Consider the following 67,602-nt stretch of genomic DNA (forward strand, 5'->3'; position numbering starts at 1 on the left):
AGGAACCTAGATAGTTCCTGCCCGCGCACAGCGGAGAGTCCAGGTCCAGCCTTTCCGGACTCTGCAGGCCAGTGAGAAACCCTTGTCTTTGTTTCAATTTCAAAAAGGCAGGAGGAGGAGGGAAGGACATTAACACAGCAAGTGTCTGCCGAAAATCCAGTCTAAGGTTAGTGGGGTTGCTTTACTGAGGTGGCCTCACTTGCAGGCATGTGGTTTTACGTGCACTTTACCAATGTAAGGCATTACGGGAGCAAAGTGTTGCGGCTTGGATTTTCTCTCACGTTTCAGATATCTTCCTTGTTTTTGATAATATCCTTTTCTTACCATGATTATTATTTTTTTATACCGTCTCTTCCATTTTTTAAAATCAGTTCATCAATCTTTCTTGATTGGTAATTAGTTTCTTGATTAAACTAAGAAGAAACTTAGTTTAATAGTTCACTCTTTTTTCTGATTAAAGCTTGTAAAGGAGTCAGTTTGTCTTTAAGCTTAGCTGTGGCCACAATTTTTAAGTTTTAATACACACTTGTGACTAGTTTGATGAGTAATACCAATTTAGTGAGACATACAAATGAAATATTTTTTTCTTTAATTCTTGATTTTAGTCATAATCTGCTAACTCTCCCTTTCCCATCGTTTGTTGGCACCTTAGATTTCATACCATTTTTTATTATTAATACACAGTCCAGTTATATATTTATTAGGCAATTCTAGTGGAAATTTGGTAAGAACAGTAAAACACACCAACTCAAACAACCATTGTGTGGAAGTAACAGGACATATCAATATAAGGAAAAGAATCTTTCATGGGAAAAAGGCATACAAACATTGAAAATAAATAGTGCTGAGTATGTTTTAGCTCACTGTGTGAAATTGATAACGTATATCCACAAAAGAAAAGACTTTTTGAGGGAAACGACATGAAAAATTACTCAAAATAAATAGGTATTAGTTATGTTCGAATTAGATTCAGAAAAGGGGAGGAATGCCAATATTGATAGAACTCTGAATCCACTGACATTGAAAGATTTACTTTCTGCTTGGCTCTCTTACCATGACAGAATGCCAGCGTGTCATTTGTATTGTTAGCAAAGCCTGGGAAATGTACGACTTTGGGAAGGAAGCAGGTTCAGAAAGACTGAGGCAAACTCACTTGGGGGCAGAGGTAGCACTCAGCAGGCTCAGTGAAATGAACACAGAACTTAACAAGAGCTGGTAGGGAATACAGGATATGTCAGTAGTGAAACAAATACTGGATTGAGTGCAGACTGTGGTTGGTGAGTTGTAAGAAAGGGGATTTTGGACAGGAACACTGTCTCTCTTGCTTCTGTATTCCTAATCTCATGTGGCTTCCGTACTCTCAGCTGGCGTGCTGAAATGGCAGTCCACAAGTAAGCGGGTGAACTCTAGGAAGTTGAAAGATGTCTAGGAAATTGAAAGTCTCGTCTGAAAAGTTCAAACCATGCTGAAGTCTCATACACATTGAGGTGGTCACAAGAGGGTGGAGTTCACTGACTCCCATAGTTCACGTAGATTTCTCCCTCTCCTTCCATCCATCTTCTTAACAATACCTCCCTGGACACTATTTATGATGCTACATTGGTGAAAGCTGATTGAAATGTGGATCCATGCTTGGTTTGAAGTTGCTGTTAGTACACTCCGAACAAGTGTGATAAATAGATTCTGTGTTTCTCCAGGTGCCTCTCCATGTAAATGGATGACTGCTGCCCAGGGGGATGAGCAGAGCCTGAAGACATGAAGAGAGATTAGTTTAAGTGTGACAAGGCCATAATCTGTAACGAGGAGCATCTATCACTGTCACACAAGAGAACCACGATGCTAGTAAGACCCTCTCTGGTTGGAAAAGGTCTCCCATGCTATGGCTGACAGTTCAGGCCTCCTTAGCACAACTCCACTGATTCCCTCCAATAATGCTCTTTTATTCTAATTTGACAAACTAATTACTGCTACCATTTGGCTCTGAATGACTCAATTATAGCTGCAGTCACTTGGTTTAGTAATTACTAAAATTATGGTTTGGGCCCAGGTCCAGTTTTATCTTTCTTCTCTTCCCCACAGAAGTAGAAAGAGGCACTTTTGTAGGAAAATAGATGGTGATTTGGGAGCCAGGTTGTAACAATTTATTTTAAATGACCTCAGTCAATGGGAACATAACACTGAATAGCCTGGCTTGAGATTAGGGCTCAATTTTTTTCTTGCTCTTTAAGAAATCTGGCACCTTGTAACGATAAGCTTGGTTCCCATGGGTAATTCTCTTCTCCTTATAAATGGAGCAAGAAAATTTCCCCCATTTACTCTTGTTCTTGTGCTAGCCTTGTTAAAATGTATTATTAATTGGCTATTAATTCATGGTGTTTGGGGTTAACTAGAGCAAAGATTCTAGGTTCTTAACACCTCCTTTCCTGGTTGGTTTCAGAGAGAAGAAATCACTGGGGAGGCGGACAGGCTGTAGAGATTCCGAGGGCATAGTTTTCCGTGGTTCGGAGGCTTAATAAGTTTTATTGCTGCCATCACTGGGCATTTAGGAGATAATGTTTAATCAGGTAAAGAACATTGGCAAGTTTCAAATTATTTTTGTTATTTTTGTCCTGTGTAACCTCAATTAAGTCACTTCATTTCAGTAGTGTTGATTTCCTCAGTCTCTAAATGGGGATTAATCCGAGCTACTTCCCTCATGGGATTTTTGTGAGAATCAAATGAAGTACCAAAAAGAAGCAAAACAACAAATGCAACAAAGAGAAAACAGTTAAAAAACATGGCAGACATTAAAGCAACTAGAGCGGTAATCATTTTAACTCTGAAGGGTCGAAATACACCAACAAAAGACAGAGACTGTCAGAGTGGGTAAAAAAAAGAAATAACAAGACCCAACTATATGTTGTCTATAAAAAATTCACTTTAAATATAAAGACTTAGATAAAAAGTAAAGGGATAAAGAGTGGTGTGCCATACTAACACTCATCAAAAGAAAGCCGAAGTAGCTATATTAATTTCAAACAAAGCAGACATGCGCCCAACAGCAGAGCATCCAAATGCATGAAGCACAAACTGATAGAGCTGCAGGGAGAAAAGGGCAAATGCACTGTTACAGTCGGACTCTAAAATATCACAGCTTTCCCAGTAATGGATAGAAAAAACAGGCAGGAAATCAGTAAGAAGATAGTTGACCTCAACCACACTATCAATCAACTTGATCTAATTGACATTTATAGAATATTCAGCAACAGCAAAATATGCATTCTTCTCGAGTCCACACGGGGCATTCACCAAGACAGAACACATTCTGGCTCATAAAACACACCTTAACAAATTTGAAAGATGAGAAATCATCCAAAGTATTCTGTCAGACCACAGTGGGATCGCACCAGAAATTAATAACAGAAAGGTAGCAGGAAAAGCTCCAAATACGTCAAGAGTTAGGAACCTTAGGAGCACAGACCTGAAACATAGCATGCACTCAGAAAACTGTCATCACTGTTCCCTTTTGTGTGTCGGTGAAGGGGGCACCTTGGAGAGAACAGCTCTGTTCTGTTGTTAGGCATGAGGAAAATGTGAGGGTTGGGATGAGATTTCATGACTCTCCCTGAGAATTAAGTTAGTAAGAATTCTCTGGAATCCCCTTGCAGAAGCTGTCATTATCCACAAACGTAACCAATCCTCATTATGTGTGGATTCTGTGTTTGTGAATTTTTCTACTCCCCCAAATTTATGTTGTGTAACCACAACATCAGGGCTCATACTGTTTTCATGGTCATTCATGGAATAAATGGGGGAAAATTCGGGTCTCCAAACTCCCACATTCCAGCCGAGGTTGAACAAGGTGATGCTCTGTCCTCGTATTTCAGTTTTTATACTATAAACAGATTTCCTTCCCACAGTCTATTTGGTGCCATATATTTTGCATTTTTGTGCTTTCTTTATTGACTTTGCTATTTAAAATGACCTCCAAGCATAACGCTGGAATGCTGTCTATTTTCCTAAGTGTAAGAAAACTGTGACATGCCTTACAAAGAATATACATGTGTTCGATTAGCTTTATTCAGGTATGAGTTACTGTGCTATTGGCTGTGAGTTCCATATAAATAAGTCAAAAGTATATATTAAACAATATGTCTCTAAACAGACACAAATGAAACAAGGTTATGTATTATTAAATAGATGAAAATGTGAGCAGAGGCTTAAAGGACTCTAATGTTTCCTAGGAGCGCTGGTTCAAAACTTGCTAATTCAGTGTTTGCGATGACTTCTAGAACAAAACTACCTCAAATAATGAGAATCGACTCTACGTGCAATTGTTGATACTACATACTAGACATTGAATTTTGTACTACTTATGGAAAATTTATTCAAAAAATACATATGAGCTCTTCTCATGTGCCAGACTTTTTCTAAGTAGTGAGGGAACAGTAGTGGAAAAATGAAAGTCATCACCCCTCTTTCCTCGTGGGATTTACAGTCTAGTAAGGGCAGAGAGGAAATAAACACATAAATGTATCATGTCGTAGTGATGGTAAATGCCATGAAAAAAAATATTCCCTGCTCTAGAATACAGATTATGTAAGTAAAACTCAGAGAAGCTATCTAAATTAGCATATAAAAAACAAATTCAAATGAAAAAATCAAAATTCAAGCTCAGACTTTCTAGCTTCAAAACCCAGTGTCTTTCAGCTAATTTACATGTGATTCTTCTCACGAATACACATACTCCGGCTTCTTGGCGGAGCTACTTCTAGACCCAGTGAGGAAAACCTATCTCAGAACACAATAGTCATAGACTGTGGAACAATGGTTTTCAACCCAGGGGCCAATGTCGCCTCCCCAGGGGACATCTAATGGTATCTTGAGACATTTTTGGTTGTCATCTTAGGTAGGGGGTGACACTAACATCCGGTGGGTAGATACCAGCAATGGTCCTTAATATTCCACAAAGTAAAACAAAGAATTATCTGGCCCTGATAGCACTTAAGTGGGGAAACTCTTCTCTAGAGCCAGAGAACTTGCCAGAAGAGCAAGATTTTCAAGCAGCCAGTTTAAGACTTAGGTGGGAAAACAAAGGCTCAGATCTCTTGGCTCCTAATGGTCCGATTAATTGGGCAGCAGCATCCTGCCTTTATCAATTTAAAATCTTCCTAAATAGGAAGTTCTGGCTTCAGATGCCGAGGCATCCGTTTCTCAACAACCTCTTCCTTTCTAAGATGCTTCAGTGTTTTGAGTATTTAGGAACACAGAGTGAAAATAAGGAGAAAAGGAAAGGAAGAAATGGGTGGCAGGCAAAAAAGGAGAGACAGATTAAAATATAAACATCTGCAAGAGACACTTGCGTGGCCCTCTCTCACGCTCTGCCCTCTTCCCTTCGGTGATCCGCCTCTCTCCCTTTCAACAGGTCTGTACTGAGTGCGTTCGCTGTGCTCGGCCCAGTGTATGGATGGCATTACCTCTCGAGCACACTCTGTTACTAATGAACGTTGTATTTCACTACGTCATAGTTCTTGCATCTATTATCTCCTTTGAGTTTTTAAAGCTTCATTTCACAGAGGAGTAAACTGAGACTGAGGAAGCATATGTGAACTTGTGCAGGGTAATAGTAGAACAGAACAGAACTCATGTCTGTACTGTCTTTTCCTCTGTGTAATGCTGACCTGGGTAGGAAGGTTAAGGGGATGTGTGGTTCTGTATTGCCCTCCAGTTACAACGGTATCAGAAATGGTGTTATTTTGGGTTACAAAAGTCACACAAAACACATTTTAAAGGTGATGTACTATCTTGGGAATTCAGAATGAAATCTACTCAAAATAATATAAAAATGAATGTTCTGTTGAACTATTAGGTACCGAGCAGTAACACAAAATAGTTCATCTAAGTGCCCCGAATATCCTATGAGTTAAATTAGTTTCATCCTGAATCTGAAAGAGGTTGATAACCTTGGTATACACATGATTAAACTTAAAAGGTGCACTAACAGTAAGTAAAGCAAAAAAAGAGAAAAATATTTTGAATGACCTTCCAAATGTGCTGTTTGTATTAACCGGTATGTAGCCATAATGAATAAAGCCCTTCTCCAAATAATACACTTTCATAATTTTGGTCAAAAAAATTTAAATAATTTTGGTCCAAAAATTTGGTGCACAAACAACTAAGATGATTAACCACCCTGAGTGCATGCTCATGGTTTATTCACACCTTGCATTTAACGAGAAAGGGACAATGTTCCTACTAAATGACTTAAATTCAAATATTAATATTAGACTAATTCCCCTCTGGAGAATTTATTCACCAGGCAAAACTCTATTCCACCTATCGCTCGTTTTCTGAGCCAGACCCCTGGTTGCAGTGTCGGCTCTGATTGGTCCATTAGAAAACTGAAGAGCTCCAGCAACCTCTATGTTGTGGATCTGAAACCTGCCTTATTCAGGGCTTGCGGCTCCAAGTCCCCTGGGACGCTGCTGGGAAAGAGAAGGGGCCAGGCTTCATGGGAAACTCGGAGCCGTCCCTTTCCGGTCCGCAGCGGAGCCCCTCTGGGTTCTAAATTCTGTCGCTAAGGCAAACAAACCAGAGGTGGTCCCCAACTACCAGACAACCCCGCCGCGGAGGCTTGATGAGTGTGGGCGCATGGAGATGCTCCAGGAGGTAAATTTGTTACGAAATGTAATTTCTGTCTTTGTGCTTTTTAAGAAGAATGAAGACTTCGTGGAAGCATTACCACTTGAAAGGCTAGCTTGAAATCTCAAGAGAAGGGGTGAAAATTATGTGCATCCTGTGTACACGTTTTATTTTCTGATTCTCTGAGGAGCCAAATTTGCTGTTACTTCTGTGGACTCATGCTTATGATGGCTTATGACTTATTTGTTAGTGATTTTTGATTGTTAACTCACTTTGAGAAAATCTGTCAGGAAACCTGGGCTTAAGTCGTATGTCTCCAGGGGAGAGTGTGTTTGTCTCTGCCAGTTGCCTGAAGTCTCTACCAACCTCAAAATAAATGAGCCTCTGGAGGTTTTTAGGAAAACTGATGGTTTGAATTTAGGTGGCAGACACACTTGTCTCTGGTTATAAAATTTCAGCTAGGATTTCTTGCTGACTCCTGTGTGGGTGATTATTTTCTCAAATTCACCTTTTTCAGTGAGAAATGGAGACATTTGGATACACAGATACACGCAGGGCCTTCCCATGAGACGTTCAGCTTTGGACAGAACTCATTCCTCATCCCCTGTCTCTCAGAGCTGAAGCTCAGGGGTACCTGATGTGGACAACTTAAGTGACAACAGAGTTCACTTTCCTCTCTGGATTCCTATTATTTTTAATGTTTTAACCCTTAGAATTTCATTCATTTCCTCTGAAGTTAGATATATTTAAAGTTAGCTATATTGACAGTTGTAGCTAGTATTATTTTGTTAAAGCCCTAGTGATTCCTAGTGGCATTCTTGAAGGTTTCTAGTTTAATAGAATAGGGCCAGAAATTAGTAACTCTTCAGTGTTTTATAATTGTCTATAAACTAACTTTTTAAGTTAACAATATAGTCAGCCATCTTTCTCATATTAGATTTGCTTCTTTTTAAAAAATAGCTACAGAATATTAATTACTATGGATATGCCATCATTTATTTAACAAGTTCCCTACTGATGGCTATTTAGGGTGTTTTCAGCTTTTTTGTTATTACAAAAAAAATCAACAGATGGTGTTTGCAGATTTGTATATATAGATGAAATCTCTAGTTAGAATCCTAGGTTAAAGGATATGATACTTCAGTACTGATATTTACTTATTATTTGTTTACTTACTTGCTTTTCAGAGTTTGCTACAACTAATTTGAGCTAAAAAGAGATCGCTGTGCCCGAATCCTTATTGCCTTGTCTGCACTGGGTTTTATTTGAGCACATTACCATTAATTTTAGGGAAGTTTGTTTCTTAACTTTATTCTAGAATTTATTCCTGTACAAACAGTACAGAAGTTTGCATGGAATGTTTTTGAGTAGATAGTTTTCATGCCAGCTGAAGAATTGATTTGAGCCAATTCTTCTCACACGTGACTGAAATGGCATCCGATTTCTCACCTGACTGTGAGTGCTCTGCCTGCTTGGGGCGCACTCACACTGAGTCTGATGGTGGTTCTAGTTCCAGCCAGAGTGATACGGACTCTTCATGCTCAGGATCAAGAAGGAAATCCAAGCCTTCTTCCAGCATGCTGTGCTGTCCTGCCCATCATGGTTTCCCCAGGCCAGGAACCGACAACAAAAAAGACTCAGTGTGTCTTTCCTCAGACGAGGGAAGCTATGTCGGGTCTTCTCAAGACCGTCTTTTCAGTCTGAGCCCAGGGGGCATGGCAAGGAAAATCAGACCTCTGAGAGAGCTGACTGTTGAAGAATTAGTGAGGGAGTTTGGGGATAACTGGAAGTCTCAACCAGACTCCATGTCCGTGGGCCACTTCAGGGATCAGGTGGTGAGGGCGTTCAGAAGAGCTCTGTATTATTCTGGAATGTGGGTGACACATGTCCGAGGTTACAGATTTGTCAAGCCCTTTTTGGCTAATTATTTCAAGAGAAACCCTGGTCGCCTCCACCGGCTGGTTCCCTGGCTGAAACGGGAACTGACCGCTGTGTACGGAGATTATGGCTACACAGTGAAGAACATCCTAAACAACATTCTCCATCACATGACAGAATATGATCTGGACAGTGAGTCCTTTATTTACCTCCTGGAGCCTTATCTCCATCAATACACCTATCATTTTCTGCATGAGTTCATCAGCTTTGTCCATTCACCGTATAACATGGAGACCTATGACCAACGAGCCATCTATCAGTGTCCTGTTTCACCATGGGTAAAAAAGAAATCCATGGCATTTGCTCCGGTTTTACCTTTGCCTAAGGATCAGGCTTTGCTGGATTCTCAACACCATACAAAGGAGTCTAAAAACACCCCCGGCCAGTGGAATAATGAGCAGAGACCTCTGTCAAGTTTGAAACAGTTTCCAAATGGTAACTCTTCCTTGAAGGAATCTGAAATCCCACTTGTCCATCATAAAACAGCGAGCAAAATCCATGCTCAGAGTAAAGACAAACCAGAATCAGGTGATCATAAAGGCACAACTTCTACTGATCCCATGCTCCGGAACTGGGCTATACCAAGGGAAAGGGGCTCAGGCTTACAGATTTGCAAACAAAATGTTCTCGAGAGGAAGACAGAAGTAATAAAGTTGCTTCCTGGCCACGTCCAGGACCTGGGAGGGGGAGAAACAGCTGCATGCACCTTCAGTTCCCCAGCGGTTTTTCATCAGGAGAAGCAGTGGAAAAACAGTCTAAGAGAAGGAAAGCTTTTAAGCCCTGGCCAGCATATGAATGTCCAGAAAAAAGAAGCAGAAAAAAACAGATGCTCGGATTTTTCACCAAAGACCTCTCAAAGACAATTGCCCAGAGAAAGATCCTTGCTAAGTTGCAAATCCAGAAAGAGGGACCCTTCTTGGAGCTGCATTTTAGAAAATGCCCTTTCTTCTGAGAGACATGGTAGGAAGCTGAGCTCTTCCAGGAAAAAGAAGATGGCATGCAGACAGTCCTCCCAACTGGCAGAAGTTGGTTCACACTCCAGCAGAAGACTCCAAAGACAATCCAGGTCTAGTACTCGAAGGTCTAAATCTTGGTGTGTTGAATTTACAAAGGGATCTGTAGGCAGAAAATCAAGTAATCTCTCCCTGAGAGGAAACCACAGAAGTGAATGTTTCACAGAGAATATACACTGTGAACCCTCAAAAGAAAACAAGGTGCGTGGCTATCAATCGAACCACGGGAGGGCCACAGTCCAATACATGCAGCTTCCCTCAACGGGTGGGAAGAAGCCCAAGTGTCCTTCTAAAAGGGAAGGTGCTTCCCAAGCTAAAGCCATTATAACAGTCCCACATGTCCACAGATTGAAAAATACAGATCCCCAAGTAAAGAAGAGAGGAAGCAAACCACCACAGCAGTTAGGCACAAAAACAACAACTGCCAGGGTCCAGATAAACAAACCACTGAGGAACTCAGTGACGAAGAGGGGGATGGGCACGCTGTTAGGCAAGTGAGTAGTCTTTCTGAGTGTGTACCTCCCTGCAGGAGGCAAATCCAAACGAAAAAGAGTTGCAGTCTTCGGAAACATTGAGGGCAGACAATGAACAGATAGTGCCAGAAACGCAGAGGTGCAAGTTACTTGGAAAGTCAAATCAGTTTACGCAACTAATCACCAAGGATCTGTGAAAGTATGAATAGAACCCAACACAGATGACTAAAAAAGTCATCCCATCACTTTGTTAATAGAAATAAAAACCTGATGATTACATTAAAGGCTTCTTTTGGAGACAAATGTATATTATTTAATTGACCACGTATACTGATAAGTATTATTTCTATCTGAATCTTTCCTTATGAACTGAATTCTTAAAATATTTGACTCTTTTTTTGGTTCCCAGATTTAACTTTGGAGATTGGCTGCCAAAAGTTGCAAACACCTCAGAGACTATACTAACAATGAGAGCATATGTTACTTAACATGTTGTGAATATTAAGTATTACCAAACACATAGGTATTTTATATACAGATATAGATATAGATATATAGATATATGAATTCCAGACCTGGAAAATAAAATGGCATGCTCACTATCTTAAGATGTAGTTTATTGCCTTCAAGGATTTCACAATGTAATTTTGAAAAAGATGCAAATAAATAGGAATAATGAACATCGACGGGATAGTTAGCATTACCTCCCTATCTCCCTACCCTGAAAACTTTGCCCTTGCATACTCTGACACCTAGATATCTTCATTCAAAGATGACATGTTGTTAGATAACGCTGATTTCCTACCCACTGTCACCTCATCCAGTGGTGGTGACCACACCTGAGAGAAGCTCATTGTAGTACTTTGTCCTTCTGGTCACATAATTGATGAGCCCAGTGGTGGTCACATCATAGTACAATGGTACCTCAGTACTCGTTGGCTTCAGAACTTGTCAGACCTGGTACTCATTGCATTTTGATGAGGAAAAATGTTTCAGCACTCCATGTTTGCTTGACACCAGATGCCGCCCTTCAAGAGAAAATGTGTCATCAATCGTGGCTTGCTTGCCACTCACGGGAAACAAATGAATGACAAGTACCACGATACCACTGTACTTCCCTGGGATTTTTCATCCTTGTTCTGATGAAAACAGTCGTTCTCCCTCCCTAATGGCAGTTGGTAAAAGATTTAAAGCTTGGTTACTGTTTAGAGCCATATTTCTCAATCTGTGAAGAGTCAGTCTGAGGCAAGAGAGGAGAAAGCTAACAAAGAAAAGCAAGGTAAATCATAAGGAGAGAATCTTGGATTCAGGACCTGGATTTTCTAAAACTTGAGCTCCTTTTTGCTCTTCACAGGTCTTATTTTTTTAACCCCTCTTTAGATTTTTGTGAGTCAATACCTCTCTACCTCTTGTTAAATTGGGATTTCCAGTTACTTACCATCAAGCAGTTCCCTGTGAAGTAGGGCAATAGATGTCTATGACAGAGTAGACAGCGGGCAACGATTCCCTCGGAGGTTTCTGAAGGCTTCTTGGAGAGGCGATGATACATGAGCACGCTCTTGAAGAGTGTGTAGGAGTTTTCCAGGTAAATGTGTGCACAAGGGCTATCATGAAAAATAAACAACTTGAACAGGAAAAGGAAAAAATTTTTCCAGCACTTTCCCTTCAGCATAACTGGGAAATTCAGAGAGCCACACTGAGAAAGGAGCTGGGCACCAAGTTGTGAACAGGAACGAATCCTGGCTTCTCTGGGCCCACGGCAGTCACCCAGCACCTACGTGTAGCACAGGACTCAAAATCCTAGTTTATATATTTTAAATAACATTTCGTTTTAATAACTGCCTTTCAAAAATCATGACTTTTTTTCAGAACTCTTAGAAAACCTGTGTAACAAAAAAAATGTGTTTCAGTACATTCATTGATGTACATTGATATATATATCAATGTGTGTGTGTGTGTGTGTGTGTGTGTGTGTGTGTGTATTCACGACTTGTCAGACCTGGTACTCATTGCATTTGGATGAGAAAAAATGTTTCAGCACTCTGTGTTTGCTTGACACCAGATGCCACCCTTCAAGAGAAAATACACACACACACACACACACATTGATATACACACACACACATATATAGTCTTTACACTTTCATCAAGTTAGATTAGCAGTTAAGTATCAACCATGAACTAAACCTTTCACGGTAAAAATTCACGGGAATATATGTAAAGCCCTGGAATTAGAAAAAGGAAATCAACTGTAGTGGCCCAAGGGCACCCAGTTTAACAGTAGTTAACATTAAAAAGGAAAGCAAAATTCTCACTGCAGTCAAAAGTGCGTTTATGAGCCAGTGGTGTTGGGCTGCCTTCAGAGACGTAGACCATGTCTCTGGGTAGAGAAAACCAAAATGGGCATCTAAACATCTTCAAAAACATGAATAGATGTTCTCTAGGAAAGTGCATTTCTCTGAGTGATTTGGAAAGTGAACTGTGTTTCACTGAAGGAGAAAGTTACAGGGAGGTAATTTTTGCTTAATCAGAGAAAGCCTGTCCTACCCGGGTGCTCATATGGTCCCTTCCAGAGTGGACATATGGTAGAACGAGAGGCCGGTGGTGGGAAGGAGCTCTCATCCTTGGAAGTGCTCATGCTTAGCTGGATCCCAATAATGAGGGAATTTGGATGTTTTATAAATCCACATTAAAACTCAAAGATTCCAAGGTTCATTAAAGGGTCACAGACATTTGCCAGTGAACCAAACATGCCATACCTTTAAACAGTGCAACAACTTTCCTTGGATAGGAAAAAGAAAAACAATTCAAGGATAACACAGTAACAGTAATTCTTATTGAAAGTTTACTCTGTGAGACACACACACAACACTGGAGCTCTGTGAGGCATTGTCTGAAGGCTCATTTTATGGACGAAGGAAACCGAGATGCACTGAGGTTACGTGCTGAGGGACACAAAGCTAGCAGGTGTTGCAGCTTCGCTTCAAACCCAGATAGATGGCCCTAACTCCAGTCCCTGCTCTTAAACCCAATTTGACACTGCCTGCTTTTTATTGTTCTTCTCATTCAATTATCTAGCTTTCATACTCTGTGGTGAACACATGTACAAACAAACACTATGTTATTGTACCTCCACAACAAATGAATAGGTTGGTTTAATCATGCCTGTATTTCCAATGAGAAAAATTTCAAAGAGATTATATTGTAACAAGCAGCAGAGCCAAGAGCCAAACTGTAGGTCTAACTGCCAATGATTTGTGTTTATGTAGTTAATCATGGTTGACTGAGCTCTTCAGGTCTGACTCAACTATATCTGTGACCCCTACTCACCAAGTTGTCTTTGCTTCTGAGAGTGCTTTTTCATTCAAAACCCAGGATATGAAGATAAGCATGCAGGGCAAGGCATTAAAGGATTGCTCCTACGCATTTATAAGGATAAACACCAACTCCTCTTTCCCGATTTCACCCTGAAGTGTCCTTTTCATGGTAATGGGGTTCATCGCAGCCAGATGGGAGGAGGCAGGTGAATTATTTTCAATACACGGGCTTCAGTTCATACAGTTATCGTCTACCGCCTGTGGGTCAGTGGAAACGCCGAAGCCCAGGGTCAGTTTTCACACCTCCCCGGACTCCAATGCTGCTGGGGCTGACACTCCTGGAGGTGCATTTCCTCAGCTAATGACAGGCAAGCAAGGAGAAATGAGGCTTTCAAAGGTACGGAAGTCATTGTCAGGTGTGAATATTTTAAAAAATGGGTTGTTAATGCTTATATCTTCCTGTCATGCATATTTTAGCAAATGTGTATTTATTAATCCCCACAGCTACTGTTTAGGAAAGGCCTTCCGTGTGTGCTCACTGCTCCTAACTGGTTTTCCTGCCTCTGGGCTCTCTCCCCAGATCATCACCCACACTGCTGCAGGCATTCTAGTATATGCACTTATTCATCTAACTTTCCTGCCTAAAGTTCTGCATTGGTCCCCTGGTATATAGAGAATATAGTCCAAATTCTTAAGTCTTGTCTATAAGGACTCTGTGGCCCCAGACCATTCCTATATTGTTTTGTCCTAGAAGCGCACACAAAGACATATAATACGTACACACGTCATACACAAGAACATAGATATGCACATCCTTGTACTTGCACACATCATCTTTTGTCAGTAGGATAGACTGCAGCCTCTCTGCCTTAGACAAATCCAGTCTCTTCAGAGCGATTACTCCAGCGTCTTCCATATAGAATTCAATAAACACATTTCCTCTAATTGGTCTGGTACTAGTGAACTGCATGGTCTTGGATAAGTTACTGTCTCTCCAATTCAGTTTTCAGCTGCAAAAACGAAACGGATTGAACCCGTAACCTGGTGTCCTGTAAAACAGTATCACTGCCTTACCTCGGAGTCTTCTCATACCTCAAGGCAGTGGTTTTGGCTGGACTCATCTTCCACACTCACCTAGCTGTTTTTATTCTTTTGAATCACATCATTGGCTTCTAGAGTGCATTTTAAATTGTTTACTAGCCTGTAAGGTAATTTGGATTTGGCAATGCTCTGTTGAAGGATTTTTTAGATTTCTTTTAATTTCTAAATTGTATACATTTTTTTATTTTGTGTGTGTTTGTTAGTCACTTCAAAGCGACTACTGAGCTACAAGAAGTATTGAATAGCTAAGTTCTGATAACAAATTTTATAATAGTATTAAGTAACCCAAAGTAAAAGTTAGGGACACTTTTGAAAATCACTGTTTGAAAATCCTGTCATACACACTGTTGTCTCACTAACATATCACATATTAGTGTAAGTTATACAGCTTCTGAGCACAGGTAGCTTTAACAGTTTCAGTAACACTCAACTGTAAAGCTGCTTAAGGAGCTGACAGGTATATTTTTACGTGAGGCTACATAACAAACAAATATGCTATAAATATTATTTTTATGTACCAAACACTATACAAAAACATTTTGAAATACGAAGATTTCTGCATATGCACTTATTTACCAAGAACTCAGAAGAACAGGTACCACACTTCGGCATAAATATAGTGTCTGATGTTAAAACAAGCAAGGAACAGGTGTGACGGCCTAATTGTCGATGTAAGACAGATCAGTGACTCCCCGCTTAACCCTTTAATGCTTCCTCGGGTTCTACAGCCGGCAGAAGCAGGTTCTTTGCTTTTTTGTTCCCAAATGTGGTCAAGCACTCGTGCTTGCTACTATCCATGGAATGATGTTTCCTCACTCCTGCCAGGCCACTGTCAGCTTTGTGCTGACTTCTAAACTTAGAATGTTCCTGGCCCCACTGTTGTTGAGACAGCACTGGCTTCCTAGAATCCATTCGAGAACACCTTCTCTTTGGAGCCATATTGGATATTCTCCCAAACGTCAAGCTGTTGGAAGTGGACAATTACTTCCTTTGTGCCCACATACCAACTTCTACTGTAATACCTAAAACACTCTTTTGACTTTTTATCCTACATGTCTGAAGGCACGCTTCTCTTCATCCTGCCCCAAGAATGAGAGCTTCTTTCAGACAAGGACCAGGCTGGTGCATAGTAGGGGCTTAGCAAACACTCAGTGGGAAAATAAATGATAAAGGATACAGCACAACGTTTTAGATATGAGTTGCATAGGATCACCAGTTGAAAGAGCCATCAGTAGAAAAAAGTAATTCAAGCAGGGTCCCTGCCATGAAATCCAATCTGATCCATTCTACTTGCACTTCCGTATAGAAACTAAAAGTCAAGTGTGCCCAAAGAAGGTAACTCCTAAGGAGATTCTACAGGATGCCCTTACACAATCGCTTGTGTGTTAATATAAAATCGCCAACATACTACGTTAAATGATACTCACTACTTGACAGAAATTCAGAACCCGAGTCTCCAACCTGAACCAGACTTGTCATTTTAACATTATCCCCAGTGACTCAGGTGCATATTAGTTTGAGAAGCACTTCTTTAAAATAACGGTTGTGGGGCTGGACTCCAGCTAGAAATTAGGCTTTTATTCAAAATTTTTAAATACGTGTCTGCTATCATGTACTAGCCAACAATTGTGACTATAATAAACAAGATTTTAGGTTGAACAAAAGAAATTGAGGTAGTACGAACAAAATCCATATGATTGTTCATTATTGATAAACAGTTACATGAGTCCCTCTGTAGAAATAAAGGTAGGTAGGTTAGATAGATAAATAGATAGAAAGATACAGACTATATAACATACATATGAAGATCTATCCAGAAAGTATCCAGCTGGGTAATGTGAAAAAATAGAGGCATTTATTGAAGAAGATACAAGAAACCTTGTACATAGGACAGTGATGCCTCAGTCCTCTTCAAAGTAGGCACCTTGGGACCTCACACATTTCTTCCAATTGCCATCAGCTGCCCTGTCGTATTTTCCTGAATCTCATTGATGGTCTGAAATCTCTTCCTTTCAAAGATGATTTTAGTTTTGGGAAAAGCCAGAAGTCACAGAGCACCAAATCTGGGCTGTAGGGGTGCTGGGTGATTTGATTTTTTGCCAACAATCTCTGCATGAGACATGATACATGAGCAGGCAGGTTGTGGTGATGTAGCTGCCAATGACCAGTTGCCCAGAGCTGCAGCCTTCTGAATCATTTGAACAATTTTCACAGAGGACATGTTCAAGCTTAATGCAAAATTTGATGCAGATCTGTTGCTCTTCTCAGTGATTTCGAATGTGACGGCCACACAGTACACATGCTCACTATTTGGCATCGACTGCCCCCACTGATTAGTATGGTGAAGTTATTGTTCATGCATGTGCATTCCAGTCCACCCTGCTTGGCTGCCAGGTTCCAAGGATGTTGCACAAACCATTCTTTTTACATTAACAATGGCTGGACATTTTCCAAAACAAACCTCATATGTGCAAGAAGCAGACGGACTATTTATTCTACACATGGAGCACACACGAATGTAAATTCACAGGCAACAATTCACTGGTAGGGTACGTTTATGAAGTCCATTAGGACTAAATCTAATCAAACAAAGAAAACCTTAGGAAACACAAGTTCAACCAGATCATTTTTAAAAAGTATTTAAAGAAGCAGTACAGCGTACTGGCTAAAAGCACAGACCCCAGAGCCAGGCTGTTTGGATTCAAAGCCTTATTCTTTGCTTACTAGCCATGTGGCCTTGACCAGATTACTCTAAAACACATTTCCCTCAATTTCCTCATCTATAAATGAGGATAATACTAGTACCTAGCTCAAAGGGTTTTTATGAGAAGTCAACACATGTGAAATGCTTAAAAAGGTGTGTGGCACACAGCGCTAAATAATGATGATATATCTGTATGTATATTTGTTATTTGCTACCATTTGTTGTTGTTGTTGTTGTTAAAGACTTGGCATATGAGAGGACACAGGTGGGTTTGGACACAGGAATTGACCCACCACAAGAAGTGAAGAGGCAGAGAACAAGGTAGGGCAAATGGGCTATTGTGATGTGGGGAGCATGATTGGGATTTTGAGCAAAAATAAACAGGAGATAGGACCCTCAGGAGAGCCAGGCTACCATAAAAGGAACAGAGAGGCAGAGGAAAGAAGCCAGCAACTACTGAGCACACGCCATGTGCTGGGCAGCATCAGCAGCCTTCATACATATTAGCCAGTTTAGTCCTCAACTCACAGACGGGTCTGTCTCGTTAACTCCATGTTACATGTGTGGAAACTGAGACACAGGGAAGCTAAATGAATTATCTGAGATTTAAAAAGTAGAAAGTGACAGAGCTTGACTTGAGCAAAGGGCTGATTAGATTTAACAACCCTACACTTCACCCTTATGTAAAGTAAATTCATTTGTTTAACCAGTAGGAAATGGGCTAACCCCTTCCTATATGATTTAAACTCTTTTAAGGATGGTGATGATGATGACGATGATGGTAAGAGTGATGGTGGTAGTGGTGGCTGACACTGGTATATAAGCTCAATAACAGTGCCGAGCACTATTCCAAATATATTTATTGCTTGTGTTACTTCTTTTAATCTCACTAAGAACCCTTTGAGGAAGGTATATTATTATGATTCCTGTTTAGCAGGTTAAGAAACCTAAGCACAGAGGACTAGGGAACCCGCCCAAGGTGACACATGTAATAGGGGCAGAGCTGGGCCCCTATTCTGTCCAACAGAACAGAGCCAGCGTTCCTGCTCTGAACCATCACACTGGGCTGTCTCCTGTTGAAACAGCAACAACAGCGTGTTGGAGGAACACGGAGGCAATGGATTTCTATTTTTAGCACCTACGTGCTAAATATGGGAAGTGCATGCTCCCAATACTTAATTCTTACCACCATGATGTAAGCGAGAAAGCAGTTTTGATGTGAGACTAGAAAATTGGGAATGAAAAGTCTAAAACTAATTATATGAATGGGAGAAATAGAGGGTTCTAAAAACAACCATGTTTTAGTTAAATTAAGATTCAAAAAAATAAATCTCTTGATAAGGAATCAGCAAACTTTATCTCTAAAGATAGTAAATATTGTAGGCTTTGTGGCAACGCAGGCTCTATAATGACTGGTAATATCTGCCACTGTAGCATGAAATGAGCCAAAGACGATAATAAATAAAAAAGTGTAGGTATATACCAATAAATCTTTATTTACCAAAAAATAGCTGGTGAGCCAGATTTGGCCCATGGTCCATCATATTCAGATCCCTGTTCTTGACTTTTAAGTAATGAAAAGAATATGCCACTTCTAATTTATGGCTACCGAGTGGTACAATTGATGATAAAGAAAACACTGTATTATTTAGGATTACCCTTCTTAGGGATTAAATGAACTAGAAAGGCTGGTTGAACTACAGAATGTTGGTGCTGCAAAGAGCTGGCTCTGCCAATGGTCTATTTTTTGAAAGGCAAATATTTTAAGAAATGTGGATGCTTTGTTTTAGTCTACAGATTACAAGTAAATTATGAACCATTAAAGCCAGCAATACTGTCCTCGAGAGGATCTTAAAATGATGAAAAAAAGGTAAAGGCTAATTTCTTCAAAAAACAGCTACCAAAGGGAGGTGTCGGGCTGAGATCACAGATTGTGTCTCCTATGTTCCCCTTCTCTGTTTTTCATCCCGTCACCGGGCATTTATAATAACTCCATGATGAAAAATTACTGTCATTTTGTCTCGAAAGATATATTGTGTCCACGTGCGGGCCAAGTGATTTAATCTTGATTAGTGCTGTCTGAAGGCTTGTCAGATGGGTTAGCGATTGGTCATATATTTTTGCAGCTCTGCTATTAAATCCTCTGGGAATTAACATGTTAAATCCATAATCATGCTTTATTACCTGTATAATCCTGGGTTAACGGCAAAATGAAGTTGATTCATTTTTCACGTGTTCACCAAAGTGAAGTCATATTTTTCCCCCTTAACTAGCAATTAACCTTTATGGCTTTATTAACTACTTTATTAAATTTAACTGAAATGTTTATTGGAAAGAGTTCATGGGGAGTGTAAACCACAATGACAGTGTGGCCCTGGCGATGTCCTGTTTCCTGGAACTTCTCTATTAAAAAAGGTTCAAGTTACAAGTAGTTCATTTTTTATCACAAGGTACCAGAGCTTGTAACTTAATAGGCAGTGGGCTATACCAAATAAGCGATTGCTTTGGAGTCAGACAGATCTGGGACCGAATTCATATCTAATTGCATGGAGGCTGTGTGACCTAGGGCAAGTTACCTGGCATCTCTGAGTCTCAGTGTCCTTGTGTATGACAGCTAAATTATAATAACTATGCCACACTTCTGAGGATAGAGGAGGTACATGAAATAGTGGGGATGATATGAGAGTCAGTCAATCTACAGAGGTGATTTTTATGAAAGTTTCTATTTGGGGTTAAAGCAAGAAGATGTTGGTGTGGTACTCACACAGAGGAGAACACCGGCGAGAAAGGGTGTTGTCCACCCCTAACTTCTCTCTACGGTCTCCAGCCCCATGGACTAGACATGAACCCTGGAATAAGAAAATATGTGGCACAGATTGCTAATCCATTTCATTAAGAATCCCTACAACTGCCACCAGCCTAAAAAGTCGCCTTGTACAAATTAGGAAAAAGTGCCCCCTGGAGCAGCGACAGCCCTGTGGACCCACAGCTGACAAGCAGAGAGAGCTTTGTGTGGAGAAGAAGGTGGATGGAGTAGGGCTCATGGCTTGGTGAGCAAAGTATGTGTTGGGTACCAGCTCCCCTAGTTTCTCAGCAGGCACGGTGGTTCAGACCACAACCCTCACATCTGTACCTGGGTCCTTGAACTCAAGTTTCATCTGGGCTTTTGGCTGTCCATTTGGAGATGAATTTCCCAGCCTCTGCTATAGTAGGGAGTAGTCCCATGAATTCATCCAGCTAATGCGAGGCAGGCAGAAGTGTGTCTATTATATTGTCCAATCATCTCCTTAAGGGAAGCGCTTTGTCCTGGGCATTCTCTTCCTTGTTCCCTGTCTGGGAAATGGCAACAATAGGGTATTCATCTTGAACACAAAGATCAAAGCTGTGTATTGAGAACAGCAGAGCTAGTCCATCAAGCTAGGGGAGCATTCCTGGGCTGCTCATTTCTAGAACATACGTCAACAGAAATAAACTTTTCCCATGCTAAAGCCACCATGTGTGAGGATCTTTCTGTTACACAGCCTAGCTTGCATTATAACTAATAAGGGGCATTTAGACCAGAGCTGAAAAAGTTATTTTGATAAAGGAGTCTATTTTCAATGACACAAGTCATGCTGTGTTGGCCCCCCGAGAGAAGATGTGATGAGGAATGGAGAGGAGCACAGGCAGTTCCTTGGCACCCAGGGTGAGGCCCAGGAAGGCTGCCATGGAGCAGTGACAAAGACCGAGATACGTGATAGGAGACAGCAGGTGCCCAAGAAACATGGCAGCGCTCATCCCAACTGGCACCCAGAGTATCTTCCTGAGGACTCATTGCACTTGAGTGAGAGGGACATTGCAGGTGGCGAAGGTCTGTGAGAGGAGATGATGGGGAGAACACATTTTGCATGATTATTGTTACTGTAGACCCATCTACACCCACAGGATGATAGGACCTTGAGTCAATCTAGGTCCGAAGAGGAAAACAGCAATCACACTGTGGTTTTCAAAGAGGGTAATTGTTAGGAAGCTGGGGCAGAGACCGGAAACTACAGGAAGTTCTCAGGACTGACGAACAAAAAAGAAGAGATGGTATTAACACGCCAAGGAGAGTATTCCCTGCTGATGGTGGAGGTAGAGCTTATTACAGCTGCCACAACTGCTTCTCCTAGAACCACCCACCGTCCTTGGGCATGTAAATCCTGGCGGGCACTGCCGGTCACCCACTGCTACCACTGCTAGAAACAACAAGGGCCGATGCAGTTTATAGCTTCCTGCTGCTGCAGGAAAGATAGAGAGAGATGGAGAGATGGGGGAAGGAGTGGACTTGAAGAAACTAAAACTGATTTATGTACATTTTAAAGCATGCATACAAGGCCTGTCCAGAAAGTATCCAGCCACACATACTACCAGTCACCAGTTGTCCATAGCTGTGGCCTTCTGAATCATTTGAACAGTTTCCACAGAGAAAATGCTCAAGCTTAATGCAAAATCTGATGCAGATCCATTGCTTTACATGCTCAGTCATTTTGAATGTGACGGTCATACAGTACACATGCTCACTCAACAGCATCTACCACCCTCCACTGACTAGTACAGTGAAGTCGTCATTGTTCACGCATGAGCATTCTCCTTGGCTGCCAGGTTACATGGATGTCATGCAAACCATTCTCATTATAATAACAATGGCTGGACATTTGTTATTATAGACCCATACATATGTATAATGAAACGAGATATTAAAATGGGACTTTTCTTGTTTACTAAATTGGGATTGCACCCCTTAACATGAAATCATGTTATGTTGTTAAGAAAAAGACACTAAGATTCGAATTACATATTCTCTTGAAAAAGGCAATTGTGTTTCTGTGCAGGAACTAGAGGTAAGAGAGGCTGGAGGCCAGGGAAACAGGGGACTGGACGTTGTGCGGGCCGCACAGTCTGCAGATGGAGCTGGGCAGGCGGCGGACCCCCAGTCTGTGACCTCAAAACTGAACACAAACCTTTCTGGTTCTTTAACATCTCACTTCCAGGCCTCTATCCCTTTCCAGTATGCAAGTGTGAGTTCAAAGCACATAAACAACATTTTAACCATCTAATAATGTAATTGTGTAGCTGACATATACTCCCTTTGCTTCACATTTTGTAAATGTTTCATAGCATGAAGATGTTTATTTCATTGCAAATTACGAAACACTGAATTAAACATAAGCCTGAATGCCGAAGGAGTAATAGAAGCTTGTCAAAATTTCACCTGCTCTTGGTTACACTGAAATAAAAGTTGCTGGCCCGCAGACAAGGATACTGAAGGCTCTTCAACAAATCATTCTAACAAATGGGGCATTCTACATTTTCGAAGAGATATTTAAGAAAATGTTTTCATTGGAATATTGACACCTTTTTTCTGCATTTCTTCAAATCCTTATGTTTATTTCTCAGGTAGCTGTCCTAGCTCAGGTTTTGATGATTGAGGTTCACACATTTTCCCTCTATTCTTAGCATGAAGTCAGAGCCCAACCCCCAGCTGGTACAAATGACTACAGAGTCCCATCTGCTGGGACTGCAATGACTGGCTAAGAGCCAGAGCAGGCCCACTGGATCCAGGGACCCTATTACTGTCTCCTCCCTCGAGTGATGGCGCCTCCTCTGTCACATCATTCCAGAGGGATGCCTCTTTCTACCTGCCTGGTCTACCTTGGGTCAATATTACTGACAAATGACTATCTCCTTCAGTACCAAGCACTGGTAACACTTAATGTCCCCCACACTTGCAGAGGATTCATTTAAACTTCCAGTGTACTGGAAAACCAAGAGAAGCCATGCCAAGGAATGTACTTAAGTTTCTTGAGTGCCCAGAACTGTGCTACATAGAAAACATATAAACTGTGTAAAATTATAGCTCCCTTCTTCGAATGCCTGGGAGTGGGTTGAACATTTCACATACATTATTTTAGCTTGTTCTCTCACTTATGCTAAAAGGTAAATATTTTCATGTCTGTTTTATAAATGGGGAGACAGACACTTGGTGGTAGAGCTGGAGTTTACATTGAATTCTGTCCGATCCTAATTCTTTTGCTGCCAAGTACCTGGCATGATCTTAGACAGTATTCCTGCTGTTTTCAGTTGGTCATATCCTTGAGGAGATAAAAGGAAGACCCATGTAGCCATCTTATTGCCAATACCTTTCTCACCTGGCTCTCTGTCCCACACACACGTTTTACTGGGCACACCTGTGTAAGCAAACGCACACTCAGCAAAGCATCAGCATCTACCTGCCCAGGTGAGGCTGTCACTTGTGTTTTCCATGTCTCTCTAACCTCACCCATGGCTTTTTCCTCATGACAAAAGTAGGTTTACAGTTGTTCCTATGGAAAATGATATGATAATTAATAAATAATAATACAGTAATACACTGCTCACACACTCACAACTGTAAAGCTACTTTTGCCCCGCCCTATACGAGCGTGCCCTCCAGACCCTTGCCCTGCAGTAGTCCTGGACACCACATCAGCCCTCACTGGGAGACAGATCAGGCAATTAGGCTCCAAGGCTACGTGACAATTTCTGTGCCCCAGACGGGTGTCTCTGGGCCCCTTTTCCCTGGTCTACTGACACCAGCATCCTACGCTCTCCTTTCTTTTTCTCTCTCATGCTGCTATGTCCTGCTGCACCCTGCTGAGTGGGAGTCCCTCTCCCAAGCTTCCCTGCGCCCATGCTGCCCACAGACATAAACCATTAGGCCTTCCGTATCACGTGTGTGTGTGTTTGGGAATTTTTAACCATTATAAAAACACAGACAAAGATAAAAATAAACAAGGAAAGTATACAGAACTTTAAAAAACCTATTATCGCTCCTGATTCCATCAAGTCAGAGAGCACTCACCTGAAAATCTCAGATTGGGCTCAACCTGCCTAAGTAGCTGATGGCAGCCCGTTGTCAACATGAGAAAGGCAAAGGCCTGGCATGCAGTGTTCCCCACGGCCTGTCCAACGGCGTCTCCTGTCGCTCTCACTGGCTGATCTCACGCTCAGCCACAGAGCACCGCAGCCACGCCCCTTAACACTTACCTCCCCGGCACCTGCTACTGCCCCCGTCGGGAAAGACTTCTCCCGTACCCAGCTCGTGGAAGTGCCACTGCCCTCCACACATCAGCTCCTATTTCATTTCCCCCGTGAAGCCTTCCCCGATTTGCCTCGGGCTTCATGCATGGCTCCTTCCATTGTGCTCTGCCTAACAGGAACTCATGTCTGCCTCTCTCTCAGCCCTTGTCGCGTTGCATTACAGTCACATTTGTGGGTCCACGTCTCCTTCTCGAATGAGATATGCTTAATGGCAGGGACCTTGTTTTGTTTACTCCTGGATCCCCTTGGTACTTCCTGCAAGTGCCTGGATCTTAGAAAGTATCCCCCCAAGGTGCTAAATACATGAATAAATAAATGAATGGATAAAGGAATCAATATGCTTGAGATGAAGACAAGTAATTATCATAACTGTGTATCATATATCCCAAGGCCCGGAGTGTGAATGACAGTTATAAAATCTCCCACAGTTACAATGTCCCTATTCTCATCATATTGCTACAGGAGCCTGGTGGGTTTTTAGCAGCTTTTTCTACCTGAGGTTGTGGAAGAACTGCTCTTCCCCATCCAGGAGAGGCCATCGTGTCAGTCTGATGTGTGTTCTGCAGCAGAGCAGCACCCTCCACAAAGTGGTTGCCTGTCAGCCTGTGACACGTGATGGCAGGTGTCAGCGCAAGCCAGCTCTATGTGGCACAGAGGAGAGGTAATGAAGGAGTCGGGTGGGGGGACTTCTCAGAAGACTCAGACAGCATGGCTGGGAGTTGAGAAGAAGCCTTCTTTTCAAACACGTGAGAAGGGGTCCCCTTCCAGCTTTTGAGGGAAACGAAGTTATCAGAGAAGTGTGGTGTCCTGACCTTCCTGGGAAGCTACAGGCTCTTCTGTATGGGGTTTGTCCTCTCTTCCCCACACTCTGAGGCAAGCAGCCACAGTATTCCTAGACATCATCTCAATCTTAGGGCCCACCAAGACAGATGAGCCTCCTTACCTGTTTTTGGAGAAGATGAGCCCATGGGATGTGAAAAAGTCTATTTTGCCTAAGAAAGGACCCTCTCTCCTTCTGCTTCCCTATCTTCAGATAATACGACATCTCATAACAGGAAAGAAAAAAAGTTCTTCCACAGTTGGAGTTAAACATTTATACCTCTACCTGGTATTATGTCAGGTCTTGCTCTCGACGAGATAATAGTCAAAGGAGAAACACACACGTGAACTAGCGATTACACTGAGATAAGTGTGATTCATAGAAGCGCTAAGAGCAAGGTGCTGTAAGAGCATGCTGGGGGAATTCTAAGTCACATTCTGTGCTTATGGCAAAGCATCCTCGGGAAAGCAGGACTTGAGCTGAGTAATAAGAATCATCAACAGTCAAATAGGTTGAAGGAATAAAAGAGGCTTTCAGACCAAGTGAACCATATGTGTGAAGCATGGGTTGGGAAGTAGAGAGGGGAAAAAATAATGCAGGATAGTTAGGACCGTGGAGGGTTTTGTGAGTAATGTTGAGAAGCTTGGGCTTTAAGACCTTAAGGCAGTGGCTAGGGACCACAGCCCAGCAGTCCAAGTCAACTGAAGGGGCTGTGGCCATAAAGAAGAACAGAGCAGCCCTGACTGGTGTGGCTCAGTGGGCTGGCCATCGTCCAGTAAACCAACATGTTGGTCACGGGTTTGATTCCCAGTCAGGGCACATGCCTGGGTGGCAGACCAGGTTCCGGACAGGGTGTGTTTCTCCCACACATCAAGTTTCTCTACCTCTCTTTCTCCCTCCCTTCCCTTCTCTCCTAAAAATAAATACAATCTTTAAAACAAAGAAGAAGAACTGAGTGCATGGAGGCGTGTGTCTCTAAGTCCTGATTCCCAGCACAGGAGGCAAAGAGCTAGGTCTCTGTGCTGACCCGACAGAGGAAACCAGCAGCCTGGGTGCTACGAGTCCACACGCCCCAGCTGGCCAGCTCTAACACTGTCACGCTGGGCAGGTGCAAACTGACTGGCAGCCCTTTCGAGCAAATCAGTTTACTTCCTGGGATTCCCATTTTTTTTTACTTGAAAAGTTCGTATAACAATTCTATCCCACAGTCATTTTTTGTGAGTATTAAATAAAATACTATACAAGAAAAGTGAAAAATGCTTAATGTAACATCTGACACATACCTGGTACTCAACAAATTGCCAAATTTAAATTGTGAGATACTTATTAAAACTCTATACCAACACACCCCAACAGAATTTTCTGCGATAATGGAAATGCTTTATGTCTTTTGTTGCCTAATGCCATAGCCACTAGCAACATGCGTCCACGGGGCACTGAAAACGTGGCCAGTGCAGCTATGGAACTAAGCTATTAATTTTACTTTATTTTAATTAATTTAAATTTAAGTAGCCACATGTCGAAAATGGCGAACATATTGAACAACACAGCTTTATTTTCTATAAAATCTTCATACCATTGAAATTTTTTTTTCTAAAAATATATAAAAATAAGGTTGCGACTTCCAATTTTGGTAATCTGTTAAAATAACGTTATGGTAATTAGTGTTCTACTCTATTTACCACTGTGCATTTTGAAATCTCTTGGATGAAAATAAAATTTTTTTCAAGAACATCATTTTTACTTGGACAAAATATTTAGATACATGTTATAAAATAAATGAACAATTAATTTCAAAAACAAATTACATTAAATCATGTATAATGTGATCCCATTTATTTTGGAAAGATATACATCAAAATTTTAACATTTTATCACAGGAATGTGGGATTATAGGTGATTTGTGTTATCTCCTCCATAAAGATTTTATACTGTTTGAATCTTTTTAAATGAGCAAGTGTTAATTTTATAGTTTCAACTATTTTGCTTATATTACAAACATAAAAGTGCACTCAACAAAAAGATTCCAGAAAAGAAGAATAAGTCCCAACCGACAGAAACACTGCCTCCATTTATGACTCCAGTCAAGGCATTTAATTGTTGCATCTTTCTGTCATGAGTAGAGAATGACGCCTTGATACGAAGTGAGGGAGAAAGAAGCTGAAGCAGCCGGTCTGAGATCCACTGGCCCCCTTTGCCAAGCGTGTGCTACTGGGTGAAAGCAAAGAGGCAGGTGACCCAGTCTCATCTCCTTGTCAGCACGATCATTAGACCTGTTGGTAAACGATAAAATGGTATTTGCTAGGAGGCGGGCCCTTAACTATTGAATGCTCTTGGCAGGATGTGTCTGTGTACATAGTGCTCAGAAATCAAGCCCATAACCTGCACAGTTATGCTGCACGGATCCTGTAGAATGCCAGCAGCGCTGAAAGGAAAGCCTTGACAAGTACATCAAGAAAGCGGCCCTTCCCTAACATCACTCAGCAGCCAAAGATAACTGAGTTTCCAGGCTTTACCAGGCACCGTCTGTGGTGCTGGTCACTCAGCAGTCAACACACAGTCGCTGCCTTCAAACTGCTCATCATCTAAAAGGACTCAGTGTTGCCAGAGCTGAGATGGAAACACAGGTGCTGTGTTGGTGCCCAGACGAGGGAGATACCCTGCCTGAAAGAATGAGGAAAGCCTCTCTCAAAAGAGGTGATATCTTGGAAGAGATGTCAACGCTATCTTGGCAAGTAGCTACTGGGTATTCTGGGCTATCTGAAAAGATTAATAGTAGAAAAGCAGAGATCTAATGCAAAGCATGTCACCTGGAGTAACTAAAAGTAGGCCAGGATGCTCATTGCCTCGTTCACAGGAGAAGCAGATCGATGATGGACAATGGTGCGGGCAAGGTAGAAAGGGGCGTATTGGATTTTCTATGCTACTTGGGGAATTTACCAACATACTGAAAACAAAGGGGAGCTATTTCAGTAAGACAGCAGCACACTTACATTAATGTTTCAGAATCGTTATTGCAGCAGTAGTGGGGAAAATTGATTAGGAGGAGAGAAAGCCCATTTATCTCTGCTAAGAATGTGCTGTGGAGAAGTGACCATATTATTTTGCTCTTCAAAAGGGGAGGAGACCTACAAGGTGCCCAGCCTTCAGGAATTGCCTAGAAATACATTTTCTGACTCAAACATCTCCTTTTTATGGGGAGAAATTGGAATGGAAGGCATCATCTCAGTTACAGGCTCACGTGAAACCGTAAAATTTTCCTGTTGCAATAAACTCAGACCACCTCAAAACTGGAACCTGGTTGTTTCTGAAGACAGAGAAAGGAGGTGGCATTTCATTTAAAAATTAGTATTGATTTTTTTCTTATTAGAAAACATGAGCATTGTGGAAAATTATAAAGAGAAAAGCAAAAATACCTAGGAATCTCATCGCCCCAGGTTAGTTGTGTAGATAACATTGTGAAATAGTTCCTTGGGGCCTTTCTTCTAATTATACACCATAATTAGAAGACAAAATAACTGAAACCACTTGACCTATTGTAGTATTTTTAATAGAACCCAGTTCTAACATTCAAGAGCTTTCCTCTGCTTTCCATTTTACATGAACAAAGGATCCGCCCTCCTGCGGACCGGCCGAGCAACAGGAAACTCCTTTCTCTCCCTTCCCAATGCACGCCTGTCCACGTGTCCCATGTTTCTCTCTTCCCTCTTTCTCTCCCCTCTGAGCCTGTGATCACCACATTATTTTGCACCTTTCAGGCTTCTGTCTTTACCTTCCATGTTACCTCAGTTGAGGTGAAACTGTCTCCTGGTAGGAGGGTTTTATTTTTCACAAAATGATATTAAGAATACAATAAATAATTGATATTTGAACTTGACCCTGTAGCTCTCTTCTCAGAATATTAGAAGAGTTAATGAGAACAAGGACATAAAGGGCTTTTGCATCTCTATATCCCACAGAGATATATGGTACCAATTATTTAAATCTTGAATAACCTTATACTTTTAGTTCAAAGGACAGGAGAACATTCAGATCCACCTCAGTGGGACACTCTCTTATGAATAAATCAAAGTATAAAAGGAAGAACAGCAAGGATTTGGAAATACAGATGTACACAAACTTAAAATATCCAGGAAAGGTACAAATTCTTCAAATAAAAAGTTCTCATTCAATCACCGAGGAGAGCATTATACTTGCTGTTATAATTAGGGTAATGTTACATATAGCACCACTCAGAGAACTTATTTTTAACAAAATTGTAGTGGCAAGGTTGCTGTTAACTAAAAAGTATCATATTCTTTATTTCTGAGTTTGGCAGATCAGAGTCTGGGCCATGGTTCTAGGATAGTGTCTGACAAATAGTGTCTTTCACAAAAAGTGGCAACTAAATGAATGAATATTGGGCTGGGCCTGGAAGTGTTTGTGCGAGCAACTGTAAGACTTCGTCTGTGGGGGCAGAATTATATTGGGTGGTAAGATGAATTGAATTGTCATGTAAAAGCATGAAGTCCAACTCAGGGGAGGTGCTAAATGATCATTTAAAACTGAGTGGCCAGCACACTGAGGGCAGGAGTAGAGCCAATTCCTGGGGAAAAGTAAGATTGCAGGCTTCACAATGTTGAGGACTATGTCACAGGGTTATACTCTTGTGCTTCCAGCTGAGCACAGTGACAGGCACACAGTAGCTGCTCAGTAAATACAATGTGTTAAGTGGATGAATAATGAACTCAGCAGGCTGGCCAGGCATACACATAAAAGTGTGTGGTGCTGGCTCAGAACTATCAGTTACAAGGCAGCAAGGAACAATTTTATGTATCTAATGAGTAATTGTTCTACCATTTTTTAAAAAGTTTAGTTACACATACAATAGATTTCACCCTGTGTATTTCAGATGGCCTACATATCTTCTCACAGAAGCTGACAGAATTGATTCTGATCATCTGGGATTTGAAGACAGTTCAATACACATATAAGATAGTTCATATTCTAATAGTGACCTTATGTTTATAAGATGTGCGTTTTGATATCACTTTTTGTTTTTTTTAATTTAACCTAAAAAAGACAAGAGTAATCATTTCTTCCTTCTACCAATTCCTTGTCCAGCTATCAGCTCCTTACACCCAGGAAAATACGCTGCCCATCTCTCTGGCCTCAAGGAGCAGAACTGGACCGTCATGGGATGCTAACCAGGTCTCAGGGAGCAGGGCTGGACCGCCATCCAATGATACCCAGGGCACATGCACTTAACTGAGCCCAGATCCCTGACCACCACTTCCTCCCAGTCTTCCAGGCCTGCAGGCTACCACTGATTTAACAAGCTACTGAATTTCACAAACAGATTTCCAACCCCCCAAATTCTGGTTCCGGAACATTCCTTCACTTTTCACCAGCAAGTTAGCCCACCTCAAGATTACCCCTTCTCATGAAAAATGAGTGAAAGACTTTACAACAGTCTTTAACACTACACACCCAAGACTCTTTTGAACTCAGTCTCTCATTTGAGATGTTTTTGTATTTTGCGGGAAATATTCACTTCATGCTGACGTTGATATCACCGAATCACTGTTATTGATGTCTGCATTCCCAGCCTCAACGATAATCTCACCTTCCTGCAGACCCTAAGTCACCCATTCTGTCAGTCCCGGGCTGTGTAGTCTTACGGTATCAGTCCTTAGCATACATAGTAGTTCAGTCTCTATAGTCCTCATAAACTAGGACTCTCAGAACATAGCAGTAAAGGGCTGCTTCCCTAATATTTTCCTCACCGTGACGGCCCACTCAAGACTGTCCCATGCAGCACACTCTGTCTCATGCTCCAGCCACATCAGCCCATGAGAATTCTGACTTCAAGTCCAAGGTAGCACATGAATTTACTTTCCTTCCAAAATCTATTGAAATGTTAGTAAGTAGAGAATAATCTATATATAGCCCCAATCTGAGAATGGAGCTATTAGTAATCAGAGATACTCAGGAAATTTTAGAATATTGAAAGCAGTGTGGAATGTTTTGTCTGATAAATAAGAAAGAAGAATGCAATAGTCTGAAACACAATGAAAGATAATATGTAGTTGAAAAGGAGGCTGAGGAACTCAACTGGGTCATAATGTGGAAGTCCAAGTAGTTAGGGAACTGTGGTCAGGACAGCCGGGTGAGTTGTCTTATCCCTTCGCCTCTAACACACACACACACACACACACACACACCGTGTGATCAGGCTTCAGTCATGCCCTTCCTTCTCAAACAAAGGTATTCTGCCAAAATAAAACTAGGATTTCTAATGAAGAGGCTCCCACCCCAGGTTAAAACCTTCTATACAGTGTCTTGCCTGTGCTCTCCCATTCACACAAATGCGGATGGGCTGGTGCATCCTGTCCATGGATGAAGAGCTCACCTCATCAGCCCAGGCAGTCTCTCACCTGGGAGCATGCGCACGTGTTGCTCCCTCTGCTATGCCTGTGCTTCACCTGATACTCACCTAATATGCACATGGCTTGCTCTTTTTAGGCCTTTGTTGTAACTGCCATCTTACTGTAAAGCCTTCCATGACAAACCTACGGAAAACAGTCACATATCTTTCTCCATTCACGGCATTCTCTATTCCCATTACTCTGCTTTCTCTTCACTGCCTGACATATTATTTTTGTTGGTCTACCCACTGTCTACCCCTACTGAAATATAAACTTCATGAGTTCAGGGGCTCGGTTTTGTTCACCACAGATTTTCCAGTGTTTGTGATAGTATCTGGCATTTGGTAGGCTGTCAACAAGTATTTATGGAAAGAATTAACTCAGGAATATGATGAGAAAGCTCAAGGTGCCAGCTGTTAAACAGGAAAACAAAGCAAGAGGCCTAGATTCGTGTAGGAATTCACAGGGCTTTGAGAATAGTATCTTCACAACTAGTGGATTCCATTAAACATGTAGCATTTAAAAAGCCCCTGGAAGCTCTTCACAGTTTGAAGGCCTATCATTCTTCTCTGCCCACCAGGTAAAGCAAAAGAATTTAGAATCTCTAGAAATAACAGAGATATAGGTGAGAACATCATAGCCCAAATATGAACCGAAATAAAATGCATCATGATTTTGAGCAATAAAGAGGATAAAATGAAAGAGACTCTACTTGACTTTCAGCCTTAGACTATTCAGCCTCCAGTAGTACAGGTTCAATGTCATAAAATTTTGACTCTCTTACTTTCTCTGACTATGTGACCCAGACCTCGAGGGCAAGGAGGACTTTTCAAACAGTAGCTGAGCAGACCGTTTTATTCCCAGGCCAAACTATAGAGCTCCCAGTAGAGGAATATTAGCCTTTCCCTAGTCTAAGGCTTTTTTTAAAGAACTGTGCTGCCAGCCCTGACTGGTGTGGTTCAGTGAGACAGCGTCGTAACACAAACAGAAAGGTCACTAGTTCAATTCCCAGTCGGGCACATGCCTGGGTTGTAGGCCAGGTCCCTGGTGGGGGGTGTGCAAGAGGCAACTGATCAATTTTTCTCTCCCTCTCTCTTTCCCTCACTTCCCCTCCTTCTAAGAAATAAATAAATAAATAAATAAATAAATAAATTTTTAAAAAGAACTATCACTACATAGTCAGTAACCACATGTGGTCTTCAGATTTAAATGGAATTACATAAATTTAAATACTTCTTGACTAGTTGTTCTAGTCACATTTCAAGAGTTTAATAGCCCCACGTGGCTAGTGACTAGGTAGAATGAATGAATATATGCATGAATGAATAAACAAAGAAATAAATAAAATTGAACAGTGAAGAAATAAAACATTCTCACCATTACAGAAACTCCTATTGTTCCAACAAATGACAGAGACCAGGAGGGGGGAAAAATGAGTCAAAGAAGACAGGCAATTTTGCATCTTCGTGTTTCCATGTACTTAGAAAAACAACAGGTCTGCCATTGCCAATAATTTCCCAGGCAGGAAAGCTCAATTTACATGTTTATACAAAATCTCAAACCCATCTCCCCTTTGTTTCACGCCACTCGAATTCCTGCGAAGAATCTCCGCCGTGTTTCCGGTGGCTCGGCAATCACTTTCTGTCTCTGTTCTCACTCGGTGGTAACCCTCAGTAATGCTAAGCCTGCTGGGTGTCCCTCCAAGTGTTTTGCAAAACAGCGTGCCTCTGCGATCATGATTATGTAGAAGTGAGCACTCATCTGTTATCCGTTGTTCCTGCCACCTTGCGTTCTATTTCCTTATTTGAATGTTGGAGGAGCCACGTTCTCCTTCAGATTGATTGAGCTATTTCTAAATCACAATCAGAACTTAAAATTTCTAGCCTATTTGATTATGTACTTCGAGATTACATATCATTTCCCTATGGGAAATCACAATATTGGGTTTTATACTAAGTCCCATTTACATAATCATAACTCGGTAAGTGCATCTTATTGATTTTTTAAAAATTCAAACCACAGAAAAAGCATAGAATGTTATTAATTATAAAAGGGAGTGGGAAGTCAGGTCGGTAGTCCGAAACCACTCACAGAAGGAGGCAAACGCTACAAACCGGCCTCCCCTCCCCCACCAACGCGTCAGCTTTTCAGTGAACCACTGGGTGTGAGATTACGCAAAATTGTAATTTAGTTTTTTAAATGATAGGTATCAAGGGGTAATCTATCGGACGACAAAAATAGAAATATATATTACTTAGGGCTATACATAAAACTGAAACCAAAAGAACTATTAAATAATATAAATAAAATGAGTAGGGAAGAAGTAGTATAAATAAATTAAATTCCTAATCTTTCATAGGCAACATTTATGATTACTTTTTAAAGTTGATGTATTGGGAAAGAGCGATATCAGCATATTATTTAGAATAATTGTGCTAACAGATTTGGGGAAAGAAGGCCAAGTTATTTTTCATTTAGTATTGCTCCATACTGTTTGAACTCTTACTGTGTACCTAAATGTAAAAGTTAGGTAGAATATATATTAACTGCCACATTGGCCTTGTTCTTCTAAGCCTTCCTTATGAATAAATGACTTGTTACTGAACTTCAACTGTTGAAGGAAAATAAAGGAAACAAAAATATTTATTAGGTATGTACTATGTGTACTATCCTAAGAGTTTCTATGTTCATTAATTCTTAAACCATTAAGTCCTTTTAACCTCCTTTTGAGATAGGTATCACACAGGGGCAGGCTCAGAATTTAACAGCCTGAAGCAAGAAGGGGTGTATTTGGGGCATACATTTTGATATACCTACATTGTCGGAGGTTCCCAGTGTCATCTGTGTGTGACACTGGCTTTGTTAGTGATGTTAGGATTGGGACTACACTGCTCACTGAAGATCCCTTTATTTTTGTTAAAGAGCAAAAGTTGTGAGATGGTGACAGAAGGGGAAAGTGCCTTATTTTTTAATCACACTTGGTTGCCCACAGGTGGACGAGCAGATTGACCTGTCCGTCCGAACTCAGTAATCCCTCACTTCTTCACGTTTTGTTTATGACTTTATTTCTTCATGCTTGGCAAGAGCAGAAAGTAAATCATGGCGCTTCTTGGCTGAAAGGCAGAGTGAAACAGCTGTGACCCTGGAGATACTGTTTACTGCCTCCTGATACACAATCACTTTTGTTGGACATGCTTGATGGCTTTTGTTCATACAGTTGGCTGTTCCGTCTGCTCCACGAATTGATCCATAGGCAGAGAGTGGTGGCTTTAAGCTATACTTATTAGTTCATTTATTAAACATTCATTTATTAAACATTCACCTACTGTCTGGCACATACTGAGGACAAATAAGGTACCCTGTCCTTAAGGTGCTAACAGCCTATTAAGGGAAGACAGACCTGTAAATATGAATCTTTACACAAGTAGGATAAGTACTAGAAGTATGAATAAGTAACATGAAAACAAAGCAAAGAGAAAGACTAATTCCCCTAGGAAAAAAGTGGAGAAAGATAAGACACAGGAAGGCTTTTACATACAAAATGGTATTTAAATGACGGTATCTCTGAGGTTCACTATGCTGCTCAATGATGACAAGAAGAAGAAAGATGCTAGAAAGTCAGCCAGGAAAGACAAAAACCCAGAGAATAAATGTGGGGTCAAGGCCAAAAAGAGGAAGTGAGCCAAAGGCAAAGTTTGGGACAAGCTCAATAACGTGGTCTTGTTTGACAAAGTGACATATGACAAACTCTGTGAGGAAGTTCTCAACTGTAACCTTATAGCCCCAGCTGTTGTCTCTGTGAGACTGAAGACCTGTGGCTCCTTGGCCAGAGCAGCTCCTTAGTAAAGGACGTATTAAACAAATTTCAAAGCACAGAAGGAAAGTAATTCGCACTGGAAACACCAAGGGTGAGGATGCCCCAGCTGCTGGTGAGGACGCATGAGCAATGACCAGGCTGGCAGAAGGCTTCATGGCATAGTAAGAAATAAACCCAGAAATCACCAGCTGTGGCACAGTTATAGGCCATAAAGGGTAGGTATAGTGAGGCACCACCCAGATCCCCACCTTTAGGACCCAAACCCTCAACCCCAGTGCTCAAAGCTGAGTCTTTTCTCTGGAAACTGCCTTCCTCAAACGGGGCCCCTTGGCCCGAGGGTATGCTTCCACTAGCAGAGCAGCCTGATTTATCCCATGTACCAGCTTAGGAATGAGAAACATTAACTGACTTGCCTCTGGTGGAGGGTAATTCTGGTGGGTCGTCTGAGTGCCAGAGCTCTCCTTATGTGGTAGGCTGAAAAATGGCCCCCAAAGATACCAAGGCCTAGTCCCTGGAACCTGTAAATGCTATTTTATACGGAAACTGTGTCTTCACAGATGTGATTCAATTAAGGGCTTAGTGATTGGGAGATATTAGAGTGGGTGGGCCCTAAAAAATGTAATCATGTGAGGAGAAAGTGCTGTGAAGACAGAGGGAGGAATTGGCGTGATGTGGCCATGGTCCAAGGAGTGCCAGCCCCCACCCACATCAAGAGGCAGGGAATGAGAGCCTGGAGCCTCTGTAAACAGTGTGGTCATACAGACACCTTGACTGTGGCTCAGTGACACTGGTCTACGGCCCGGGCCTCCAGAACACGAGAGAAAGAACGTGTACTGTTCTAAAGCACCCAGTGTATGATCATTCATTTTAGCAGCTACAGGAAACCAGCATAGCACGGGCTCAGCTGAGGCCTCTGCTCTGACTGCATCTCAGTTCAGTTTCTTCCTCAGTCCACCCCTGGGAAAGAATTAAGCCAAGTCTGAGCAGTCATTCTCTTAGGTCCTCCAGTCTAGAGCAGACTTTTGTGGTTTGGCTTCGGGAGGAAAGACTGGCCTAGTCAAAGGACAAGTAGAAATGACCCGTGGACACGGACAACAGGGTGGGGAATGACTGTGGGAGCGGGTGGGGAGGGGCAGGGCAAGGGAGAGCAATGGGAGGGAAATTGGCACAACTGTAATAGAACAACAATGAAAAAGAAAATAACAAAAACTACTTTTAAATAAATAAAAATTTGTCAGGAAGTGGGACAAAGACCAGACAGGGAACACCGTGTGTAATGCCTCAGAGAGCTAGTGTATTTAGAGAAGTTCTGGGGAATTTAGGACATAAATGTTATGGGGGGCCTCACATCTTGAAGATGCACTGCTTATGGCCTGATTGCCTACTTTCTTTCTGGCCTCTACCAAACCCAGATCTGACACTCGAAGAGTGGGCCCTGCTCATGCAGGGCTTTTCATTTTCTGCTCAGGTGTTTAGACATTATCCCAAAGCAGGGGGTGATAATGAAGGACTGTTTTGCTGGGAAGTAACATAATCAGAATTGTGTATTTTGCCCTTACTGGCATGGCTCAGTGGTTTCAACATCATACTGTGGATCGAAAGGTCACCAGCTTGATTCCCAGTCAGGGCACATGCCTAGGTTTCAGGCCAGGTCCCCAGTAGGGGGCGCAAGAGGCAGCTGAAGGATGTTTCTCTTGCACATCAGTGTTTCTCTCCCTCTTCCTCCCTCCCTCCCTTCCCCTCTTTCTAAAATAACTAAAATCTTTGAAAAATAATTGGGAGAAAGAATTGTGTATTTTAAGATCAATTGGCTACAGGGGGTAAACAGTGAAACTGGAAAGACACCTGCGTTCCAGCTGCCTGTCACTACCAAGTCCAATAAGCAATGATAGCGATTGAAATTTTTATGGGCGCTTTATTTGGATGACCGGCGATCTGAGAAGATGGTGGGTTCATACCCTAAAGGACCATCTGCTCTTCTCTTTCCTGGCCAGACTTTTTATAATGAGTAATAAACAAGGTGCAGTGAAGGCTTTGAGATTCAGGGAGGACTGGGTGGAAGAAGCTGCAATATTCCTGTCCTGGGCAGTTAGCTGTTCCCAGGGGCGGGTGGTTGTCTGTCCCTCCCTGGGACACGAAGGCCCGGATGCCTCCACTTGTCCCCAGCTGGTAATCTTTAGCAGTGCCCCAGGAGCTTGGCTGTTTTCCCAGGAGCCAAGATGGGCCTTATCTCTCTGTAGTTTCTGAAACAAAAGCTTTAACATATATGTTACTTGCTTGGCTTAAAATTTTTTACCTTAAATGTAAATTTTCCAACTCTTGAGTCCCCTATCAATAGGAGAGAAGGAAAGAAGAATAGAGTAATATGGGTAACAAGAGTAACATGAATTTGGTATGCTGTTTTCTGAACTTGGAAAAGGGGCAACTTCAGAAAACACCTGTGCCCAGTCAGTGCTGACCTTGAGCCCCATAACTAAGTCTTTAGAGGCTAACAATTTGAGAAGGTGGCAATAGTTCTGAAGACAACATATCCCTGATCGTGGACTGCAGAAAGCTGTAGGAACCTAGACCCTATTGCCTGGGTTTGAATCCCAGCTCTGCCTCTTACTAGCATGATATATTTAAGCAAGTTTTCTGAACTACGTCTGCATTTTTCTCATCTACACTAATGATACCTATTTTACGGAGTTACCATGAGGTTTGAGTGCATTAATATATGTAAAGCACTTAGAAAAAAATGTCTGGCATATAGCAAACACTTAATAGCGTTGGTTAGTGTCAGCCTAGCAGATTCCTCAAATGTCTTATAGTGAGGAGAGTGCTTTTTCATTTATAGGAGCCCTGAGACCTCATGCAACCATGCTGAGAAAAGAATGTGTCCACTTTGCTGGTTAAAGTTAGAAAAGATACACTGTTACCAAAGACTTCACCTTCTGCCCGGCCCCTAGCCCCAACTGTCCCCTCCCCCTTCCTCAGTGAGAATGGCGAGGAAGGCAAGGGAATCTCTCACACTTGGAACTGAGAGGGGCTCCCTAGTCATCTTGGGGAACCACCCACTCAACACTGAGTGCCTACGGCAGCTTGCCTCGTCCTTTGCTCCCAGCATTGGACTCCAACACCTCCAGCAATGGGAAACTCACACCCATCACATCCTCAAACAGCCCATAATCTAGCAGAGGGCACAACCATAAATGAACTATTCTATACATATACAACAGCATCATAAATGGTATAATGGGAGCCAACTTGTGGGTGTTATGGGAATGAAGAAGAAAGGATTAATTTACCTTGGGGTGAATAGGCAAGGTTTTCCTAAGACGATTACATCCATGATGAATCTTGAAAGATGAAGCTTTATTTTGCTAGGCAAAGAAACTGGGGGCATGCATCTGATGCAAAAGGAACAGCCAACAGAGGCAGAGTCTGGAAGGAGCCCAGCTAGTCTGGAGAATCTTGATAGCTGGAACATAGTTTGAGGAGTGGTAGGGGTGGAGTATAATGAGAAGAAGGGACAGAAGTTGTAGCAGGGGAAGTAGGTCACAAATCTTCAAAGTAGGGCGAAGGTCTTTATAGACCATCCTGAAAGCAAGAGGAGGCTTTGAAGATTCCTCAGAAGAGAAACATCATCAGATTGGCAGTTTAGGAAATCTCCATGGTGCTTGTGGATGCAAAGGGGCAGGACTACTACAGGGCCTCCCGGACAGAATGAGGAAGTAAAGCCTCTTCGAGACACAACATTTAAAGCCACAGTGATAATGCAAATATGATCTTAATTTTTAAAATGCAACATCCAAAATAAAATGCAATTGAATTCTTTCCTCAGGATTGTGCATCTGATCATGAAACTTTCATTCAGGAATTTTTGGTTTACTTATGCAAGGGGGGAATCCTAAAAAACTCTGAAATTATCTTCTGGAGGGAGGTCCCCTTGTAGCACAGGCTTCCCCCACTAGGTGAGTGTTCTTGGAACCCATCTGTATCGGTGTGCCAGCTGGTGGTGTTGTGAGAGGCTGCATTCAGCCTCAGTAAAATTTTTCTGAAGTCTCATCTTGTTTGCCCATTTCATGGTGGTTGATTTACAAGCGCACCTGCCCACACTGCACTGAGTGTTCGGTAGTTTTGACCAAAAACAGCATGACCCCTGTGCCCCATCCTTCCCTATTCACCCGATCTCACCCTGAGTGACTTTTTTGTTTACCCAGATGAAAAAAAGTCTTCCAGGGGAAACATTTCACCAATGTGGAAGAGGTGATACAAAAACTGGTAGAAACTTTAAAAAGCATTAAAATTGACAAGTTCAAAAACTGTTCTGAGCAGTGGAAAAAAGTCTCAATAGGTGTATTGCATCAAGTGGAGAGTACTTTGAAGGTGACTGAAGTTTAAACATATAAGAATAAATACACAGTTTTAATAAATAATTTCTGGGGTTTTTTATTTATGTTTATTTTATCCAGAGCACCATTTCATAGACATGAAAGTTCAGAAGGCATGTTTACCTTTAAGCCCAAAACCAAGAAGGGAAAAAATCAATCTAAGAAAACTGTTTTTTTTTTCCTCCGTGTGTATGTGTGTGTGTGTGTGTGTGTGTGTGTGAAGTGCTACAAAAGCAAAGTGTATATTGTCTGGAAAGAATTGCTCTGTCAATCTCTACAGATGTTTCTGTTCCTGTGAAAAATCAGTGTGCGTTACGCAATCTGCGTGCCTGTCAGTCTCACCCGGTCTGAGCGGAGGATTCGTCTGGTAACATTTCCCAGTAGGATAACAAGTGCTAACATGTCACTTCCTGAAACTGAGAATTTTATTCCACAAAGGTAAGTTTAAAGCATAAGTTTGGAATTAAAAACAAAATAAAAGCTCTATCACAATGCAATATATTTTGGAAGTGAAACGCATTAATAGTGTTTCACAGATTTTTCTCCTGAGCTTATTATGTATGAAAATAAAATTAAGTGTCCATTAAGGACACCTGGGTTAAGATGAAGACGACCAGGAAGTACAAAACTATCATATTACACTGATGCTTAATCTCTTTGTCATATTTGTTGCACAATTGAGAATTTGCAATGCTGATCATAAATGTTTGCAACCGGAAATCAAAAACACAGTTACATTCCTTTATCCGGATTTTCATGAAATATATACCTCATGTAGTACTTAAGAATATAGAGCCCATAACTTACTGTAGCTTATCCAATGTTTAAAAAATTGTAATGTGCCTTCACTTCCCAAAAGGTTAGTGTGTAGCTCCTCTTACGCACGTTGGGGACGGAGAAAGGCGGCGAGGAAGGCAGGCAGATATGGCAGACTGACTAAGGCATCATCTCCACACCCACAGAAGCCACCAGAGAACACTCTCCAGTATCTCTTGGTTGAAAGAGATGTTGAATATTTTGCTTAACATGCACTAAATTAAGTGGCTAATTTTTAAGATCCATGTTTTACTCTGTTCCCTACACGTAACAGTGACATTGAGTTTTGACCCTGAGCAAAGCCAAGTCTCCTTAGTTAGGAGATCCGGTCACGCTCCTTGGGAAGACTGGCTGCTCCCGGCAAGGGCAGCACAAAACGCCTACGCTCTTCGCTCTTCGGGTGCGTCTGGCGTACTGCGCGCATTGCAACAACAGCAACACAGAAACAGGGAACGGCAGCATGCCGCACGCGTGCGCACAGACCAAACCTTGTTACCGGCACGGAAAAGGTGGCGACATTGGGTTGGCCCAGGAGAAGGGGTCCACGTGGTGTTTTTTGCATAGCTGTGCCTTTGTTCTTCATGTTCAGAGTGGAGAAGGAATTTTTCTTCTTTTTCACGGCACCCTGCTGGTGTTAGTCCATTTAAATCTTGTTCTGCTGTAAGAACTAACGTTTGCAATAACATTAGTCCTTTCTTCACTTTAGACTCAGTAAAAATGGCAGATTCTGTTGCAAAAAAAATTGAATTTCTTCGCCCTTTTCTTAACCTGGCTTCTAGGTTTGCGTGGAGTTCACCCTGCCCCCGCTCATCCCACACACACCATTTTAGGTGTAAAGAATGCAGTGGAACCACGAACTCCAAACTTCACAGTTGAAGTAAAAGACAACAAGCTGACAGGCACAAATTGTTCAAAGTCACTTCAGTATCCACTGATGGCTTAGAAATTATCCTTTTCCTTCAATACTGGAAATGGAACGCCTTCCACAGGAAAGCAAAGGACTACAGATGGCTTCAAGGCCGAGGGTCACCGGTGCAGCCCCACAAGCTCCACAGTGTGCCAGCACTGGTCCCAAAGAGGTCTCGGGGGTACAGTCAGCATGCTAATAGGGGGCAGCGTGGGTGTCCATGGCACATACTTGTGAAGAGGCAGAGCCCGCCACCGGTCAGTTCTGGAAACTGTGCAGACACCCTCGAGGTGCTCCTGCTTGCAGCTGAATAGAATGTGTAGAGTAGCTGCCTCCTGCACAAATTAAAACGGCAGCATTTGACTCTGTTCCAAAAGCACAAATGCATGAAGAGCCCGGGGAATGTGAAATTTGCAAAAACTTGATTTGGAACTGAAGGATTTTGTAAAGAAACTGGCTGATACCAAACTAGACTGTTTATTCATTTTTTGGATCCTTGGCAGCAAAAATGTGCACTGTACCGTGGTCACTAGATACACAGACGGGGAAGCATCCTGACAGAAGTTAATGCAATTGGTGTTTACTGCTTGAGATCTCCTTCTTCGTTTCTGGAGTAAATGCCCTGGTGAAATAGCAAATGTTCCCAGGACAGTCCCCTTTTCAGGTTATGGTTCTGTTCCCTACAGGCCGAGGGCAGCGTATCCCAGGACACCCCTGTGTGTGGGAATGTCCATGGAGGGCTCCACCACGCTGGCCAGGTCCACAGGCTGCACATGACCCTGGTGTGTACCCGGGGAAGGCCAGGGAGAAATTGCTATTCTGGTGACATGAGACACAAAGGCCTTTTGGATTTAGCAGGTTTCAAAGACATGCTACTTACGCATGTGCAAGTGAACACCTTAATTATGGGGTCTAAAATGACCATTATTGTATCTCACGTTAATTTGACCACCTTGACCTTTGTTGAAAATTCTATTCTAATAACAACCTTCTTTTTCAGATCATTCAAGATTATCATTTGATTGGGAGAGCATTTCAGCTTCTTTTATTTTTTTCCACCAACTAAAACAAATTAGTTGCAGCAAAATGCTACTTGGGTTTTTTTTTTTAAGATAGGGTTGGACTGCCCCCAGGCGGGAAGTGCGTGCAGACCAGGGAGTCCTTGAACACGCCGTGCACCTGCCTGGCAACGCAACAGGCAGGCAGGGCTGGGCGATTTATTACTCTTGCTTTTACCTTATATGTTAGCAAACAAAATGTTATTGACATTAAATTCTTTTGAAATTAAGATGATTTGGTTTAAGGCAATGTCGATGGGGTTTCTGGGACTGTGTTGGCCTGAAACAGCAGTTGTTTTAGACTACCGAAGAGCATGCTGGGAAGACACGACAGAGGGTTGTGTGCCCTACATGACTAAGAAATGCTTTATGTAAGGAAATGTTTTAGGTAAAGCATCAGTAACTGGCACACTATGGCACAAGCTGAGAGACAGACAGACAATGGAAAGAATAGAAAGTCATATAAATATAAATAATTTAGAATATAATAAAGCTGTCACTTGCAATCTTTGAGGAGATTTGAATAACTAGTAAACATCAATAATAGAACAACAGGCTAATCATTGCACTAAAATAACTTCTAGATCGCTGAAAAATTTTACTATACTTTTTAAAAACCCAAGGAAATGTTTTGGAAAGAACTTTGTAAGAAAATTGTGTCATGTAATTCAGAAACAGTACAGAGAAGTGACAGGTTTGACTGGGAGAAGGAACACTCAGAATCAAAATGAATAAAAAAGAGAAAAAATATTTTTGTACTAGTTATAATATATGTAAAAGTTTCTTAAAATCCAGTAAGAGAAAGATAAAAAATAGAGGAATGAGAACACCACAGAAAAGATACAGGGGTAAACAAAATAAGTTAATAATAATAATGAATAATAAATAATTACACAAAAATAAACCATGTTTTATGTATTCACAACTGTAAATCTACACTAGCCCACTCTGACCACTTACATACACACACTCTGTATGTAAATGGTCAAAACTACTTTCTGAGCACCTGTTGTATGGCAGGCCCTGTTTAGGTGCTAGGGCAGGAACTGTAAGGGAAACAGAAATAGTCATTGCTCTCATGTTAGCATATTCAGGATCACCATAATAGACATAAAACAATCAAATACCTAATGTGTCAGTGGGTGGTAAATGCCATGAAAAAACTAATAAAGCACAGTGAAGAAGGCTAATCTCTGATTAGCTGGCATGTGAATACAGACTCAGGGGCAGTGAGGATGGGCCAGGCTGTGGTCCAGGGGCAGGGAGGAGCGCCACAAGCAGAGATGGCAGAGGGGCCAATGGCCCTGAGTCAGGCGTGTGCCTGGTGGCCCAGGACCAGCAAGGAGATCAGGGAAGCAGGAAGGGAGTGAGGCAAAGGAAGAATGTAAGAGATCAAATCAGAGAGGTAATTGGAGGCCAGAAAACATAGTGTGATGAGAGTTAGCAAGGAAATTCTTAAATTATGGATCCTGTGTCCGAGTTCTATAAGAAAGCAAGGAGCTCAACAGGTTCTGTACAATTTCGCAGCTAGTCTGAGGGGAAGGGAACCCTCAAAGGCAGTGACTACCAACAGATGAATAAAACCGGCTGAATATCTGATGTCTATTGACAGGTATGAAAGGTGCATGGAAGCAGCTTGGTGCTAAGAAGGTGGAACTTGAAATGCAAAATGGTTCAGAAATAATTTACATAATACAGATACTTTAAAATGAAAGTTTATTTTTGAAAATATCAATGGATGTTTTCATTGCATAACCAAGCATAAAGAATAAACATTCTCTAGTTCACTTCAGTGTCTCTGTTTTTCTTTCAAAGAATATGCATATAGAGGCTTGCAATGGCTTGCTATCGAGAAAATGCATAATTTAAATTTTTCTCGTGGACTAGGAAATAATCCACATTATTTGACAACTTGACTTCTTCCAGTTTGCCTTACATTTACATTTTAATATGGTGTCAATGGACATAACTATCTTCTTTGAACATTTTATCTTTCCTTTACAGAGCAGTTACTCTGATCGGATGATAAAATGACAATTTAAAATGAAGTCTGTGATGGATATCAGGCCAACTGATTGAAATAAATTTAAAAAGAAATCTACCTCAAGATGAATGTGTAATAGAGTGGAATGATATACTCTTGCTGTTTCGGAAAAAGATGAATTACTATGAGTGCTGCCTAAACAAGACTTGAAACTTCAAAATATTGGCCTCTGGAGGAACATAGAGCTTACCCAAGGGGAGAAAACCCATGTTATATAGCTGTACTATGTAATTTTAACCATATGTGACTTTGAGATGATTGTATATTTATTTGTTAATTCATAAAATACTATTGTGTGTATATTCTATGCTAGCAACTGTGCTTAGCACTAAGTTAACTCAGTCTAGTAGGGAAGCACAGTAAGTGAACTACTTGTATTATCAACATGATGAAAGAAGTAAGCCCACTGGGGTGAGGGGACTTACTTTGAAAGCACAGAAGACTGGAGGGCAGGGAAAACGCTTCTCAGAAAAAATACTGCTTGGGAGCCCTGAAAATTAGGATTTGAAGAACGGCTCAGTAGGAACATCCTTGAAAAGAAGTCAAAGGACCTAGCTTCCAGTAGGTACTCTGCCATTAACTAAACTGAGGGCTTGAAAGGTGACGGGAAGCATGCATGATGGGAAGAGGCAGGAAAAGCAAGGGTGCCGTGAAAGTCCAGAACGCTTGACAGAGCTGGGGAAGCGCCAGAGCACCTCCCGGAGTGTAGCTGTTGCCCTCTGAACAGCGATTCCTGGGGAGCCTCTGATCCTGGAGTTTTTGAACCCAAAGAGGTATTGCTGGCGACTTTAGTATCTTTCCTGTGCATCCTCTATTGTCTGTGGACTTTTCTAACTCCTTCCTAACCATGCCTGAAGACAGAGTGTGATCTTATCCACTGATTTTTCAGTGGGTGGCCCCAGAAACTCCTTATTAGAAATGCAGACCCCACTCGGAGAAACCGGCAAACTGGCACCCACGTGTGCACTTCCACACAGGGGCACGCTGTGGGGCTACGTCCTGGCTCTCCATGCTCCATCCAATGGGCTCTCCACTCCAGCATATGATTCGTCCTTTCAGATCCAACAATTTAAACTTAGTTTGTGTTGCCAGAAGTAACATGGAGCAATTCTTCCATGTAATTGTTAAGAAGCGAAATAGCAACTCGAGTTGTGTATACTGTAATACTTTGATCTTATCTGTGAGCAAAAACATTCATAAAATGTCAGTCATTTGTGCCTTCATGAGGTAAGCTTGCTGCTTTAATTCATCTTTCCATTTTACCATAGTTTTCACCCTCTAAAACAAGCCTTTTTTCTTACAGCACATCAAATAAGCCCTTTTTCTAATGAAAAATAATGCGATAACTGAATTCAACCTGGAATAAAATTAAAGTTGAAATTCAAAAGCCATAAGTGACCCTGAAAGAACTTTCAAAGCCCCAGAGGAAACTGTGTTTTCAGGAAGATTTAAGAGTCTTTGTCTGTTCTGGCCTCCCAGATGGTAGAGACATGCTCAGTGAATCCTGACCTCATTTGACATCCGGAAATGTCCTTTGGTCACCAACTTTGCCCTACTTTTCCTGAGAAATTAAGTCGTCAGAAACTCTGACTCAGGGACCCAAGGGGTTTGGAAGGTTGCGGTGTGAAGAGTGAATAAAAATGACAGGGAGTGGTATGCGCTCACTTCTAAAACTCTGTAAATCTTCTTTGTGAAAAATTTTAAAGGCAGGCTTTAAATTTTTGATCCAGGATTTAAAAGTTGATGAGAACAAAAAGAAATTCAGATATTCTTCTCAAAGAGGGATAAAGTCAAAATATTAAAGATTTTGATTTTCTTTTAATGACTTTTAATTGTAAATCAAGTGATTTTTTTTTAATTTTTAAATTTTAAGTAATATTCTATATACACACACTTTAGAAAATAAAAACAGATATTAATTATTCATTGTCTTACTATATAGGAGCATTATAGTGTATTTTCCACAGTCCACACTTAGGACCATGATTATCAACTACATATAGTTTGGATTCATATAATTTTTACAAGGTTTTAACAAACATGTTTCTCATGTTACAAAGTAGATTTTAGACCAAGACAGATTTTGGTCCTACATCATTAGACCAAAAAATTCCTGACATTAATCATCATAGAACTGATCTGTTTAGTTCATGTTATGAGCCTGTTTCAAATGATCTAAAATAGACTTTTGTTCTCATTACACATTTGAATGTTCAAGAGGACTTGCATCCTGTTTTCTATCGTGCTATTATGTAATTAATCACACCTAGGGGAAGTACTGATAAGGATCAGCATAAGTTCAAGTCAAAAAACTTACTTTCAGGCCTCCTGAAGCTATCTGTCTCATGGATGAAGATTCATATTTTTGAAATTTTACAAATAAACAATATCAATTTCTTAGAAAGAAAACTTACAGTTACTGATGAATTTGACCCAACTTTTGTGAAAGTATTAATCTGAGGGATCTTCTCACTCCTCTGTCCCATATTAGAAGCTGCAGCCCCTCATGTCCTGTATAATGCAAGAAAATAGACAGCTATTGGGCTTGAGAATCTTAGGAGACTTGTATCGACCTGAATGTTGAAATATTTCCAGATGGAGCTGAACTCTCTGAACATCTGGGTACTAATATATCACCTGGAAACTTCCCTATTTATTTCTTGATAAACCAGATGGTATTCAAAGCTAGACAAGTCCTACAGTTAGAGAAAGAGGAAGGCAAAATATTCTGAGACAAATTACATAGCAGGCAACTAATGGTAGTACATAAGAAAACACTGGGTAATAGAAGACTCTAGTAATGCCTAATCTTGGAGGCCAGACATAATTGTCCCAGGAAATTTAAGTTCAGTCCCTCTGAACTTTCTGTAGAGAACTTGCTATAGTTTCTCTAATTTCAGTTAAAATTCTTGCAGAAAATTCCCTATGCAGTTTTTTTATTAGCATTTCCCTTTTCTTTCTTATAGTGACACACACTCTCTACATTTAAACTTAAACTTCCCCACATCAATAACCAAGTAGTTCATAAGATGAAGCTAATTTACAAAACAAGAAGAGAGCAAGGAGCCTCCCTTCCTAACTCCAAGTTCAGTTACGTCACACTGATAATCTTAAAATCAGCCACAATAAATGTATTGTATCCATGGAAATCAACAAATGTTTCAGTCGGAACTTGCTCCTGCAGCCCTGGAGGGCTTGTGTGATCATATCACCACTGTAGAGCTCCGTGTTTGGCTACGGTGTGGGCATAATCTCATAAGCATGCACTTGGTGGCCTTGACCTTGACATAGATGTCCTTAATTGGCTCTCACTGGCAGTATGACCTAGACCCTAGACACCACAGCATAAGCAGCTTGAAACAAAAAAATGAAGGCCAGGTTTCCCTTTTAGGAACATCCCAAAGTGACCCAAAGTATCAATCACAGTAAACCTTCTCCCTTCCTTAATTCAAAGGAGAAACCAGAAGACAACAATGAAGAATGAAGAAGAGGAGGAGGTGAAAAGGAAGGGAAAGAGAAAATAAGGAGAATGAAAAAAGGGCTTGTCAAAAATCCTGCTTTGCCTACAGTGTTCAAAATGCATGGCCATTATTCATCCTTTATTCAGAGGCACTTTTTACAGTGGATTTTATTTCTCCTTTTTCCTTCTTTATACCAGTGTTAAGTATCCTGCAACATGCCCTACTATTATAGTACAGGAGTATTCTGGACCATTCCTTGCTTCTGCACCTCACAATCCAAGATTTCTGTTCCTTTGAGGACCCTAAACTCCGTTAATGAGTCATAATAAAACATGTGTCTCCAAGACTCAGTGGCACAAATAAGGGATTCTCAGATGCAAAAGAACCAGTCACAGGCAAAACAAAATTAGACAAAAGACATTGAACTTGAATCATTACTTTTGGAGAGGTTGTTTAGATCAGGCTCATTACAAAGCTGCCTTTCAGAAAATTAAAATTCTTTTTAAACTGCTATCATCACTCTTATTTTTAAGGCCCTGTAATGTAGTTGAGATCAGTTTAGTACTAAAATATTCACATCATTTTAAATATACGCCATTGAGACATTGTGAATACCAGATACACAGCTAAATGAGATGACAAAATTTCTCACCCAGCCAGTTCAGATTAGATGGTTTCATAAAATTACATTAATGGCATAGCATGTGCTCTGCAGTCTCAAGATATATGATGATTTCTATAAGTCTATGTAGACTTTCAAGTACTGTTGGTGTCCCCATGAATCATAACAAAGAGAAGGTGAAGGTGAAACACAGGTACTATAATTTGCTATTTGTACCATATTTCAGGTGCATTTCTGCTTTGACGTTATATTCAGACAAGCAACAATAAGTAATTCTCAGTTACCCTTGGTAATGTCACAGGAATTTTTCTAATAAAAAGCAGAAGCAGAAAACATGAAAGGTAAGTCGCCAGTCAGGCAGGGTTTTGTTCCAGTTTATTCGCTGATATAATCCTATTGCTTAGACGGTACTTAGGAGGGTAGGGACTAAATAAATATTTGTCGACTGAATGACTAAATGAATGAATGGAAATTTCGGATTACTAACTTGACTCTTTTTCTTTGGGTTTTAGTGCAGATTAGGAGAACCCACCAGAACTGTATTTTTCTTTTTGTTTTCCATGGTAACTGTACACTCTGTATTTCTGCCACAGAGAAGTAAAGGAACTCTATAGTCACAATTCATGATTTGTAATTCTACATATTAACTGCATTTTCATAAAAACCTCTTTTCATCTAAACTAAGTTTATCATGTCAGAAAAACCTTTCGGCTAAGAAACATAGCCAACAAAAACTATATTGAGGCCATTTATATTTGCAGTCTTGCTCATTAAAAATTTTTAAATCTTACTTCCATCGCTTTGTTTTCTGTTCACAAAATAATGGCCAATCAAAACAAATAACAACAAAGCTGGTGTTCAGTTTGGAAGGGAATGGCTCATCCCCTTTTGCTAACCAAGCACCTGAACTCAACTCCCTCTGGGTTTTCAGCAACCTTGAGCAACTAGATTCACCTGGGCACAAAGCAACACTCATTTATTAAGGTTGTTTCTGAAAGACAATGAAAAAATACCATATCGATTTCTGGAAATCCATTAGGAAGTGTTTTATGCTTGAAACAAGTTAATGAATACTTTAGAAACATGCATATTTGAGGAGAATCAACTTAATTACCTGTCAGTCAAAGTTTTAATTGTATAGTTAATTAATGATAATTAGTTGATGAAGTACTTATAATTAACTGTGTGCACTTTCTATTATACACTACTACATCTAGAGATAATTTTTAAACTAAGCCTGCTTATAGGTGTCTATAAATGAAAGTGTATAAAATTGATTGCTCATGTATATTTTCAGACAGATTAAAATATATAAAAATAAGCCTTTTATTTGAAAGTTAAATTGTGAACTTCCTTTTCTAAATCAAGAAATTAAGACTTTTTCTCACTTTTAAATAAGAATACATGATTTAGAAAATGCCTGAATTTCCAACCCTGTGGTAGAAAAATTCATTGGTTTAGGTAATAATTTTTCTTAAAATCTTGTACATGAATTACTATACCGCTGTTTCCCTAATTTGGCTATGTGTCAGAACCCCCTGGGAAGCTTTTAAAAACCTATTTCTCAAGGTTTGTGCCTCGATTTATGTTTGGAGGTAGAGCTCAAGAATCTGTATTTTTTTTATTTTTCCAGGTGATTCTGATGTGCAACCAAGTTTTGTAATCAAATATTTTAAAAAATAAAGTACTAGGTTGGCCAAAAATTCCATTACATTTTTTCCATATGATGGCTCTACTAGTGCTTAGTTTCTTTACCTTCATTGGAAACAATTTTGTTAGACTGTATTGTGACAGCTGTCCTATCAGCATGCACTTAAAGAAAAACTTACAAAATTGGTGAATTTTTATGCAGCCATTTTAATACTGAAGATGGAAGAAAATAAGTGACATTTTTAGCATATTATGTCTTATTATTTCAAGAAAGGTAAAAATGCAACTGAAATGCAAAAAAAGATTTGTGCAGTATATGGAGAAGGTGCTGTGACTGATCAAACATGTCAAAAGTGGTTTGCAAAGTTTCTTGGTATTATTGACATGTTGGCCAAATAATTCTTTGCCGTGGGGCTGTCTTGTGCACTGGAAGATGTTTAGCAGCACCCCTGGGCTTCTACCCACCAAAAAGCCAGTACAATAGCAAGAGATAGCTGACATACTCAAAATATCCAAATCAATACAGGTTTTGGTAAAAATGCAAAATGTGTCTCTTATTTTATGGAAAAAAGCATTTGAACTTTTTGGCCAACCCAATATTTCCTACCATCATTCACTATCCTCCACTCTCATGCTTCCATATACCCCAAGAAAAAAATCTACATAAAAATTAAGCCAATTATCAATTTTTTAGAAGACTTTACTTATTTAATTTTAGAGAGGGGAATGGAGGAAGAAAGAGGAGAGAAACATCAATGTGTGATTGCCTGTTGAGTGCCCCCCACTGGAGACCTGGTCTGCAACCCAGGCATGGGCCCTGATTGGGAATTGAACTGGCGACCCTTTGGTTTGCAGGCTGGTACTTAATCCACTGAGCCACACCAGCCAGAGCTAATTATCAAATATAGAGAGTTTGAATTGGTTTGACTTAACATACAGTTCAGAAAGGACATTCAAAGTTCACTCTAAAGGGCTCCAGGGGGAATCCAAAGGCAAGCTTTTTCATCATCCACAGCTACTGCATCCACGCATAGTAGCAGTTCAAAACCATGTGGATTCCAATCAGGGCACACATTCTAGAGAAAATGAGCAGCAAAAATTTTAAATGAGCCCAAAACAACAAGGCTGGATCCTCTCAATTGTTAGATTTGATATGCAATCGATTGCTTTTCACACACCAGCAACAATTTTGCCCTAAGCTGTAAAAAGATTTAGGGTTTGACCAGTGAATAAGTCCCTTGAACCAAAAATAGGATTCTAGCTGTAAAACCTAAAGAGAACCCAGAAGGTCATTTTGGTAGCCTGGTTCCTCCCAGAAGTTCGAGTATGGGGTAAGGGCTTTGAGTTTATGTAATTAATTTGGGAAGTAATCCCAGGAACAGAAGCCAGGACTTAAGGAGTGAAATATGGATAGGAGAAAAGCCATTCGAGGAGTTGGTCGCTACTCTGGGCATTGGTGCTGCATTCTGTGGGGATCTTCTAAGGAGCAATGTAGAATGTTCCTCGAAACTGCTCATTGGAAGGACAGAAGTGAGGGACATTTATGTGCCGGCTCTCATCTCCCATTGGTCAAGGGTTGTCCCATCAGGAGTTTATTCTCTGGCACTCGAGTTTGCTCATGTGTAAGTGCCACAAGCATCCTGTGCCACAATTTCAGAGAAGACCTGGAGCACAAAACAAAAATCTGAAGGTATTCAGACAGGCAAAGTTGAGATGCCCTCAGATTACATATGTGTATGCAGCTGGTTGATGAAACAATGGATAGATGAAAAGCTGTGCCAGATAGCACTGGCTGGTGTGGCTCAGTGGATTGAGCACTGGCCTTTGAACAGAAAGGTCACTGGTTCGAAACCCAGTCAGGGCACATGCCTGAGTAGCTGGCCAGGTCAACCAGTTGATATATCTCTTGTACATCAACACTTCTCTCCTTCTCTTCCTCCCTTCCTATCTCTCTAAAAATAAATAAATAAAATCTTTAAGAAAAAATGTGTACCAGATAGACCAAAGACAAGGCAGAAAAGTCATCCGATGCAGTTATGAATGTAGCAGGAGGCTGATGTTCTACAGTGAGTCTGCAATTTAGAGGTATGAGGTATGAGGCCCCAAGGCCTAGTATTTAGTTGTGTATTGAAATGTTTTCAGAATTCTTCTAGTTACTGAAAATAACACAAAGTTATGCTCTCTACATACTGTTACACTGGATGTCTCTGTACAGTGTCAGCTCCCTTGTTCCATATACTGTCAATTTCTTATCCCCAACCAAGGCTTTTCCTTTCTGGTCTTATTAAGCATTGTTTTGTATTGCACCTATGACCAATGAGAAGCTAATTAATCCCCAAATCTATCTGTGTACATTTAGCAAATGAACCAGATATGGAGAGTAGAGTAGGGGTAGCAGGCACCTACCTGATGATTGTGGATAGAAGTCTCCTCTATGACTAGTATTACCTCACTATCAAACAATAAGAGACAATAAGAGTACTGCTGGTGCTCTTACACCAGGTTCCTTGACTTTCTAGGGCATACAAGTAAAGTGGTGGGGTGCCGATTTTATTCTGGAGATTCATGGTCAACAACACTTGTGGAAAAACCTACCATAAGATATTTTCCTGACTTGTTATTATCTCCTGTATTTCTGGAAGATCAGCCTTGCTCCTCTTCATCCCTGCTGCCAACCATGTCTCAGAGATGAACCTACTTTGCTTGACTTATTTACCATCATCACTACTATGCAGTTTGGAAGTCAAGTTCCCATGCATTCCCAAGAACTGCATTCCCTGAGAATTAACCTTCATTTCTAGTTCCATGGTTGGACATTGTCTCTGATGGAAGACCACTTTTCTGTGCTCATTGACTCTGCATTTGACCTGTGTCTCTGTTATCTCTGTGTTAGTCCTCTTGCCTTTAGCTTGGTTGTCTCTTTGTTTCCAACAGGACATGAGACTAGCATCTGGAAACACATAGCTTGATCCTTTGCTGAGAGATTTAATGTTACAGGAAATTGTGCCTTTGCGTATTTCTGTGTGTGAAGGGATTCATATTTCATAGAAACAGAATGATTAGATTCACTTTTACTTTTGAGGTATCACATATCACTGTGCAGGAATTCATCAAATTGAGTCTGATCTAAAATAATAAAAAAGCAGAAAGGGGTTATTCATTCCATCACCCTTCTTTTTGCTGTTCTCATGGATCTCTAATTCCATGCTTTAGTCATATTAATTATGGCTCTATTTCTGCAGCAATAAGCAGAAAAGATATTAAGATGAGCTTTAAAAAGGAGAATATTTTCATTAATATCACTGAACCACGGGAGTATTTGACTTCAGATATGGTTTTACCAAGTGTTCAATCAGAAGCAAATACACATTTCTATCTCCATTTCTTGCTTTTGCTTCTACAATGTTAGATCTATTTTCTACAGCCCCCTACTCCCACACAGTGGTTTTAAGATGACTGCAGTAGTTCCCATCCCTGCACACTCTCATGCAATGGATGAAAAAGAGTATTTCTGAGGATTAAGTAAAAATTTTATTGAGCATCAGCCCCAATATCTGTGAATGTGACCTTAATTAGAAATAGAATCATTGCAGATGTTACTAGTTCAGATGAGGTCAGATGGGAGTAGGGTGGGCTCCTAATCCAATGGTGTCCTTACAAAAGAAGATAAATGTGGAGATCAGCACACAGGAAGAACACCATGTGAAAGTGAAGGCAAAGATCAGGTGATAAAGCAGAACGCAAGAAGCACCAAAGATGGCCAGTAATCTACCAGAAGCTGGGAGAGAGGCATGAAACAGATTCCCTTTCACAGCTTCCGGAAGAATCTGAACTAGCCCTGGTGACACCTTGATCTTGGAACTATAAGGCTGTGAAACATTCATTTTCTGTGTTAAAGTCTCCCAGTTTGAGCTACTTTGGTATGGCCGTGCCAGGAAACCAATACATGGGCCAGTCACCGTGTTCAGGTGAAAGCAGTCATCTGGCTGGCTTGAGTCACAGGCAGGCCCACCACCCCAGATGTGGAATGGGAGCACTGGGACAGAATGAGGAAAGGGGTGATTTGGGGGGGCTAAGTTAGTATTGTCCTCTTCCAGTCCTTCAACTACACCTGATATTTTCTCATCTGCACAAGGCCAAGTGTTTCTCAGACCCCTAGAAACAGTAGAAATGTTCATGATTTCCTTCCCAGGTTGAAGGTGTAAATGGAAGCAATGATAACATAAGATCCCTGGTAAATACAATGATATCTCAGTAATCAGAGCAGTTGATCAAAATGTTCTATTTCTGTCCATAATGTGTTGAGAGCGATTTTACTCTAGTAATATATCAAAGTAGTAGGATGAATATATATATATATAGTAATTCTACAAAAATCTAAACTTTGGAATGGCATGTAAAAATACAAAAAAAAGAAAAGTTATTTTCAGTTTGAGGCAAATTCTGTGCAATACTAACATGTGAGAAGCATGAAATTGTGTTTTAAGGAGAGTTGAAGTCATGCTGGTATCAATGTATATGTTGAGATAATAAAGGTTGAGCTATTAGTATATATATTCATGAAATGGGCTATTAACATCCTGTTTGTTTTATACTTAACTCTGTAGGGTCTACTAATTTACAATTAAATTAAAAAATCCACTAGGACTAATGAGCTAATAATTGCAAAGAACTCTGAGCATGGAAAAAAGGAATCAAGGGAAGACAAACTTCTATTTGTGAAAATCGAAACATCTGAGACTTTAATTACATCCCTTGCTAGAACTGACTTGTAATCAGTTATGGGGACTAGCTCATTAATGCTCTACTATGGTAGTCCTAAACAACATATTGAAAGTCTTTTAACTTACCAAATTTGAATATACTTGAGAGCAAGAATTTTCAATAATTCTGTCTTAATACATCAGGTTCTCTTTGTTCATTGAAATTCAAAAGATTCTAATTAGTCCTACAGTATAATATACCTCTGTATTGTCAGAATACATGCATTCACTTGTTTATTTTTATTAAATGTATTGGGGTGACATTGTACCCCAATAAATTATACTGGTTTCAAGTATACATTTCTGATACATGACATCCATATTGTACTGTGCATCCATTACCTAAAGTCAAATCAGCTCTGTCACCATGTCTTTGACCCCCTTTACTCTTTCCTACTCTCCTACCCTCCTCTCTGGTAACCTCCATACTGTTGGCTGTGTCTATGAGTTCTTTCGTTTCCCTTGTTTATTTGCTGCTTTTGATTTTATATCCCACAAATGAGTGAAATCATGTTAACTTTTTCTGATTGACTTTTTATTTTGCTTAGCGTGATATTCTCAAGGTCCATCCATATTGTTGCAAATGGCAGTATTTCATCTTTTCTTATGGCTGAATAGTACTCAATTGTATACACGTACATCTTCTTTAGCCGATCTATCAAAAGGCACTTTGGTCGTTTCCATGTTTTGGCCATGGTGAGTAATGCTGTAAGAAACACAGGGGTGCATATGTCTTTGTGAATGAATGTTTTAAAAAATTTTGGGGTAGATACCCAGAAGAGGGATACTGGGTCATATGGTAAATTTATTCTTAATATTCTGAGGAAACTCCATACTGATTGTACCAGTTTATACTCCTACTAGCAGTGCATAAGGGCTCCTTTTTATCTACAACATCTCCAACACTTGTTATTACTTGTTTTTGAACATAGCCATTCTAACAGGTGCCAGGTAATATCTCATTGTAGTCTTGATTTACATTTCCCTAATAGCTAGTACAGTTGGGCATCTTCTTCATAGATGTGTTGGCCATTTGTATGTCTTCTTGGGAGAAGTGTCTGTTCAGGTCCTCTGCCCATTTCTTAACTGGATTGTTTGTTTGGTGTTTACTTGTATGAATTCTTTGGATATTAACCCCTTGTAAAAGCTGCTATTTGCAAATATCTTCTCTGTTCAGTTGGTTACCATTTTTTTTTGTTGGTGTTTTCTTTTGCTCTGCAGAAGCCTTTTAGTTATTTGATGTAGTCTAATTCATTTATTTTTGGCTTTACTTCCCTTGCCTTTGGGGTCAAATTCATAAAATCCTCTCTAACACCAAGGTCCATAAGTTTAGTATCTATGTTTTCTTTCATGTAATTTATTGCTTCAGATCTTTTTTGTTTGCTTGTTTCAGGTCTTATATTTAGGTCTTTGATCCATTTTGAGTTAATTTTTATATGGGGGGGGGCAACAGCAGTCTAGTTTCATTCTTCTGCATGTGGCTTTCCAATTTTCCAAGCACCATATATTGAATAGGCTTTCTTTTCTCCATTGCATGTTTTTGGCTCCTTTGTCAAAAATTAGTTGTCCATATATGAGGAAGGATTCAAAAAACTCAAAATTTATTTATAAAAATTGTATATCTATTCTTACATGTTTAAACTTCAGTGCCCTTCAAAGCACTCTCCATTTGATTCAATACACCTATTGAGATGTTTTTTCCATTGCCCAAAATCAGTTTTTGAACTCACTGATTTTGATGCCTTTTGTGTTTCTGCCATGTTTTGTTTCACATCTTCCACCTCAACAAAATATTTCCCTTTGAGGATTTTTTTTCATCCTGGAAAACAAAAATAAATTTGTTTGAGGCAAGATTGAATGAATAGGGAAGGTGGGGCATGGAGATCATGCCAGCTTTTGTCAAAACTGCTGAACAAGACTTCTGGTCAAGATGGAGGCATAAGTAAACATGCTTTGCCTCCCTGCAAAACTACAGCAAAAATTACAACTAGACTACAAAACAAATATGACTCAGGCTTGTCAGAAAATTGAGCTCTGTGGAAGTTTGACAACTAAGGACTTAAAGAAGCCACATCCATCTCAACAGGTAGGAGGGGTAGAGATATGGAGAGAGGCATAGACATGGGGAAAGGTGGAGAGGTGCAGAGGCGTGGAGAGGGGGTGGAACAGGCAGTCCCACATTCACATGTGGTGGATAAAATCAGGAGGGATACCTTGTGAGCTATCAATCCCAGTCTCAGACCAAATACCCAGCCCAGAATTCTACCACCAGGAAGATAAGTCCCAATAACTTTTGGCTGTAAAAACCAGTGGGTGTTGGGGCAGCAGAAGAAACTGCAGGATTCTCAGGAGACTGCTCCTAAAGGACATGCAAAAGTCTCAGGACATTCACAGATGCACCCACTCTGGAATTCAGCACCAGGGTCACAGCTGGAAGGGCACCAGTGGCATACAGGGAGAAAGTGAGATGCCTGGCAACAGGGCATCTGCTGGAAGACAGTTTCCTCCCAGGCAAATCTCCAGAGTCCAGGCAGCAGCGCTGTCCCCTCTCTGAGCATCCCTCACACAGAGCCACAAAACGGTGAAATGGGTTGCTCCACCATGATGATTACCTAAGGCTCTGCCACACACAATTTACGGGTGACTTTTCTACATTAGGCCACACTACTAAGTCAGGGAGTCAAAGCAGGTCTACCTAATACACAAACAAACACAAGGAGGCCGCCAATTGAGAAGACAAAGTAATATGGCCCAAATGATAGAACAGAACAAAACTCCAGAAAAAGAATGAAACAAAATGGAGATAAGCAACCTATCAGATGCAGAGTTCAAAACACTGGTTATCAGGATTCTCAAAGAACTCATTAGGTACTGCAATAGCATAAAAAGACCCAGGCAGAAATGAAGGTTGCATTAAGTGAAATAAACAGAAATCTTCAGGGAACCAACAGTGGAGAGGATGAAGCCAAGAATCAAATCAATGATTTGGAACATAAGGAAGAAAAAAGCATTCAAGCAGAACAGCAAGAAGAAAAAGAATTTAAAAAATGGGGATAGTCTGTTACAACTCCAAATGTACCCACATCTGAATCATAAGGGTGCCAGAAAGAGAAAAGAAAGGGAAAGAAATTAAAAACTTATTTGAAAAAATAATGAAAGAAAACTTCCCTAATTTGGTGAAGGAAATAGAAATACAAGTCCAGGAAGCACAGAGAATCCCAAATAAGCTGGACCTACAGAGGACCATGCCAAGACGCATCATAATTAAAATGCTACAGGCTAAAGGTAAAGAAAGAATCTTAAAAGCAGCAAAGAAAAACAGAGAGCTACCTACAAAGGAGTTCCCATAAGACTGTCAGGTGATTTCTCAAAAGAAACTTTGCAGGGTAGAAGGGACTGGCAAGAAGTATTCAAAGTGATGAAAAGCAAGGACCTACAACCTACTTTACTCTATCCAGCAAAGCCATGATTTAGAATCAAAAGGTAGATAAAGCACTTCCCAGACAAGGTAAAGCTAAAGGAGTTCATCATCACTAAGCCATTATCATGAAGTGTTAAAGGGAACTATATAAGAAAAAGATCAAAACTATGAACATTAAAATGGCAATAAGTTTACAAGTACCAACAACTGAATTTAAAAAAACAAACTAAGCAAACAAGTAGGACAGGAACAGAACCACACATATGGAGATCATTTGGAGGGTTATCAACTGGGAGGCAGAAAAAGGAAAATGGAAGATAATGTACAGGGATTAAGAAGTACAAATTGTTAGGTACAAAATTGACAGAGGGATGCAAAGAACAATATAGGAAATGGAGTAGCAAAAGAACTTATATGCATGACCCATTTAAGGGGAGGGATGGCTGGAGGGAATGGGGATAGCAGGTGGAGGGGAGCATATGTGGGAAATTGGGGCAACTGCAAAAACGTAATCAATAAAATATTTTTAATTGAATACTCAGCATGGTGTGGGCAGGTGCACTTGTAAACCTCCTATCATAAAAAGGGCAAACATGTTGAAAGAGTCTTAAAAAAATTCACTGAAGCCAAACTCTGCCTCTCACAACAATGCCAGTGAGCACACTGGCACAGATGGGTTCATAGAACACTCACCTAGTAGGGGAAGCCTGTATTACAAGGGCCTGACTTCCAGAAGATAACTCTGGGTTTTGGGGGGGCCCCTCTCAACCTGTGGGTTTTCCTAAGGGCTCTTAGTTGTGTTCCACTGGCTCCTCAGTTTCGAAATTAGGGTAGTGGTTATATGCATGTGTGAGGGATGTTATTTCTAGAATGGGGGAAAGAAACACGAAAGAATTTCTTCAGGTCTCTTTGTGGAGATAGTTATGGAAGTAGGCTCAATGAAATGAAAGCTCAGATAATGGTTTTCAGGGCTAGAACCTTGAGATTGCCCAAAGAATCATTGAAGGAAAAATCATCTTTCACTCCAGCACATACATTTTGATCCATTTTTATAAAAGTTTGAATTCAATGTTTATTTATAGCTAGTATTTTTGTTGTAATATTAATTGGCTAACTAAGTTAATTAGTAATCTTTGAATGGTGGGAATTTAAATAAATTTATTTTCATATCTATTCACCTACATATTCTAATATAATGATCACGATCCTTATATAGATTTTTAAAAGACAGTACAACATCCTGAAAAATCATTCTTAGTGGGTTATCTGGAAATTAGTTCATTAGGAAGCTATCAAAATTTCATAAATTTCATATCATGCATTTGAATCTATGTGTAGAGTCAAGATCTGTGATCAGCTGTGATGAACAGTGAAAATTAAGATGCTTATTTTTCTCATACTCCAGGGAGTTTTCAGGTAGGAAGTTCAGAGTTGGTATCTTGGTCCCACAAACTCATAATACTCAGGTTGCCGCTGTCTTTCTGTCATCCTATCATGTATTCAAGGTCATATGGTCCTAAGGAGAGGCAAGTCCCAGAACATGTCCTCTTTCCAGTGAGGAGGAAAAAAGACAGAATCTGTCAGCTAAGTTTGTACATTAAAGGAGTTTTTCTTTCCTTCTTTTTCAAAATCCCAACCCAGTGACCTCTGGTTATATCTCAATGTTTGGAACTAAGTCACATGGCCATGTCAATCAGTAAGCAACCCTGGGGGATTCATGCAGTCTTTTGCTGGGAACAGAGCTTTCTCCAACAGAACAGAGTGTGAAATTCATCATTTTATGTATCACTAAAAAAGGAGGAAAAAAATCTCCTGCCAATGAACTATGGAATGATTTTCTTTCCACTTAGAATATTTATTTGATAATCATTGAAAGGATACTTTCAGATTTTATTTTACATTTAGAATTTTATCATATATCATGCTGTTCTGTGCCCAGGACATTGCACATATGTGAATTTTTATTTCAGTGCTAAATTGTAACAATCTTCTTGAAAACATTATAAAAAGAAATTAAATTCAGCATGAGGACAACTACACATAATTTAGTTGATGTGACAACAGTGAATGACACTGACCAACTTCACACAAGATCAGGCAATGACAATTATGTCATGATGCCTCTTGGTCAACGGCAATGGCAAGACACCAACAATGCCAAGAGCATGGAACATACAAGAACAAGCTTATCCTGGAGCAAGTCAGAATGGTACCCATGAATAAACTGGACTGCTTTTGGATAGTCAGTGGTGTCCACAATATTGCTTAAATTTGTATAGCAGTGCTTTATATTTAACCCAAATTCTTTTTTTTCCTTTTTTTCCTTTTTATTGAATGTATTGGAATGACACTGGTTAACAAAATTATATGGATTTCAGGTGCACAGTCCTACAATTCATCATCTGTACACTGTGTTGTGTGTTCACCACCCCAAAAGAAATCTCCTTCCATCACCATTTATTTCCCCTGTACCCGCCACTACCTCTCCCCACCCTGGCAACCACCACACTGTTGTCCATGTCCATGAGTTTTTTTCTCTTTTTTGTTCAACACCTCCAGGCCTCCCAGACCTGACAGCTGTTGGCTAGCTTTATGGTCTGCCTCTATTTCACTTGTTAGTTTGTTTTGTTAATTAGATTCCATGTGTGAGTGAAATCATATGATACCAGTCTTTCTCTGACTGGCTTATTTCACTTAGTATAATACTCTCCAGGACCACCCATGCAGTTGCAAAGGGTAAAATGTCCTTCTATTTTACAACTGAATTGTATTGCATTGTGTAAATGTACCTCAGCTTTTATCTATTGAAGGATATTTGGGCTGCTTGCAAACCTTAGCTATTGTAAATAATGCAGTAATGAACATAGGGGTGCATATATATTCTTTCAAATTAGTGTTTCAGGTTTCTTCACATAGATTCCCAGAAGTGGTATCACTGGATCGTAAGGCAGTTCCATGTTTGGTATTTTCAGGTAGCTTCACACTGCTCTCCACAGTGGCTGCGCCAGTCTGCATTCCCACCAGCAGTGCATGAGGTTCCCTTTTCTCCGTGTCCTCGCCAACCCTTGTTTGTTGATTTATTGATGATAGCCATTCTGAGCAGTGTGAGGTGATATCTCATTGTAGTTTTAAATTTACATTTCTCAGATGACAAGTGACATTGAACATTTTTTATATGTCATATTCTTTTTAAGAGGGAGGTGATGATATTCTGCTCTAACTACGTAAGAGTTAAATATAACTACTTTCAAAAGGCAAAAAATCCAGAAACTCGATAAAGCATTTTAGGTTTCATAAGCAGCACTGAGGGAGAAAAGCACAGGGTCCTAGGGAATGAAAAGAAGGATACACCAGAGGGCAGAGTAGAAGGAGATAGTTGTTCAATGCAACCTCGAAAGAGAGAAAGGCACTGGGAGCACAGTGCATGCAGGCATTGAGATTGCATCCACGGACATTCCAGGGGCACATAATTTAGCTGAGTGTGGGGTGCAAGGAAGCTGATATGATAACTAGCTTGATCTTCATCTGTGATTCTGAATTCTCTTTATCAATGTAATTAAGGTCACATAATCTATCACCTACCAGAATATCCACCATACAGTAGTACTCAAAATTATTTATTACATTGAATTAGAAAATTTAAAATTTTTATTGGGATAAGGAGTTGGAAATACTCCCAGAATATCCATAAACATTCTTTCTCAGCTAAGTAGATTAAATAGAAGTTCTCCCTCAGAGATTTTTATTTTTTCAGTTGGGGGCAATACTCCAGTTCTTCTTTGGTTCTGGAGCCTCAGTGGGAACCAGTAGGTGGAAATCAGACATGTCTGTCAAAATTAAAGAAGCTGCCTTAATTTTTACGTGCTGAAAGGATATTCTACTTGTCTGTCTTCTTAGTAGACAAGCATGCGATATAATCAGTAAAACTGGATTTTGAATTTATACTAGATGTCATTGCATCATATTTGTTATGCACCTGTTCCCTGCAGCTCCCTGAACTGGAGACCGTGGGAGGTAACAAAAGTTGGTGCAGTGTAAAGAGAGGCTTGAATTCAACAACTCAGTCTGTGTCCCACTCTCCATCCACAGTGTCAGTATCTCTGCAGTTTTGATCCAGCATCGGTGGGTTTTTTTTACAGCTGCCCGGGTAATGCTGGTGTGCAGCTATGTTTAGAATCCTCTAGACTGAATCATTTCTAAAGTTCCTTTCAGCTCTCAAATTTCATACTTGAACACATTCATCACGTATCCAACAAACCGACTGGTTGTTACTAGCAGCTGGCAGTTCGGCTAGTTCTCATGTCTCTTTAAATACAATACAGAAGACCATGAGAGTCTCCTAAACCTCAGGCAGACTCAGGTTAACAAAGTTCTAGAGCTCACTAAACACCCCAGGTATGGGGAGCCCGAGAAACTCCCAGAAGAGAGGAGAGCAAGAGAGTGCTCCAGTCTCATAATGTTAGCGTTTCCATCTCAGACATTCCTCTGTAACAGCAGGCCTTCGCTACGATCACAAGGGCCTCTCTGCCACGGGATGAAGGATGGGATGGTCTGGGGACAACGAACCTACGTCAGTGGAGGAACAAGACTGCTGAACCAAAGACCGGACATCAGGGACAGCTGTCACATTAAAGAAGACAGAATAACCATTTGGAGGTCACCACATATAAGGAAGAGAGTAATATACCAAATAATGTGTTATATTAATAGACCAAATAACATATTAACTATATAGCAGTATTTCGATTTTAAGCCTCCAAGGCCGGCAAGGAAATCTTCTGCTTGAAGAGGTGTGATGGTGGATATGATGACTCAGAGTCACATTAGGGAACTCAAGAAATAAATATGTCTGCCTTTAAATGTAAGCAAAGTCAGCCATCTCTCTGCCAGTTTTCTGTTTATGTGGCCCACACAGCTTCATTTAAAAAAAAAATCAAGTATGGCACTGTTTCCAAAGTGGGAGCCTTCCACTCTGGAGGCTATGAGCCTGCTTCATGAGCATCAGATAGTCACATACGGCTGTGACTATTGTGAAAGTAACGAGAGAGGATTACGCACCTATCAGAAATTTCCCATTAAAATATGCCACATAGATTCTTGAAGCTGAAGGAGCCTTAATAGATCTTGGAGTTCCTAAAGAATGAGTAGGCAATTGCTAGGAGGAAAATTAAAACAAGGAATTCTGGCAGATTTAAATTTTCAGATCCACGAGCAAACATGACACATTACGAAACGGCAAGTTGTAAAACACGATGGGGGAGTCCTTTTAGCTGAGGGAGCGATAAAAATAAGCTCCTGAAGGATGTGATGAATTGGATTTTTGCTTCTCCCTTCAGAATCCCTCCCTGCAGGAGGATTTTATTTCATACACCATTGATCTTTTCTTTGTCGGTATCACTTCCTTTAACCAATGAAATGAGATAAAAGTCACGGTCTACTATATACGAGTATATTTTCTCTTTGTTGCATGCCCAAATTGAGTTTGCACCTCCAGTCTAGTTCCCAGAATAAAAATTATTTGGAGTGGAGCTGCGATCAACCTGCTAATGACACGTAACATGAGCAAGAAATAAATGTTATGTAAATCACTGAGATTTGGGGGTGGTGTGTTTCTATTGTGAAATGCCACTTAAACTGACGGAAGCAAACTACTCTATGTGTCAGTCTAGGAGACAGATTTAATACTGAAGTTTGTGAGGACTCACTGAAGCTCTTTAAAGTGAGGAGCAAACTACATAGATGACTGACTCTGTTAACCGTGGGATGGAATAAAAGATAATGAAGCTGTAGATTGGGAGAAGGCACTTCTATTGTTAGCAAGGCATAAATTAGTGTGCTTGCCCAATACCTGGTGTCAGTCCTCCTGTTGGCGTGTTTCTAAGCATTCTCATCTACAAATACAGTAAACTACTCAGAGAACAAGTCAGGATATACGTAGGTAAATAATTATTCTCCTGCTTTACCATGCTCCCAACAAACCCACTGCAATTATTAGTAAAGGATAATTTATTCTTTGTTAATTATTGATTTGCTAATATCAAATAATCAGGGTAGATTTTAAATAAGGGAAAAATATTCCTCAAATATTTTTTAAATTCTAATGGCACTGCAAGCTCTGTGTCCTTAAAGGTTCAGGTTAGCCTATCTGCTCCAGTGATTGACAGCTATGGCTGTGAGTGGCTAACATAGGCAGCAATCATCTTATGCGCCACACTATGATGTTTGTTTGCCCAGGCTCCTGTTGGAAAACCCAGCACAATCATTGTGGTGTAACAATTTCTCAAAAAGAATACATGAATATTTCAACTGTCAGTCATCTATCAAAGAGAGTCACTGAAAAAACAAACAACAGAGAAACAAACAATGTTTCACAGTAATGTATGTATGGGATACCTGTGGATTTGGAAGTAATAGAAGGTACCTACGAAGAATTGTCTAGATGGTCCCCAAATTTTGGATGTTTAGCAGTTAAGCTGACCAAATATTTGAACCTCTGGTGGGAGTTTTCAGTTTTTCTGAAAATGGAGACACTTTTATTTAGGAGAAAAAAATATTCCAAAATTAAGAGGGAAGGCAACTCTAATTCAGTGATTTCCAACCTTTTCATCTCAGGGCACATAGAAACTAATTACTAAAATTCTGTAGCATATCAAAAAATACATTTTTTGCCACTCTGACAAAAAATAGGTATGATTTTGATCATTCACACCAGATGGCTATTATTATCTTGGCTGCTGTCATTTTGTAATCTGATTTTTGCTAATCTGAGGGAAAAGAGGTCAGTGCCCCTGACTAAATAGTCAGGCAGTGCATGGTTTAAAAATTCCTGGGGCACACCGGCTGCTCTAATTAAAGAGAAACGTGAAAAGAAAAGTTGTTTACAGTCAGATTGATTGTCTGATCTCCTTAACTCCACCAGATGAGTTTGTGATGTCTCCCTTCCCCTTGTTTAACTGCTCTAAAGGGCTTAAAAAAGTTTTTAGCTCAAATGAGAGCCATCCAAGAGGAAATTTTTCAAAATGCAAAATGGATTTTTAGAAATCAAGAAACTTCTACTCTTTGGCAAATACATTCAGAAGAGCAAGAGTCTGAACAAATTTCTGGTGCCTATGAAGGCATATTTTAAGTTCTTCAGAAACAGCGTATTATGCATTTTTCCAAGCATGTCTTCTGAATAATTTTAAAATGTAAAATAACTTCTGTTTCTTCTCTTCTGCTGGCGGACTGGTTTACCAGCTGAGAGACACCATGTTTGACTTATGTCGGGGAAGGATGACCAAACGTCACTTCCCTTACGGATAGGGACAATCCACTGTGGGAACTGCTAGGAGCTGCTGAAATTGTTCAGTCAGCAGAAATGATGTTTCTCCTTTATTCCATTTTTCAAACTTTAGGGCACAGGATTCAAAATAATTCCCAAAGATGCTTAAAATAATTATAGGAAAAATTTCAGGAGATAGCTACTACTCAAACTCATTAAGGAACTAACGAAGCCACAAGAGGCTTGCATAAAAACCAAACCATGTTTAGTAAGACAATAAGGTAGAGAAGCAGACAACATCTCTGAAATCAGTGCAGGAGAAACGGTAGTATTCCTAAAGAGAGGAGTAGAGATAATTTGGCAAGTTGGTAAGACACAGAGCTTTGACAGGCCTCGAAAGCTCACTGGACAGATACCTTCAGTGAACAAATTCAAGTAATTATTTTAAAAGGCAGAGGCTAGCCCTGGCTGGCATAGCTCAGTGGATTGAGCGCGGGCTGGGAACCAAAGTGTCCCAGGTTCAATTCCCAGCCAGGGTACATTCCTGGGTTGCAGGCCATAACCCCCAGCAACCGCACGTTGATGTTTCTCTCTCTCTCTCTCTCTATGTTCCTCCCTTCCCTCTCTAAAAATAAATAAATAAAATCTTTAAAAAAAAAAAAGGCAGAGGCTTTCAGAGATTCAAATACTTTCAGGACCTGTGTACCCAAAGGAACTGTTTGTGTGGTTGAACTCAGCACACAGACTTTAAAGTACGTCTAAATCTCTGATGGGGCTCTCTGAGGGAGAGAATACGGGCGGAATGTCAGAGAGGCTCCAGGACGACGGTCATGCATCAAAGCAAACATCTTGGGTGTTTTTTCCCCCTTCACTAAACATTTTTTATGTTTTGAAAATTACCCTTGTTGATTAAATTATAATCAGTTCATTCACTTCCACTATGTATGGGACTCCATTATGTGAGCTCATAATAATTTATTAAGACTCCCATTAATAAATAATTAAGATGAGTCCTATTTTTAGCTGCAGTAAACAAGACTATAAAGAGTCCAAGTATATATCTTAATAGAGAACTTATGAGTCACAGAATATGCATATCTTCAACTTCATTTACCAAAGAGATAGTTTCAACTAATATTCTCACTAATAATATATGAGAACTCCATTTCCCCACATTCTACTTAGATTTAGTGTTGCTTTCTTCTTTTTAAACAGTGTTTAATTCTATAATTCTTAATGATTTATAAGATATATATACATATATATGTATTTATGTGTGCATGTCCATTTAATCCTTCACTGGTTAAATGCATTGAAAAATACCTTCTCCCACTAGTGTTGGTTGCTATATATAGGTTTGTAAAAATAATATGTTTAAATGTAGTTATGTTTGTCCTTTTTGAATCATTTAAGAAATTCCTACTCTTGTATCATGAAGACATTATTCTGTTTTTTTTTTCCTAAAAGTTTTATGTAATTTTGCACATTTTATCCACCTAGAAATTATTTTTACATTATGGAGAAATGTTTAAAAAATACATGGATAAGCAAATCAAGTACAGCAATATATCAAAAAGATCATACACCATGATCAGGTGGGATTTATTCTGTGAATGAAAGGTTGGTACGACATTCACAAATCAATAAATGTGATTCACCACATAAACAAAAAGAAGGATAAAACCACATGATCATATCCATAGACACAGAAAAAGCATTTGATAAAATCCAGCCCCCCTTTATGATCAAAACTTTCAGTGAAGTGGGCATAAAGGGATCATACCTAAACATCATAAAGGCCATATATGACAAAGCCACTGCCAGCATCACACTCAGTGGGCAAAAACTACAAGTGTTCCCTTAAAGATTGGGTATAGACAGGGATGTCCACTTTCACCTCTCTTATTCAACATA

At 40.4% G+C, this 67,602-nt stretch overlaps 2 pseudogenes; one reads left to right on the plus strand and one right to left on the minus strand.

Moving 5' to 3' along the window:
* The first annotated feature begins 32,729 nt into the window (after positions 1 to 32,729).
* Positions 32,730 to 36,169, plus strand: LOC118499749 (annotated as a pseudogene).
* Positions 36,170 to 40,213: 4,044 nt separating this feature from the next.
* LOC118499393 lies at positions 40,214 to 53,050 on the minus strand (annotated as a pseudogene).
* Between the last annotated feature and the right edge of the window lie 14,552 nt (positions 53,051 to 67,602).

The sequence above is a fragment of the Phyllostomus discolor genome, chromosome 3 (genome assembly GCF_004126475.2).
Source record: "Phyllostomus discolor isolate MPI-MPIP mPhyDis1 chromosome 3, mPhyDis1.pri.v3, whole genome shotgun sequence".
Lineage (NCBI taxonomy): Eukaryota > Metazoa > Chordata > Mammalia > Chiroptera > Phyllostomidae > Phyllostomus > Phyllostomus discolor.